This window comes from Sarcophilus harrisii, chromosome 4 (genome assembly GCF_902635505.1).
Source record: "Sarcophilus harrisii chromosome 4, mSarHar1.11, whole genome shotgun sequence".
NCBI lineage: Eukaryota > Metazoa > Chordata > Mammalia > Dasyuromorphia > Dasyuridae > Sarcophilus > Sarcophilus harrisii.
Genome location: NC_045429.1, coordinates 100,147,235 through 100,198,304, shown reverse-complemented (window position 1 = coordinate 100,198,304; position 51,070 = coordinate 100,147,235). Strand labels below are relative to the sequence as shown.

At 37.2% G+C, this 51,070-nt stretch overlaps 1 protein-coding gene across 1 annotated transcript; it reads left to right on the top strand.

Annotated features, from left to right (window-relative positions):
- The first annotated feature begins 940 nt into the window (after positions 1-940).
- On the top strand, positions 941-35,089 carry RAB7B (RAB7B, member RAS oncogene family). The gene is made up of 6 exons (XM_003767624.4): positions 941-1,353; positions 22,725-22,793; positions 25,111-25,237; positions 26,227-26,442; positions 31,659-31,784; positions 33,947-35,089. The coding sequence occupies exons 2-6, from the start codon at positions 22,741-22,743 to the stop codon at positions 34,025-34,027; spliced, it is 603 nt and encodes a 200-aa protein (XP_003767672.1). The 5' UTR covers positions 941-1,353; positions 22,725-22,740; the 3' UTR covers positions 34,028-35,089.
- Positions 35,090-51,070: the final 15,981 nt, after the last annotated feature.

The window sequence follows — 51,070 nt, the reverse complement described above, 5'->3', positions numbered from 1 at the left end:
ACACAGCAGTTCTATGACATCATTACCATTCATCTCTATTTCATAAATTAGAAAGCTTAGATTCAGAGAGCTATTTAATTGGTCACCTCAGTCTGTGACAAGTGGTCAAATAGTCTCCATTTCAAGCTCTCCACTGGCAGGAAGGCCACTACTTTTTAAGGCAGTCATAGTATCAAAGAATTTCATGCTTCAAGGGACCCCAGAGGTTATCCAATACAACTTCTCCCAGCCTCATTTTATAGGTGAGATTGGACAAAATGCCCTCTACAAGTCCATTCCAGCCTGAAGAATCTATGCGAGTGAAGCCAATTGTTGGTCACCGCATTGTTTTCTGATTTGCTCCACAGACAGTAATTAGGCACAGCTTCTTCCAGGAAGCTCAAAATTACTCCAACTCTTGGTCTAATCTTAGCACTTTAAACAACTTCATTCTTCCCAGGAGCCCAAACCAACTCACCCATCTAGTCTCTTTAAACCTTCCACCCTTGCGGTAGCAATTTGTAAGAACTTGCCCAACGTCTTACAAGTCCTGCATGTGTCTGTTAGGGGTAGGACTTGGGGTGGGGGGAGGTGGAAGAAAGAGGGGAGAACTTCACGGAGGGAAAAAACCAGGAATCCGAGGTTAGAATTGGGTTTCCTAAATCCCTACCCAATATTCCCATTTACTCCACCCATCTTTTGGGATACCCGATGTTCTTTCACTAGGTCCACCTGACTAACAGCATCCATGCCCCCACCCACCCCTCAAAAAGGACAAATTTCCAAATTTGGGGATGGGTTCTAACTACAGAGGCAAAGGTTCCCAAAATATGTAAATTTTGGGTCTTTTCTGCGGCAGTTCTAGGAGAAGTGATTCTCCCTACCTCCAGCCCCACCCTACCCCCACCCTACCCCCACCCTCAGTTACAGGCACAGGATAACTCTCATTTCCTAATCCTTTCTCTTAGCAGACATATACGGACACACGGCCGGTCCCCCACCTGCCCCGTGTTGCAGGTTCATTTCCTTAAATCTCCAGACTCCCCAGTGAATGAAATTCTTTTCCAGGGACAGAATAGCAGCAGCTAACAACTTTGACTCTCCCCCTCCGCCCACAACGTTGATGTCATAGGACTCAGCCTCTTTTGCAACTTTCCCCTAGTCTGTGCACGAGAGGAATTGGGGCAAAAACCCCACTGGAGGAGGTGGCCTGCCTTATTTTCTCTTCCTGCTTCTTTCCTTCAAAGTCTCTTTCCCTGCTCTGGTGTCCCTAAGGGATTAGGCATGGCCCCTTGACTCCCAGAAGCCTCCCGGCTCCCTGCCTGGGCCGTGCGGTTGCCTTGATCCGAGTTGCTGGACAGCCACAGCCTGCCTGTGAGTAACTAGTTGGTTTTCTGTCCACGTGTTTGTCCGTCGGTCGGTCGGTCCGTCTGTCTGTTTGTCCGTCTCGGTCTGTCTCAGCTGCCCCAAAGGGAACTTGAGGGAACCTGGGTGCTCAGGGGCTTGGATCCAACCACAAAGGCGTTGGCGAAATTCTCCGCCCTACAGAAACAATGCCCGGTCCCTGCGAGAGTTGCCAGGGCAGATGTTTCAGAAAGAGCTTTGGCAGAGCTTCGCTTTCCCCTCCCCACCCCCAACTCCCTCCTTTTCAGGGAAAGCACGGGGCTCAACATGAGCTGGGCTGGGCTGGGCTGTGGTTCCTAAGCAGGAAGCTAAAGCCTGATCCCTCCTGAAGTTCTTAGGCTTGTGCTTTGGAAGGAACTGCTGAGTCAAAAATCTGGCCAGCTAACAGAGCAAGGCCTGCTGGGACACTGACCAGGAGCACTCAGCCCCACAGCACCTTCTATTTGCTCTCCCCCAGGCCACGCAGAGCAATAGAAAGGCTTGTGAAGTTGTGGGGAGCTGCATACCTACTACCCACACGCTGTGCTGTCACTTGCCCTGCTGGTCACTAAAAAAGCCCCCTTTCCCAGGCACTGTCACAGTTCCTAAAATTCCACCATTAGAGTTTTATTCCTTTGGCTTAATCCTTCAGTTATTTTTTTTTTAATTTTTTAAATAATAGCTTTTAATTTTTCAAAATACATGCAAAGATAGTTTTCAAAATTTACCCCTGCAAAAACTTGTTTCATATTTTTCTCCCTCCTTCCTCCCCTTCCCCTCCCCTATACAGCAAGTAAACTGACATAAATTAAACATGTGCAATTCTTCTAAATATATTTCTACATTTATCATGCTGCACAAGAAAAAACAATCAATCAACTATTGTTGAACTTAGTAGCCTTCAAGTTCCCTCCCAGATCGAATATTCTATGACTGGTTATGCAAAATGTGTTAGACTGAAAATCAAAAGATCTGGCCTCAGATTTAGCACCACCACTTTTTTTTGTTTTTGTTTTTGTTTTAGCCATGAGATCCCTAAGGTACCACCTTCCCCAACCCCCAGTCATCTCATTTTAGAAAAAAATAATTAACTAGAAATCATTTTTTTTCATGGGATCATAGGGACCCCAGGGACCATCTAGTTCAGTTTCCTAATTTTACAGATGTGGAAACTGAGGGCAAGGGAAGTTCAATGACTTGACCAGGGTCAGACAAGAATTATCAAGTAGGATTTTCATCAAGGTCTTCCAACTTCTGAGCCAATGCTTTATTCTTTACAGCATGCTTCTTCCCTTTTAAGGTATTCAGTATGTTTTACATATGTTATTACAGTTGATCTTGGCAACAGGATTGTGAGTTGATCACCATAAGGGTTGGGTTTGGAGATTTTTTTTTTGGCTCAGATATATGTTTTCGTGGGTGTTTGGCATTCTTCACTTGTTGACTATGAATTATAATTGTGGAGAGTTAACTAGTCCAATGGAAGATTCAACAAATTTCCCAGAATACCCAGCCATTATTGTCAGTCCATTGTGGTTTGGGAGACGGAACTCAGGTGTCTTTTAAAGTCCCGTTCCAGTTCTAACTAATTCTTATGCTCTTAAGTATCATTATCGTTACTTCATAAATGAGGAAATAGACTAAGAGAAAATTAGGAGACAAATCTGATCCTCTAAATGAAATCTATGAATATTTATAAAAAATATTAATTGCCCCTATTAATGTAAGGAGAAACATATTGCTTAAATAACCCCATCTTAGAAAAAAAAAGATAAAATGTTATTACTTAATATATATAATACAAATTGGTAAGAATGAAAGGCAGGATTCAAATTCAAGTCTCTCTTAACCCCAAGTCCAGTCCAGTTTGCACTGTACCACATTGCCTCTGAGGGTAGACCAGATGACTGTGAAGTCCTTTCCGAGACTGGGACTTGAGACCTAAAATTATAAATCATGGTCTCTGTCAACAAGGAACATAGACTGTAAGAAAGGAGGCAAAATTGAAACATAGGAAACAGAGAAAATTAAGTATTAGTACTTAATTAGTACCCACTTGGTACCATCTGACCATAATGGCAAAAGGAAGCAAAAAGAGGGAGAAATTAAGCATTTTGACTAATTTCTAATCTTCAAAGTAATCATTATTATCCATGAATTTCACTGAATTCTTAAAAATAATGGTGGGTACTATCTCTTTTAGTTTCTTTTCAGACCTGAGAGCTCCAAAATGTCATAGTGTCCAATTTCTCTCTCATAATAGTGTCAAATTGTCTCTCAGGACTGAGAGTGAATGAGTCCCTCTCCTAAGTGATGCTTAATCCAGGGAAATGATTCCCATTGAAGAAGAAGGGCAGGGCAAAAGAGGGACCAATGATTGTTGAGTCTGTGTTCTGTCTTTCCCATGACCCCTCATGCTTTCAACAGAATGGGAACTCTCTGGCTCTTGATTGATAGAGTTTCTCCATCTCTGATGGCTTGGGCTAAAAGGGAAGGTACCTGTGAAGGGGCTATTGGAAAATGGCCCTCAGAGGATTACAGCTCTGGAAGGACCTTCTTCAGGTGAGTCACCCAATGGCACTCAGTAGAGCAGGACTCTTGATGTCTTAGTCAACCTGCTCATGCCCAGGAACGTGCAAGTGGAAAAGATTTTTTTGTTTGTTTTTGTTTTAAGTTATTTTTATTTCTTTAAATATTTCCCAGTTATGTTTTAAAAGTTTAATAATCTTTTTTTAAATTTTGAGTTCCAAATTATTTCCCTCCCTCCTGCCCCTCCTTGAAAAGACAAAGCAATTTGATATTGATTATACATATGAAGTCATGCAAAATATATTTAGTGAAAAAGGTTTTATAAAGTCACCACAGATTCCCAACAAGGAACTGAGCAAAGAGACAACAGCTGTCTCCTTGGGAAGAAAGGGGAGATCTGAGTGAAAATTCCAGCTCTAATACTTAGCAGGCTAGTCTCTCTGTGTCTTTTTTCTCATAGAGAGGAGCCTTAGATATCACCCGATCCAGGTCCTGAGGAAACCAAGACCCTGAGGAATTAAGGGATGTGCCCGGTGTCACATATGTTATAATAGAATTTAATTCTTTTTACAAAGTAGTTTAATTCTTTGGTGGTAGAATTTAAAGGAGCAGCTAAGTGGTACTTTGGATGAAGTACTGGGCCCAGAGTCAGGAAGACTCATCTTCCTAAGTTCAAATATCGTCCCAAACACTTACTAATTGTAAGATCCTAGGCAAGTCACTTAACTCCGTTTACCTCTGTTTTCTCACCTGTAAAAAGAGAGGGAAAAGGCAAATCACTCCAGTATTTTTGCCAACAAAACTCCAAATGAGGTTGAGAAGAATCAGACTTTGCATAACAAGAAAGCAGAATTCAAACCCAAATCATTTAATGAAAGATCCAATGTTTATTCATTCAAAAAATATTTATTAAATTTCTGTGATATGTAGACTGCTGCACTTGTCTCTTTAGATAAATGCCAACACGTAATTATTATACATAACTTTGTATTACATAAAGCATTTCCTGATCAACTTCTCCCATTATCTCCCAGCTGTTAGTGCCTGTTGGTCAATAAGCACTATTATTAATAAGTACCAGGCACTATGCTAAGTGAGGATACAAAGAAAGGCAAAAAGACAATTTCTATTCTTGAGGAGTTCACAGTCTAATGAGATAGACAACTATGTACAAACAAATGATATGCAGAATAAATTGAGATAACCTATGCTCTAGAATTAAGAAGCATTGGTTAAGGCTTCCTGTAGCAGGAGAGGCTTTAGCATAGGCTTAAAGGAAGCCAGGAAAGTTGGAAGGCAGAGATGAGGAAGGAAGGAAGGAAGGAGAGCATTCTGGGCATAGGGATGAAAATGGCCAGACTCAGAGATGGAATGAAATATTTGAGGAACAACAAAAAGAACAGTACCACTGACTTGAGAGTGTATGAGGAGTAAAAAGATTGAAAGGAAAGGGAGCAAGTTGCAAAGGGCTTTGAATGTCAAACAGGATTTTATATTTGATCTTGGAGAAGACAAAGAGCCACTGGTGGTTATTGATTAGGTAGCTGACATAGTCAGACCTATAATAAAAGAAGATCCCTTTAACATTGAGTTGGCCTGCAGTAGAAAGAGACTTAGGGCAGGCAGACCTTATCTACCCCTATTGCGGTAATCCAGACTTGAGGTAATAACCTCCAGAGTGGTAGCAGTTTCAGAGGAGAGAAGGGGATCTATATGAGAAATGGTGTGAATGTAAATTCAACAAACCTTGGTGACAGATTGGAAATGGGAGATAAATGAGAACGAGGAGTTGAGGATGCCTCCCTGACCAATATTATTTGTATTTATTTTATGTGAATGGAAGAATAGAATATCTTCCTTCTCTTTCTCTTTCTTCTTCCTCCCCCTTTCTCTTTCTTTTTCTTCTGTTCACATAGGGAATCCTATTGGAAATATCAATTATTTCAGGCCAGAAATCCTGAAGGTCTTCTCCCCCTAGATTACATGTATGTGTGTGTATATGTATGTGTGTATATATACATGTACATATATATGTGTGTATTATATATATATATACATATATATAAAATCTATCTATCTTCTCCTAGATAAAAATATGTGTGTGTATATATGTATATATACACACATATATGTAGGTGTAGGGGTGTGTGTGTGTGTGTGTGTGTGTGCATCAATTAAATAAAAGAGGCCATTCTTTGCCTCATTTCTTGCCTGGTTTTAACCACTAATTGGTCATACTGACTCAGTCATATTGAGATTTGTTAGAAATCTTCACTTAAAAAGGTTTCCAGCAGTCATTTCCAGTTATTCTGATTTATATGGGGCCACTGGATCCAGGTGGCTCTGGAAGAGAAAGTAAGGTTGACCTTGCACATCCCCTCCTTCTCCCCTTCACTTAAATCCAATTCACTTGTATGCTATGGCATCACTTTCCTGATGCCATGGTCCTCTTGGAGAGCAAAGGACAAACAACAAGATAGAATGTAAACCCCTTCACTTATTTTCAATTATTTTCATTTTTGTCTTTCTTATTGCCTGGTACATAATAGGTGCTTAATAAATGTTTTTTAATTGAAAAACTTAAGTTCATTTTAAACTTTATTAACTTTAAAAGTATAAATGCTACAAATGTGCAAAAAAACAACATTTGAAAGTTTAATTTAAAATTTAAAATATTAATATGGTTCTTAGTGAAATTTGGTATAATTATTTTCTTATGCTATATATAACTCTATTCCACTTTTTAACTCATAATCCTTTCAGCAGTGACTAAAAGGATTGAATTTGTACTCTTAGCTTTAGAATCATCCAAAGAATGAAGTTTTTAATGTATACACAAAAGTTTTGATGTAACCCCACAAGAAAAAGTCCAGTGGAGATAGATGAGGTAACCATAGTAACCAAGCAAGAAGACCTTTCCCTACTGATCCATGAGGCCAAGAAAGTGTTATCCAGAAACTGTCACAAACTTGGTGAATAATGACAGGATGCCTCCTCTTATCAAAATTAAAAATTTTAATTTAGCATTCAAAAGTCACATAATGAAATAAGTAAATGAAATTTAAATCATAAAACATTCAAATGCTTTTCCTTCTAGGTTTGCAGTATTTATATTTCTGAAGTTATTAAAGCTCAAAATTACCTTAGGACTTTTGGTATACACTGTACTTGAGCTTTGAACTACTTGACTCACAGGATTACTTCATAGAAAGCACTTTGTAAAACCTTGAAGTGATGTGTCAGCCAACCAAACTAAGCAGTAGAAAGCAAAGACATAAATGAAACATTCTCTATCCTCAAGTAGCTTATATTTTAATGGGAAAGACGACATCCATCTCCCCTCCCCTTCTTTCCTCTCTCATTTTCTCTTTCTTCTCTCTCTCTCTTTCCCTTTCTCTCTCTCTCTCTCTCTCTCTCTCTCTCTCTCTCTCTCTCTCTCTCTCTTCTCTCTCCTTTCTCTCCTCTCTCCATCTTTCTCTGTCTCTTTCTCTTTCTGCCCTCCCTTCCCTCCCTCATTTCTTCCTTTCTTTTCTCTCCCCCTCCTCCTTTCCTTCCCTGCCTCTCTTTCTTCTCTCTCTCCCCAAATATGTATGTATATAGATGAATGTGTATATATGTGTTCAAACCCACAGAGAGACAAAATAATTGCAAAGTAACTTTGGGTAGGAAAGGGAAAATATATCTTTATTATGGTATCATAATAACATCATTGTATTGGTTGCCTGATTTAGGGCAATAGTTTAGAATCATCTATTAGACAATGTCAACACTTATTTAGTGCTTACCATGGGCCAGGCACTGTGCTAAGCACTAAAGATATAAAAAGAGGCAAAAGACAGTCCCTGCCCTCCAGAGGTTTACAATCTAATGGGGGAAACACATGCAAAGAAATATGTACAAATTGAGCTGTATACAGGTGATAAATAAGAAATATATAAATAAAAGAGAGGAATTAAAAGGGGTTAGGAAAGCCTCTTATAGAAAATGGGATTTTAATTGGTACTTAAAGGAAGCCTGAGAGGTCAGTAGTGGTACTTGAGAAGGGAGACAATTCCAGAGAAAATGGGAGACACCCAGAGAGAATGAGTGCTTGGAGCTGAGAGATGGAGTGTTTTGGTTGTTAGGTGGCACCATAATGCACAGAGCACTGGGGTTGGAATCAGGAAGACTCATCTTCCTGAGTTCAAATCCAGCCTCAGACACTTACTAGCTGGGTGACTCTAAACAAATCACTTAACCCTGTTTGTTTCAGTTCCTCATCTATAAAATGATCTGGAAAAGGAAATGGAAAACCACTCCAGTATCTGCCAAGAAACTCAAAATATCACGAAGAGTTGGACATGGTTTAAAATGACTAAACAACAAAAAGATAGCAAGTAGATGGAACACTGGATGGACTTGAGTCAGAAAGAACTGAATTCGAATCTGCCTTGTACAGGGTCTTAGTATAACAAGTTTTAGTTTCTCTGAGACTAAATTTCCCCATCTACAAAAACAAAGTTAATATTTGCTCTTCCCATCTCATAATTTACTTAACTTTGTAACTACTTACTTACAAAATAAGTTACTTACTTACTTGTATTTTGTATACTTTGTAAACTATAAAGATGGTGTGTTATTTTCATTTTTTTTAAAATTATACTTTCACTAGGCAAACTCTTGGGGTGGGGAGAGGATGAATTTCCAGAGCTGTGATTTTATCAATGTAGAAAGCTCTCCTTTTCAAGAATGCACAAGTACTTTGTAAACCCTAAAGAACTATAAAAAGATAGCTTATTATTTTCATTATTTTTTAAATTCACTTGGCAGGCTCTTGGGGTGGAAAGAGGATGAGTTTCCAGAGCTGTGATTTTATCAGTACAAAAAGCTCTTCTCTTCAGGGATGCAGATCTGCAATTCATCCTAACTTATCTTCTTAAGAGAATGGCCTGAGGCACTGAAAGATTCCTTGATTTACCCATAATTATATAGTTAAAATGGAGGCAGTGAATTTACAAAGGAAAGAATGATGACTAGAACTGGAAGACTTGGATACAGATCCCACCTCCGATCCATCTCCTGCTTCCCCATATTTGTACTGGTTGACCCCCATCCGTGGAATGTACTAGGTGTTCACTCCAACCTTCTAACCCTGCTGCCTTCACCTTCTATGTAAACTGTATACATCTTCTATGGACGTAGTTATTTATATGTTGACTCCCTAATTAAAATGGGAGCTCCTTGAGGTTAAAGTCTGTTTTTGCCTTTCTTTGTGCTAAGTATGGTGTCTAAAAGACAATAAGCACTTAATAAGTGGCTGTTGCTGATTGCTTGATGTGTGAGACTCTATGATGAGAGGAAATACAAAGATGAAGAAGGTAATACTTTCCCTTCCCTTAATATATCAAAGATTCCCCTACTCTCTATTCCTATCCCCTGAATCATCTTGAATGCCCCTTTCTGGATATCCTCCATCTCTGCGGATCCTTTGGGAGTTGAAGTAGCCAAAACTTCACAGTGTTCGAGGTCCAGATGCCCATAAGGCAGGGGAACATTTTATTTTGTTTCCGACACCTTCACCATGATGCTGATTCTTTGTTGGCCAGGGCAGCCTTCTGGGCAAGAATCTTCCTTTTGGAAAACAGTCTATGAAGATTCCTAAGACTCTTTTCCAAGTCATAATTGATATTCAAGACCCAACACTCCACAAGCATTGTGTTCTTTTCTCCCACTTTGTCAGTCCTCCTCATGGCCCAGGATCCAGACCTGGGAGAAACTTAATCTGGGTGGGATGGTGCAGCCTGTGACTGTGGGACAGAGCTCTCTCTGGGATTTGGCCTGCATAGAGACCAAACCAATACCTTTGACTCATTCGCTCTAATTGGACAATCTCACAATTAATAAACAAATGTGAAAAGCAACAAAAGAAATATTGCTTCATCCATAAAACTAAGGAGCTGGATTAGATGACCTTCAAAGTACTGTTCAACTCTAAATTCTATGACTATTTCAGTGGGGGCAGGTGGGGAGAAAAAGGAATCCAAACCTATTCCATGGCCTTAGTACTTAGAAACCTGTAGTTTTCAAATTATTAGATTTCAGGACTCCTTATACTTGTTTAAAAATTATAATGGTACTTTTTTCTTTTTTAAATATATATTTTATTTCATTAAGTATTTCCTAATTACATGTAAAATTTTAATTCATTTTTTAAAATTTTGAGTTCCAAATTCTCTCCCTCTCTCTTGTCCCTCCTTTACCCATTGAGAAGGCAAGCAATATAATATCAATTATATATGTGAAGTCATGCAAAACATTTTTCCACGTTAGTCATGTTGCAAAAGAAAACATACCCATCCAAAAAAAAACCCCAAGAAAAATAAAAGACAGTTTCAAAAGTATGTTTCAATCTGTTCTCAGAGTTCATCAATTCTCTCTCTGGAGATAGACAGCATTTTCAATCATGGAGGACTCCTTATGCTCTTAAAAATTATTGAGGACCCCAAAGATCTTTTGCTCACATATATTATATCTTTTGATATTTACCTATCAGAAATTAAAACTCATAAAATTTTAAATCATTTGTTAATTCATTAAAAAAATAACAGTAATAAGCCGGGCACAAATTAACATGTTATTGTTCAGCCATTTTCAGTCATGCCTGACTCTTCATGGCTCCATTTTGGAGTTTACTTGACAGAGACACTGAAGTGATTTGCTAGTTTCTTTTCCAGATCATTTTACAGATGTGGAAATTGAAATAAAAAGGGTTAAATAACTTTTCTAGGATCACACAGCTAGTATCTGAGGCCAGATTTGAACTCAGGAAAATGAATCTTTCTGATTTCAAGACTAGTATTCTATTTACTACACTACTTCACTGTCCTGCACATTAACATAAATAATACCTTTTCACGAAAACTAGCTATATTTTCCAAAACAAAAATACTAGTAAGAAAAATGGCACTGCTTAAACATATTTTTATAAATCTCTTTAATGTCTTGCTTAACATAAAACAGCTGCATTCTCCTATCTGCTTTTGTATTCAATCTGTCTCAATACATTATTCTGGTTGAAGTCTACAAAGGAAATCTGGCTTCACAAAGATACAAAGCTGGAAAAAAGAGACATATTTTTATATACTATTATTATTTTTTTTATTATAGTAACTTTTTATTGACAGAATCCATGCCAGGGTAATTTTTTTACAACATTATCCCTTGCACTCACTTCTGTTCCGATTTTCCCTCCCATCCTCCACCCCTCCCTAGATGGCAAGCAGTCCTATATATGTTGAATATGTCCTAGTATATCCTAGATACAATGTATGTGCATATCCAAACAGTTTCTTGTTGCACAGGAGAATTGGATTCAGAAGGTAGAAATAACCCGGGAAGAAAAACAAAATGCAAACAGTTTACATTCATTTCCAGTGTTTTTCTTTGGTGTAGCTGCTTCTGTCCATCATTGATCAGATTGAAACTGAATTAGGTCTCTTTGTCAAAGAAATCCACTTCCATCAGATTACATCTTCATACAGTATCGTTTGACTTATATAATGATCTCTTGGTTCTGCTCATTTCACTTAGCATCAGTTCATGTAATTCTCTCCAAGCTTCTCTGTATTCAATTTGCTGGTCGTTTCTTACAGAACAATAGTATTCCATAACATTCATATACCACAATTTACCCAGCCATTCTCCAATTGATGGGCAGCCACTCAGTTTCCAGCTTCTAGCCACTACAAACAGGGCTGCCACAAACATTTTGGCACATACTGGTCCCTTTCCCTTCTTTAGTATCTCCTTGGGGTATAAGCCCAGTAGAAACACTGCTGGATCAAAGGGTATGCACAGTTTGATAACTTTTTGGGCATAATTCCAGATTGCTCTCCAGAATGGTTGGATTCGTTCACAGCTCCACCAACAATGTATCAGTGTCCCAGTTTTCCCACATCCCCTCCAACACTCATCATTATTTTTCCTGTCATCTTGCCAATCTGACAGATGTGTAGTGGTATCTCAGAGTTGTCTTAATTTGCATTTCTCTGATTAATAATGATTTGGAACACTCTTTCATATGAGTGGTAATGATTTCAATTTCATCATCTGAAAATTGTCTGTTCATATCCTTTGACCATTTATCAATTGGAGAATGGCTTGGTTTCTTATAAAATAGAGTCAGCTCTCATATATTTTGAAATGAGGCCTTTATCAGAACCTTTAACTGTGAAGATGTTTTCCCAGTTTGTTGCTTCCCTTCTAATCTTGTTTACATTAGTTTGTTTGTACAGGCTTTTAATTTGATGTAATCAAAATTTTCTATTTTGATCAATAATGTCTAGTTCGTCTTTAGTCACAAATTCTTCCTCTTCCACAAGTCTGAGAGATAAACTATCCTATGTTCCTCCAATTTGTTTATAATCTCGTTCTTTATGTCTAAATCATGGACCCATTTGATCTTATCTTGGTATCACGATTGTTAAGTGTGGGTCCATGCCTAATTTCTGCATACTAATTTCAGTTATCCCAGCAGTTTTTGTCAAATAATGAATTCTTATCCCAAAAGTGAGGATCTTTGGGTTTGTCAAACACTAAATTGCTATAGTTGACTATTCTGTCTTGTGAACCTAACTGTTCCACTGATCAACTAATCTATTTCTTGAATACCAAATGGTTTGGTGACTGCTGCTTATAATATAATTTTAGATCAGGTACAGCTAGGCCACCTTCATTTGATTTTTTTCATTAATTCTTTTGAGATTCTTGACCTTTATTATTCCATATGAATTTTGTTGTTATTTTTCTAGATCATTAAAATATTTTCTTGGAAGTCTGATTGGTATAGCACTAAATAAATAGATTAGTTTAGGGTATTGTCATCTTTATTATATTGCATACAGCCTATCAGGAGCACTTGATATTTTCCAATTGTTTAAGTATGACTTTATTTGTGTGGAAAGTTTTTGTAATTTAGCTCACTATAATTCCTGACTTTCCTTTGGTAGATAGATTCCAAATATTTTATGCTGTCAACAGTTATTCTGAATGGAATTTCTCTTTGTATCTCTTGCTGTTGGATTTTGTTGGTGATGTATAAAAATGCTGAGGATTTATGGGGATTTATTTTATAACCTGCAACTTTGCTAAAGTTATGGATTATTTCTAAAACTTTTTCATAGAATCTCTAGGGTTCTCTAAGTATACCATCATATCATCTGCAAAGAGTGATAGTTTGGTTTCCTCACTGCCTATTCTGATTCCTTTAATCTCTTTCTCGACTCTTATTGCCGAGGTTAGTGTTTCTAATACAATACTGAATAATAATGGTGACAGTGGGCAGCCTTGCTTCCTCAGATCTTGGGAAAGATTCCAGTTTTTCCCCATTGCATATGATGCTTACTGATGGTTTTAAATATATCTCCTGACTATTTTAAGAAAAAGTCCATTTATTCCTATATTCTCAAGTGTTTTTATTAGGAATGGATGTTGGATTTTATCAAATGCTTTTTCTGCATCTATTGAGATGATCATATGGTTTTTGTTATTTTGCTTATTGATATAGTCAATTATGCTAATAGTTTTCCTAATATTGAACCAGCCCTGCATTCCTGGTATAAATCCTACTTGATCATAGTGTATTATCCTGTGGATGATTATCTGTAATCTTTTTGCTAATATTTTATTTAAGATTTGTATGTATATTCATTAGAGGATTGGTCTATAATTTTCTTTCTCTGTTTTTCAGCCTACCTGGTTTAGGTATCAGTACCATGTCTGTGTAATGTAAAAGGGTTTGGTAGGACTCCTTCAGTCCCTATTTTTCAAATAGTTTATATAGCATTGGGGTTAATTGTTCTTTAAATGTTTGGTAGAATTCACATGTAAATCCATCTGGTCCTGGGATTTTTTTTTAGGGGTTGGTTAATAGCTTGTTCTATTTCTTTTTCTAATATGGGACTGTTTAGGATATTTACTTCTTCCTCTGTTAATCTGGGCAAGCTATATTTTTGAAGGTATTCTTCCATTTCATTTAAGTTGTCGAATTTATTGCCATAAAGTTGGGCAAAGTAATTCCTAATTATTACTCTAATTTCCTCTTCGTTGGTGGCGAGTTCTCCCTTTTCATTTTTAAGACTAACAATTTGATTTTCCTCTTTCCTTTTTTTTTTAAATCAGATTTACTAAGGGTTTGTCTATTTTGTTGGTTTTTTCATAGAACCAACTCTTAGTTTTATTAATTAATTCAATAGTTTTTTTACTTTCAATTTTATTGATCTCTCCTTTTATTTTTAGAATTTCAAGTTTAGTGTTTGACTGGGGGTTTTTAATTTGTTCCTTTTCTAGCATTTTTAGTTGTAAGCCCAATTCGTTGACCTTCTCTTTCTCTACTTTATGCAAGTAAGCCTCTAGAGATATGAAATTTCCCCTTATTACCGCTTTGGCTGCATCCCACACATTTTGATATGATGTCTCATTATTGTCATTTCTTGGGTGAAGTTATTAATTATGTCTATGATTTGCTGTTTCACCCAATCATTCTTTAGTATGAGATTATTTAGTTTCCAATTATTTTTTGGTCTACTTTCCCCTGGCTTTTTGTTGAGTGTAATTTTTATTGCATCGTGGTCTGAAAAGGATGCATTCACTATTTCTGCCTTACTGCATTTGAGTTTGAGGTTTTTATGTCCTAATATATGGTCTATTTTTGTATAGGTTCCATGAACTGCTGAAAGAAAGTGTACTCCTTTCTGTCTCCATTTCGTTTTCTCCGGGTCTATCATATCTAACTTTTCTAGTATTCTATTTACCTCTTTGACTTCTTTCTTATTTATTTTTGTGATTTGATTTATCTAATTCTGAGAGTGCAAGGTTGAGATCTCCCACTATTATAGTTTTGCTATCTATTTCTTCTTGCAGCTCTCTTAATTTCTCTTTTAAGAATTTAGATGCTTACTATTATTAATAATAAGATAATAATTTTAATCTCATGGAACCTTTGAAAGAATCTCAGGGTCTTCCAGAGGTCCATGGTTCACACTTCTCTTAAGTTTTGTTAGAGAAGCTTACCTGGGTCACTGAAAGATTAGGTGACTTGCTGACATAAACAGTCTATGTCTCAAAAATGCCTTTTTAAACTCTAATCTTGGATTCCTGTCCATTATACATGTTGCCTCTTAAATCTTATGATACATAGTAATAGCAATAATAATAATAGCTTACAGTTATATAGTTAGAAAAAGACTTACTTCCACAGTCTAATTTGGTCCCCATGACAAATCTGTGAAATTATCAGAACTGTTCTTATTAACCCTATTTTGCAGATGAGGAAACTAGGCTCAATGAAGCTGCTTATTATTTAAGTGGCTGTGAAACTCAAATCCAAGCCTATACTTTTGTGAAGCAGAATAGAAATGAGGATATTATCTACTGTTCTGGATCATCTTTCCTCTAATACAGGCAAGTAAAATTGTTTCCTCATCTGGCAAAATAGTCAATAATACCGTTTCTTTTATTGTAGGGATTAAGTTAGATTGTGGAAATCAATCTTTTTAAACCATATAAATGTAAATTTTGTTGGGGTTTTTTGGTCGTTATTAGCATATATCATAGCATTTAAAAGACAACATGGAGACAGGTCCAATTATAAACAAGCAAGAACGGATTGTTACGTTTTTTCCTTCCAATTTTTAAATATTTTTATTTAAAGTTTTGAATTCCAAATTCTATTCCTCCCTTGCTCTTCTCCCACTTCCCTGAGACAGTAAGCAATCAGATATAGGTTATACTTGTGCAATTATATAAAATATTTCCATATTAGTAATTTTGTATAAGAGAACTCAAGTAAAAGAAAAAAATTAAAGAAATAAAGTGAAAAATATCATGTTTCAGTCTGTACTCAATAAATACTTCAGTATTAATCCTTTGGCATTGTCTTAGAACATTGTATTGCAGAGAATAGCTAAGTCATTTATAATTCTTCATCAAACAATATTGCTGTTACTGTGTACAATGCTCTCTTGCATCTGTTTACTTCACTATCCATCAGTTCATGTAAATCTTTCCGGGTTTTTCTGACATCATACTGCTTGTCATTTCTTACATCATTACATAATAATATTCCATCACCATCATATACCACAATTTGTTAGCTATTCCCCAGTTGATAGGTATTCCTTTCCAATTATTAGCTAGCACAAAAAAGCTACCCAAAGGCATAGGAATAAATAGAACTTACCTCAAAATGATAAGTAATATTTATCTAAAACTATCAGCAAGCATTATCTATAATGTAGATAAGATAAGCCTGAAGCCTTCCCAATACAGTCAGGTGTGAAGCAAGATTATCTATTAACTGCTCTATTATTTAATATTGTACTAGAAATATTAACTATAGTAATGAGAAGGAAAAGAATTAAAGGAATTAGGATACAATGAGGATGCAAAATTCTCATACTTTGCTGATAATATGATGTTATACTTAGAAAAATTCTAGAGAATAGACTAAAAAAATTCCTTGAAATTATTAACAACTTTAGCAAAATTGAAGGATATAAATAATAGACTCCCATGAATCAATCATTGGCATTTCTATATATTACTAACAAAGTCCAACAGCAGTACCTAGAAAGAGAAATTCTACTTAAAATAATGATAAATAAATTATCAGCATAATAATAATAAATAATCTGATAGTTTTAGATAAATATTACTTATCATTTTGAGGTAAGTTCTATTTGCCTTTGGGTGTTTTTAATAGGAAGGGAATGAGTGCTATATTTTGTAAAAAGGTTTTTCAGCATCTATTGAGATAAATCACATAATTTCTGTTGGTTTTGTCATTGATATGGTCAATTATGCTAATAGCTTTTAAAATATTGGATCAGACCTACATTCCTGCTATAAATCCCATCTGGTCATGATGTATGATCCTTATGATATGTTACTGTAATCTCTTTGCTATTACTTTATTTAAAAATTTTATATCAATAGTCACTAGGGAAATTGGTCTATAATTTTCTTTCTTGGTTTTAGTTCTTCCTGGTTCCAGTATCAGCACCATATTTATGTCATAAACAATATTTAGTAGGACTCTTTCTTTGCCTATTTTCCCAAATAGTTTATATCTGTTGAGATTAAATGTTTAATAAAATTCACTTATGAATCCACCTGGTCCTTTTTTTCTTAGAAAGTTCATTGATAGATTTTCTAAAATTGGGTTAAGCATTTTATTTCTTCTTTTGATAATCTGATTAATTTAATTTTGTAGATATATATATATATATATATATATTTCATTCAGATTGGTGAATTTATTGGCCTATAATTGGACAAAATAATTCCTAATAATTGTCTTAATTTTCTTTTCAATGGTGGTGAATTTACCCCTTTCATTTTTGATACTAGTAAACTTTCCTTTTTTTAATCAAATGAACAAATGGTCCATCAGTTTTGTTTGTTTTTGCATAAAACCAACTTCTAGTTTTGTTTATAGTTTAACTATTTTCTTACTTTTAGTTTTATCAATCTCTCCTTTGAACTTAAGAATTTATAATTTGGCATTTAATTGAAGATTTTTAATTTGTTCTTTTTCTAGTGTTTTAGTTGCATGCCCAATTCATTGATCTGCTTTTTCTCTAAAGAGGGTAAGCATTTAGAGATATAAAATTTCCCCTAAGTACTACTTTGACTGCATCCCATAAATTATAGTATGGTATAGCATGTATGTATGGTATGAAATTATCAATTGTTTCTGGGATTTTTTTCTTTGATTCATTTGTTATTAGGATAAAATTATTTAATTTCAAGTTAATTTTTAATTTCTCTTTTGTCCATTATTTAATGGAATTTTTATTGCATTTTGGTCTGAAAAGGATGTATTTACTCTTTCTTCTTTTCTGCATTTGGTTATAAGATTTTTATGTCCTAATACATAGTCAGTTTTTGTGTATATGCCTTACACTTCTGAGAAAAGGGTATATTCCTTTCTATTTCCATCCCCAATTTTCTCTAGAGATCTATTATATCTAACTTTTCCAGAATTTTATTCACCTCATTACCTTATTGTTTATTTTTTTGGTTAGATTTATCTAGTTTTGAGAGGGGAAAGTTGAGTTCAGTTTTATTATCTATTTAAGGATAGTTTTATTATCTATTTCCTCCTATAACTCATTCTACTTGTTCTTCAAAAATTTAGATGATATACCATTTGGTGCATATATATTTTGTATTGATATGACTTCATTGTCTATGGTGCCTTTCAGCAAGATATAGTTTCCTTCTTTATCTCTTTTAATTAGATCTATTTTTGCTTTTGCTTTGTTTGAGAGCATGATTGTTGCCCCTGCTTTCTTTGCTTCGACTGAAGTGTAATAGATTCTTCTCCAGCCTCTTAACCTTTACCTTGTATGTATCTCTCTCCTACAAATGTGTTTCTTGTAAATAATATGTTATAAGATTCTGGTTTTTAATTCATTTTGCTATCCACTTCCATTTTATGGGTTTATTTATCCCATTCAGTTTGATAGTTATGATAACTGTGTATTTCCCCTGATTCTATTTTTTCACTTATTCTCTTAACTCTTCTTCCTCTCCTTACAAATATTTGTACAATATATCCTCCTTTCTGTCATCCCCCTCCTTTTTCTGTTATCCCTGTCCTTTTTTTACTTTCTTATAGGGTAAGGTAGATTCCTATAATAACCAAGTTTGTGTGTCCTTTAAGACAATTTTGATGAGAGTAAGTTTAAATCTTTTCCTGCCACCTCTGCCCTTCCCTTACCTCAATTTTCCCCTCCATTATAATAACTCTTTTATACCTATTTTTGTGTGGGAAAATTTACCCCATTCAATCTCCTCTCTCTTTCCAGTATAATTTTTCACCCCCTTAATTTCCCTTTTTAGAATACCATATCAAAGTCACTTTATATCCACACCCTCTGTATGTGTATGTGTGTATATATATATTTTTTTTTTCTAATTGCTCTTATAGTAATAAAGTTATTAAAAGTTACAAATATTATATTGCCATATAAGAATATAAGTTTAACCTTATTAAATTTCTTATGTTTTTCCTTTTTTTTTAAAATTTTTTTCATGTTTCTCTTGAGTTGTATTTGGACATCATTTTTAAAAAATTTAACTTTGGTACTTTAGTTAGAAATGCTTGAAAGTTCTCTATTTTGTTAAATATCTATTTTTTCCTCTGAAAGATTATATTTAATTTTTCTGGGTAGATGATTCTTGGTTGTAATCCTAACTCTTTTGCCATACAGTATATCATATTCTAAGCCCTCTGGTTCATTAATTTTGTTTTATTATATCTTGATGTCTCATAGAATCATTAGTTTTCACCTGTTCAATTTTAATTTTTAAGGATTTATTTTTTTCATTGAACTTTTGTACTTCCTTTTCCATTTAGCCAATTTTATTTTATAGGGAGTTGTTTACCTCAGTAAATTTTTGCATATCTTTCCCCATGCTATTGACTCTTTTTTCAATTCTCCTGCATTTCTTTCGCCAAATTCTCTTCTGCTTCTCTAATTTGCTTTTTAAAATCCATTGTAAACTTGTCTAGGATTTCTTTGGGAGCCCAAAAGCAATTTATATTTTTCTTTGAAGCTTTAACTATTTTGATATTATTGTCTTTTTTGAAGTTTATGCCTTGATCCTCCCTATCCCCACAGTTACTTTTCATAGTCAAGCTCTTTTTTATTTTTTGTTCATTTTTTCCTGCCTTTTTGGTAATTTGGTGTTTTCATGTGAGAATTGGGCTGTGGTCCTGCACTGTCCCAAGCTTTTTATGAAGGGGCTTTGGATCTTACTACTAGCAAAAAATTACTGGGCTTCAGGGCTTAGCTACTTGCTTTCTGTAGAGGACAGGTTTCCCTTCTGGCTTGTATTGGGATATGAGGCCTCCCTATTGTCCTTTTCTTGGTGTGGGGTTTAGTTGTTAGCCTGTTGCAGAGATAGGGATTTTCTCCTGGGTTATAATAGAATCTTTCTGGTATCTAGCCCTTTAGAAAGGATCTTTCTACTGGATTGCTATGGAAACAAGGCATTTCTGCTAGTAGTTCCTAAAGGAGTATTCTTGCTGTTGATCTGCCTGAGTGATAGGACCTTGCTGCTAGGTTGTTATAGAAACAGAGTCTCTCTGCTGGTAGATTCCAGGAATGGGATCTCATTGCTGGCCATAAGGGGTTGCTGGATTGCTGGAGGGCAGAACCTCCAGGCTTGCCCCCTTGTTGAAAGTCCCTTGCTGTGAGACTAGAAGCTTCTGCTGCTCTTGAACTTTATTCCCCTCCCACATGAGTGAGATAGACCTTTCCTACCTTGGCTCCTAGATCAATTCTGATTTCTAGTTGTTTTTTTGTTTTTTTTTTTTCTGGGGGGAATTTAAGGAAGCCTTCAGAGTATTCCTTCCTCACTCCACCATCTTGGCACCAGAAGTTGATTATTGAATTTTCATTTCAAGTGAGGGATGAGATCATAACTTTGATTTCCACTCATACCTTCTGATTCATGATAAACAAGTGAATGAATAACAAAGCATTTACTATGTTCAAAGCACCTTGTTAAGTACTGGGGGATAAAAAGAGAAAAGACAATCCTTGTTTTCAAGGAGTTCACATCTTATTAAGGAGAGACAACACATAAAGGAGTTCACATTCTAATAAGGAGAGGCAACACATAAAAGATCCAATACATATAAGTAAATGGAAAACCCTCATGGTCCTTGGATTATAATGGCAAAGAATATAGTTAACAGATAAATGTAAACACAAGTTATTGCTCATATTTAATGTGATTTTCATGAATAAAACTGCATTTCTGATGTTGCATTATCAAGGGCTTTGGTAATGAAAACTTTCTTTTTAAAGTTATTAGACTACTGCCCTTTGCTTCTTTTAGTGTTCCCAGAGCTTAGAACAGTCGGAATCTATCTTAGGTGCTTAATGAAAGTTTCTTTATTGATTAAATCTTCAGAATCTGGAGTTAGAGGCTATAGTATCTAGAGAAGTATCTCTAGATACTCCTCTAGATACAGCCAGGCTGCATCTTCACAGGGCTGGAATCCTAGATGAGGGCTGGAAGGAGGATCTGTGGTCTGGGGCATAGATCCATCCAGATCTAAAGGGAGGTGGGGTCTGTTTGACTTGCCTGTCACATATCACCCTCTGTCTCCTCCTTTAGGGTACCTGGCCACCGCAATTAGACTGGTTTTCTTCTCCCACTGGGCGAACCACATTTGGTGACTCTACCTAGACCCTCTCCATATTTCGATTATTATGGAATAATAGTAACTAAAAGAGAACTCCAGTGGTCATTGTAAATATCCCTCTCCACCAGGAATATGTTAAAACCTTCCAGGCAGCTGAATTATCTAATAATACACAGAACCCTGAGGAGCAAGCTCTCCACTGTCACATCACTATCCTGAATGATCAATAACTTCAGTGACTAGGCTGGAAGCAGAGCCAGTAGCCTGGAGATTATGGGATGGTTATTAGGTTGACTTGCTCATCATGGAATGTGGTCAGATTTTGGTGTTGGTGGGAACTAGGTTAGGTTTGTAGACCAGTTGCCACAGAGGTTTGTCCCTTCAAGAATAGTGATGTGACAGTGGAGAGCTCTTCTACTCAGGGTTCTGTGTATGATCTTCAAAAAATTAGATAATTTGGCTGCTTGGAAGGTTTTTAATATACTCCCAGTGCAAAAGGATAGATACAGCAAACTCTGGAGTTCTTTTAACTACTATTATTCTATAATAATTATATAATTGACATTTATATAGTACTGCCTTAAAATTTCCATTTCATTTTGTTTATAAAATGTGCTTTGCCCATATTTAAATGCTATATAAATTTTAATTACTGTCTTATTATCTCATTCAGTCCTGACAATAACCTTGTGAGTATTAGTTGACCCCATCTGTAAAATGGGAATAATATACATAATATATGTCCTAGATGTATATTATCCCCATTTTACAGATGGGGTCAATTAACACTCACAAAATGATTTCCTTCAAAAGCACACAGTAAGTTTCAGAAATGAGGTTTAAACTCATTATTCCATGCTGATTATCCATATATATATATATATATATATATATATATATATATATATATATATATATATATATATATATATATATAACTTTGGTCTCTGGGCCTTAGTGTCCCCATATGTAAAATGACAAAAAGATAAAATGCCCTTCAGCTAAAAGGTCTCTAGAGCTTCTGGCTATATGTTCCACCCTTGAGCAATAGCAATGGGGAAAAGTTATAAGTCATTGTAACCTTTATTTTCAAGTTCCATTGAGCTGCCGGGAATGAAAGAAGGGAGGGCCCTGGGGAAATGCTATGTGAGTGGGTTTGGGGTTGAAAACAAATAATAAGCCTTGAAATAACCTTTATATTTTGCAAAGAACAGCAATAATGCAGGCAAAGGAGAAAGGGAGGTATTCTACATTTTTCATACAAACACCACCCACATCTCCAATCATTAGTATCTTGTTTCAGACCATTAACCCATTCGTGGTTTGCCCCAGTCCCAGATGTTAGGTTTTTTCCAGCATTTGGTCCTACATGAATGCTACAGAGTCACCTTACTGAGCCCAGAGTTTGTTGGACCAAAAGACCAAGAGGTAGTAATACTCTCGAGGCCCATTTCGGGTCAGGGGCTTTCTTTTCTCTGAAAGAAAAATAAGCCAATCTGATTCTGGGTCAAGAGCAGGTTGCTTCAGTCCACTTCAAATTGATAAAACACTAATTGGAAAGCAATGGGTCTGGGTGAGGATGACTACAATGAATATTGGGACTAGGATGTGGCTTATTTTTCTCTTCCCACAGATTGCCTGCTTCTTCTATGGATGCAATGAAGAAGATAGACCTGAAGCTCATCATTATTGGAGCCCTAGGGTAAAAGGAAGTCTGCCCTATGTACAGTTCCAGAATGATTGGAATTGTATCTGACTGGGAGCCTTGCCCCAAGGATAATGAGATGTCTTCTACATGGTTCTATCTTCTAGGAGTTCCTGAGCTTGGGGGTTACACTAGGGAGGGAGTCTCACTAAACTAAATGTCTTTCCCATGGCCATCCTGCTAATATGTGTAATAGAAAGCAGTCTTACCCAAGGGGTTAAGGCAAGGAGTTAAGTGACCTGGCCTCTAGTCCTGGTTCTTCCAAGGTGACCTAAGTCATTTAACTGCTTTGTGCCTTCTTTTTTTCATCTCTCAAATGGAAATGATAATAATACCTGGCTCACTTACCTTAGAGGATAGTTTTACATATTGACAATAGCTGTGAAATACTTCTAAAACATTAAAAGTGCTATGATAATATGAAATTATTACTACTGATAACTTGTGAGCAAGTCATGCACACTAAATTATAATCTCCTTAAGGACAAAGGCCCTATTGTTTTTATATTGTAATCCTCAATACTTAGCTTAGTCTATCAATATTATTACATTTATATATCAATAATCTATAATTTCTTCTTGGTGTGGAAACTCCATTCCTTCATTAAATAAACATTTATTAAAGCCTATTATATGCAAAGCACTGACAACATAAAGACAAAATTAAATCATTGCTGACCACAAGAAGCTTATGGTCTACTGGAAGGATAGACAAGTCAAAATGCACACCAAGATACAAAGTAATTTCCAAGAGAGGACCCTTGCAACTATGAAGATCAGGAAATATTTCCTTGAATTGAGCTTTGAAGGAAGCTGTGGATTCTATGAGGCAGAGGTGAAGAAAGACTTCCTGGGCATAAGGGAGAGCCTGGACAAAAGCAAATAGATGGTGATGAAATGTTGTATATAAGGAAAAGAAAGCAGGTCAACTAATCTGGAACATAGAATATGTGATGGACAACACCTAGCTACAAACCTGTTGAGGTAGACTGGTGCCATATTGCAAAGAGATTTTTGCTTTTTTTTTTTTCCCTCTAGAGAGGGTGTTTATTTCCAGGAGAAACATACAGATCAGTAAGAAACCCATTTCAGTTTTAAAACCTTTGGGAAAAGTTTCCCTTTGTCAAATTCAACGTGTTTATCGCAAAGAGGTTTTCAAATCATACAGAGATGTTTAATTTTTTTCCCTAACGGTAGCAAGAAATAGCAGAGCTTTCTCAGGAGGGGAATGACACAATCTTACCTGTGCTTAGGAATATTAATTGTCAACTGAGTGAAGGCTGAGCTAGAGAAGAATGAAATGAGAGCCAAGGAGACCAATTAGGAGGTTATTCAAACAGTCCAAGTGATGAGAGTTTGATTTAGGGTGTTGGCCCCTTTTGTGGAGAGAAACAGATGGATATCTCCAGGGAGAGTAGGCTGAGGCTAAATGATTTACTAATGGTCACATATCTAGTAAATGTGAGAGTCATGATTTGAACTCAGGTCTTTCAAGCTGAAAGTACTAAATAATATTCACTACCCCACATTCTCTTTGAGCCTACCCCACTCTTTGATGCTATCCCAGCCATTAGTGACTACTGTTAATTTTGTAAATAACAATCATGATTGGTATTGTTAGTAATGATGATTCTGATAATACTATCACTTTAACTTTTTCAAAGCATGAGCTTTTGAAATCAAAAATCTTCAGTTCAGATCCCAATTCAGCTATCAAGTCCCAAACTTGGATGGGCAAGTCATCTCCCTCTTTCCTTCAGTTTCCTTGCCTGGATTAGGTGATTTCTTAAATCCCTTCCAGTCCTAAATCCTGTGGCCATGACCACATCTATTAAATTGATTCTTATACTAACTGTTTAGTAGGTGGGGCAGGTATTATTTCCCCACTTGACAGATGAGAAAATTCCGAGTTGAAGTAACTTACATAAGACCATGGTACTTTAATGTGTGATGAAGGTGATGATGGTGATGAGCTAAGGCAGCTGCCTCCCTCGTTCTTCCACACACCCAGACTTTTAACTGGATCTGAAACATTTCTCCTTACCAAATACCTGGAAGAACTCTCCTCCACCTACCATCCTGACTGGTCCCTGCCTCTTCTGGGAGCTGTTCTCAAGAGATTTCCAATACTGAGAAAGAACATATCCAAGTCATGAATCATTTCTCACAGATGATGTGCAGGACCAAGAACTCTGGGGACTGGCCTCCATGGAATAAAATAGAACACTGAAAATGTTAAAAAATTTTGAGGGGTGTGTGTGTGTGTGTGTGTGTGTGTGTGTGTGTGTTTATATGTATTTATATATCCCTACAGAGTGGGAAAGACCTCCCTTCTGCATCAATATGTCCATAAGACTTTCTATGAGGATTATCAGACCACCTTGGGAGCCAGCATCCTCTCCAAAGTCATCATGATAGACAACACAACCTTAAAGTTACAGGTGAGCAGAGTTGCCCTTTCCCACTGAGTCTGGATAGATACAAATCTTCCCAGTCTGTCAGGCTAACTCAGATCAAGCTCTGTCAATCACCATATATGGGTCTAGAGGGGGAAAAGCATTGATTACAAATCAATAAGTTTGAGTTCTAGGACTGGCTTGATTATTAATTCTGCCATTAGTTCTGGTGGTCCTTGAGGGTAGAGACTATTTTGTTTATATCTTTGTATCCCCAATACCTAACCTTAAACACAGCTCAAGGCATCCTTGTTCCTCACACAAGGGTTGAACTAGATGCCTGCTGAAGTCCCTTTTGTTGTTATTCAAATTCTCCATGGCCCCATTTGGGTTTGTGGGTTGTTTGTTTGTTTGTTTTTTGGCAAAGATACTAGAGTGATTTGCCATTTCCTTCTCCATCTCATTTTACAGATAAAGAAACTGAGGCAAAAGACTTGCCCAGTGTCCCATAAGTAGGAAGTGTCTGAAGCTGAATTTGAACTCAGGAAGAGTCTTCATGACTCCAGGCCACCTAGCTGCCCTTGCAGCCCTAGATTTATCATCCCATGATCCTTTGTTCCTAGATACTTTATGATCATCTCTGGAATTTGAATTTGAAGTTAATTGCAAGTGCCAGGCAGATTACTTGACCTCAGTGAACCTCAATTTCTTCATCTGTCAACTGAGATTATAATCCCTGCCCTATCTATCTCATAAGCATTCTGTGAAGAGAAAATGACATAATTAATATGAAAGTGTTTTCAAAAAGTTAAATGTACAAAGCAAAGATATTATAACATTCAAAATGTTGGTCTTTTGACCAATTAGTCAATCAATCAATATTTATTTATTTAGCATCCACTATGTGCCAGGCACAATGCTAAGCAGTTGGATACGAAGTGAGGTGAAAGACAGACCTGTCCTGTCCTACAATGACATGATCATTGAGAAAAAGGAAAGTTTTTCTTTCTTCAAGTTGTGGCTTTCTCCTTCAGATATGGGACACGGGAGGTCAGGAGCGGTTCCGTTCCATAATATCCACTTTCTACAAGGGCTCAGATGGTTGCATCCTGGCCTTTGATGTCACTAACCGAGACTCCTTTCATGCCCTGGACATCTGGAGGGGGGACATTCTCCAGAAAGTAGTGCCTATGGAGCAGGTTTTCCCCATGGTAGTACTGGGGAACAAGATCGACCTGGATGACCGTGAGGTAAGAGATAAGCTGGGTGGGGTGGGTAAGGGGCAAATACTGTGCCTCCTACCCCAAACCTTTTCTTTATATACTTTACCAAGTAGGGGTGAGGGCCTAGGGGAGTCAGCCTACTCCATCGTGAGAGAATGAGCAAAAACCATTGATCATTTAATTTAACAGTTTAATTTATTTATTGAACCCAGATACTTTATTGAACACTGAAGAAATGCAATGTTTAGGCAATATAAGGTCTCTACCTTAAAGAAATTTACAGCTGAGTTGGGGGACAAAATAATATAGAATTACATTAAGTAGTGGTACAAAAGAATATATAAATGCATTAAGCAAAATGTTTTTTGAGCTCTGAGAGGAGAGTGATTATTACCAAATTGGAACTAGGGAAGGCTCCCTGAAGGAAGTGATATTTAAATCGAGTTTGAAGAATGGGCAGTAGCTCAATAGAAAACCGGGTGTACCAATGTGGAAAAGCACAGGATGTGTAAGAGGGACAGTGAGTAGTTCAAGCAATCCAGAAAGAACTGTAGAGGATGACCCCCACCCAAACCCCCAGAGCTGGTGACCCAACCCATAGGGACAGGAGGAGTACCAGGAGAGAAAAATGAGCTGCCTGAGTCACAGTGCAAGAGGAAGTACCCGCTCCTAGACAGACAGAAAGAGAGAGACAGGAATGGAGAGACAGAGCTAAGTTAACAAGAAGCAAAGAAAGATAAAGATAAAAATAGCGAGCTTTATAGAAATCAGGGAGACAGACAGACAGAGATTGACAGAAGACAGAGAGAGACAGAGAGAAGAGACAGAAGTTGATAGGATACACACAGAGAGATAGAGACACACAGAGAGACAGAGAGACAGAAAGACAGATTGACTGGAGACAGAGACAGATAGAGGCAGAAATAGAAAGAGACAGGGAAGTTGCCAGAGACAGAGAGAAAACTGAAATGAAGATGAGCCCTGAGAGATGAGCCCTTCCTGTGGGAAGTAGGGGTAGGGGAGGAAGGGAACCCAGAAAGAGGGGAAGCTATGTATTTCAACTCCCTGTGGGTCTTAAAGTATGGGGCAGAGACCTGACTATCTGTCCACCAGTCCCCACCCACTGGGCTTGTGTCAGCAAGTTGTCCATCTTGAGCTCAGATGGACAATGGAGACATTGTGAGGGAGGGCAGAGAGCCCAAGAGGAGGGGATTTGGACCATGCAACTCCTCCAGAGCCCTGGAATCAGGAAATAAAGGGAACTGTCATGGCACTTTTGATCACTGACCCACTTGCCAGAAACCCGTGGAAAATAAAGCAGCGAATATCATTATGGAGAGAAAGCTACTCAGTCCTCCCAATTTTCACAGGGCCCAGCTCGGTGCCTTCCAGGTTATCTTCAGCACACATGAATCTGAAGGAGAGAACGAACCATTGTAAGGGACAGAAAGGCTGCCTCACAACAGGCCAAGCAACTTTCTAGGTATTCAAGTGCCAGCTACTTCCTCTTTCCATAGGAAAGGGATCAGAAGTCCCAGACAAAGTGGGGAGGGTTGGGTTGTTGGGATTCTGGCCAGGAGCAAGGAGAGCTCAGATTTTGTCAGGATTTAGTCTTAGAAACAGCTTTCCCCATAACAGTCCCATGAGGGGGCCAGTGCAAATACCCTCCTCCCCATGGAGCTAAGGCTCAGAAAGGCACTGGTTTTGCCTTTGGTCACACAGTGATCACCAGAACTACATTTAACTCCAGTTGTTCACCTGATCTTCCCTCATCCCTTTCACTGACAGAACACTCAAATTTCTATCATCTCTACTATGGGAAAATAGCCTTTCCTGGGAATTTGGGGGGAGAAAAATAGGAAAAAAACAGAGCTAGATAATCAACTCAGGAGCACATCCACATGCACATGCACACCACACATATATCCATCCAAGGAGTGTGAGGTGAGTGGAGAGGGTTAAAAGAACAGAGATTCTCCAAAACACTCTTTCTCTTTCTCTTTCTCTCTCTCTCTCTCTCTCTCTCTCTCTCTCTCTCTCTCTCTCTCTCTCTCTCTCTCTCTCTCTCTCTCTCTCTCTCTCTCTCTCTCTGTCTCACACACACACACACACACATTATCCCTACTGCCACTCCCACCATCAAGACAGAATTTCACCCAAGGCAGTCAGATTTGTGCCTTCAGGGAATCCACATAATTTACTCAATTTCTGCTGGGTTATAGTAGAATTGCAAAGTAGCAGATTCAAAACTCCTATCCCAAGGAGGTCTTTAATAAACAGAAAAGCTCTTTATACAATATAATAGTGATAATTTGCTTAGAGTCAAAGAACTGGAAACAAAATAGAGGTTCTTTAATTGGAGAATGGCTGGACAAATTCTGGTGTGAGAATGTCATAGAATATTTATTGTGTTGTAAGATATGACAAACATGATGAATATAGAGAAATGTGGAAAGACTTATCTGAACAGGCAAAAACACAATATACAAAATGACTTCAATGGTGTAAATAGAAAGAACTACAACCATAAGACAACAAAAAATGAGGTTGCAAAATTAAAGATACTAAACTTGGCTGTAAAGAAAATCTAGAAAATTCGTCCATTCCTATTCTTCTGCAGACATGAGGATGTAAGGCTGTAGAATACTGCAAATATTGTGTAGATTAGTTTTGCTGAATTTTTTCCCCCTCTTTTTATTTAAAAAAAATTTTTTTTGTCATGAGAGATGGTTCTCTGGGTGTGGGGGAGGAGATGTAAACAGGAGGAAACTTAGGTAATGTAAAAACAAAAAATACCATTAAAATCCATTTTTTAAAAAATTATTTTAAAAAAGATAAAGCTATTGCTGGAGCACTGACTAGATGCCCCAGTAGCATGGCTTCTTGGATATTGTATTCACAAGGCTCTGTAGAGATTATTCAACTCTGTTCTTTACCTCTCTTCACCTTCCTAAGAAGAAGTTAGAAAACTTCAATTAAGTTAGAAAAGATGAAGTCAGTGAAAAGAGCATAAGATTTGGAATTGGGAAATTTTTGTTCAATTTTTTAAAAAGTTTTATTGATATGTTTTGATTGAACATTGCAAACACTTCCAAATTAGTCCCACTCTACCATAATAAATGAGAGTTCTTATACAAAGAAAAACAACTAAGCAAAACTGCCTCTCATCTGAAAATGCATTCAGCATTCAGTATCTCCCACTTCTGTTTTTAAAGATTTTTTAATTAACAGAAATCCCCAACCCCTCCCCAACCCCATTTTAAAAAAAAGTAAAAAAAAATTGTTTGCAACAAATTGACATATGATATATGTATGTATGTGTATATTTCCCATCCCATACCCTAAATCCTCTATCTCTCATCAGGAAGGTAGGTAGCATATTCCATTATCTTGTGAATCAAGGATGGTTTTTTTATTGATCAAAATTATTTTATAACTTTCAAAGTTGTTTGTCTTAACAGTATTATTGTATTCCCCCCCCCCAGTTCTGCTCATTTCATTGTTCATCAGTTTATAAAAATCCTCAAGGTATTTTGTTTTTATAATTTTGATATTATATTATAAATTGTGATTACTTCACTCTTTATCAGTTCACAGAAGTCTTTTCATGTCCCTTTTTCATTTATTTATTCATTTCTTACAATGCAATAGTATTCCGTCACATTCATATACTGCAATTTATTCAGTCATACTCATTTGATGGGCATCCTATTAGTTACCAGGATTACTAAAAAGAGCTGTTATCAATATTGTTGTACATACAGAATATTTCCTTTTTCTTTCATCTTTTTTGGGTATAGATTTAGTCACACACTGTTTAGTAACTTTTTGTGTATGTTTCCAAATTGCTTTCCAGAATAGTTCACATTTACAGCTCCACCAATAGTGCAATAATATGTGTTTTTCCCACATCTCCTTTACCATTTATCATCTTCCTTTTTCACCATCTTTGCTAATCTGATAAGATGAAATCTCAGAAATGATTTAATTTGCATTTCTCAGAGAGTGATTTGGAACAGTTTTTTCATATGGCTATATAGAGAACCTGGATTTTTTTTTCCCTTGTGAACTATTTCTTCATATCCTTAGATCACATATGGATTAGGGAAATGCCCTTATTTTTATAATTTATATTTTATAATATGTCATAAATATCTTTTAAATTATTCTTATAAATTTTAATCAGTTCCTTAAATATCTGGAAATGAGACCTTCATCAAAGAAACTTGTTACAAAATTTTCCTCCCAGTTAATTGTTTCTCTTTTAAATCTGTAGATTTATTTATGCAAAAACTTTTAAATTTTATGTAATTAAAATGATCTTTTTCATCTTCTCTCATCTTCTCTATCCCTTATTTGGTCATGAACTTTTCTTCTTTCCATAGATATGTTAGATATTTTTTCTGTTTCTCTAATTTGTTTATGATATGAACTTTACACATATCACATACCCATTTGGTACTTATTTTTGTATAAAGTGGGAAGTGTTAGTCTGAATGTAATTTCTTCTGTTATATAACTTTCCCAGAAATTTTTATCCAATAATTTTATCACAGCATCTGGGGGTTTTCTGTTTATTGAATACTAGGGTATCATAAATATTTATTTATGTGTGTTGTGTACTTAACCTGTCTTACTAATTAATCTCTTTTTTAAAGTAATATCAAATAAAATTAAAATCAAATTTTAAGAAGTACTCCTTTGAAATCTGGTACTGCTAGGCTCTCTTCATTTCCACTTTTCTTTTCATCATTTCCCTTGAAATTTTTGGTCTTTTTCTGTCTCCAAATGAAGTTTGTTATTTTTTTTTCTAGTTTTATGAAGGAATTATTTGATAGATTGAGTATTATGACATCAGATGAATAAAATATTTCAAGTAATATTGTCATTTTTGTCATATTGACTCATCCTACCCCTGAGGCAATTAATAATTTTTTTTCCAGTTTGTTTGGATCTGTCCCAATTTCTATAAACAGTTTAAATCTCAACTCTGATAATTTTTTGGGCAAACTCATTTAACCTTTCAAAGTCCCGCTCTCCTTTCCAATCAAATGAGGATAATAATTCCTACATTTCCTGATATAAGGAAAACTCTTGTTAAATTCTTGGTAAGCCTCAAAGTTCTACAGACATGTGAGCTATGAGGATCACTGTTCAGGAGAATAGGACCTCTAGGAAGAATCTGTGCAAGGAGAAACCTCAGTATCTTGGAGAATAGTGTCCATCCCTTTTCCATTATGCAGGTGTCCCAGGAAAAAGCCCTAGACTGGTGCAAAGAGAAGGACATACCCTACTTTGAGGTCAGTGCTAAGAATGATATCAACGTGGAGCAAGCATTTGAACTGCTGGCCAGACAAGCACTGGCCCAGGTAAGTGGCTGGGGTGGTCAGTGTCCAACATGGGTCAGCTTCCTGTGGGTCTCTTGGGAAAGTTGGCCAGAACAATGGAAGGAGCACTGAGTTTATATATCCCTTCAGACACTTCTTATTACCTGGGTCAGCTTGATCAAGAACAGTCTCCAGGGTCTCAGTTTCCTGAGGTGATACAGTAAAGAGAAGAGCATTGGACCTGGTGTCAGGAAGACCTCAGTTTAATCTGGCTCAATACATTAACTGTGTGATCCTGAAAAAGTCCCTTAAAATTCTATCTGTCTCAATTTCTTCATCTAGAAAATGAATATAATAATTAATGCTGACTTCCCAAGGATTTGAGACAATATTTGTAAATGCAATTTTGTGCTTTATAACCCTCCTCCTCTTTTGGTATCTACTGACACTAATTTCCTTATTGTTACCTGAAGAACCATTCCATATCCAAGCTCTGATCATTTTCACTGGTTATCTCTCATACCTGAAACATTCTTCTTTCTCATATTTCTCCTGACTTCCTTTAAGTCCCAACTAAAATCCCACCAGGGCAGCCATATGGTGCAGGACTGGTCCTAGAATCAGGAATGCTCTTCCTGAATTCAAGACCAATCTCAGACACTCACTAGCTGGGCAAGTCACTTCACTGTATTTGCCTCAGTTTCCTTATTTGTAAAATGAGCTGAAGAAGAAAATGACAAGCAACTCCAGTATCTTTGCCAAGAAAATTCCAGATGAAGTCACTACTGAATAACAATTCCTAGGAACCTATTCGTATGAAAATGATTCTTAATCAATCAATGAGGATCTATTAAGAGCTATATATGCCAGGTATTGTGCTAAGAAAGCCCTGTATATTCCCAATACCCTACTTATTTCTTCTTTAAAGTTATCTTGAAAAGATTCAACACTGCCTATTTTTTCACCAAAAAAAAAAAAAAAAAAAAAAGAAGAGAGGGGGGAGGCTACGAGGGAAGGGAGGAAAGAGAGAGAGACAGAGAGAGACAAAGAGACAGAGAAAGAGACAGAGAGAAAGAGACAGAGAGAGAGACAGACAGAGAGAAAAAGACAAAGAGAGAGAAAAAGAAAGGAAGAAAGGAAGAAACAAACAAACAAACAAACAAACAAAGAATTCTGTGGAGAGATTACACTGTGATTTTTTATGAATTCTCAAACCCAAACTTTGGCTGAAGTTTATACTACTCTCCCCAGCTTGTTGCCAGCCTATTAGGAAGTCTTAAAATTGTTGGTGAGTTTCCAGTATCTTACCTAATCAAATCATTAACAAACTAGCTATCTCTCCTTTCTCTGCTCAAAATGAGGAGATGTCCCATACAACTCTAGGTAGTTAGGTGATATAGTGGCTAGAGCTGAGCAAATAATAGTAATAACAATTACTAAAGTTCATGTAATACTTACTATGATTCATGTGCTAAATGCTTTATAATTATTATTTCATTTGATCTTTACAACAATCCTACAATATAGTATCAATTCATTTTATAGATGAGGAAACTGAGGCAAGTTAGATGAACTTGCTCTTTTTTATTAATGAGAAAGGCACCAGTGGATGCAATAGTTTTCTGAACTATAAGTACAGGTGGGAATATTGGGTGGGGCAGCAGATCAGATATGATGCTGCATATATTAAAATGTTTGTGTTAATAATTTTTAGATTCAAAAACTTTTAAAAACTACTTTAAAAGAGAACATTTCATCTAACATCCAATAACAGCTCAAAAAATCCAATTATTTACAAATTATGTGAAATGAGGATTTGGAAAATAGAGAGGATTTGAAGGAAGGGAAAAAGGAAAGATAGAAATATGAGAGTTTTTTTTGTCTCACCCCAATCCAGGAAGACTGGAGCTCTTTGTTCCTTTAACTTGTAGCGTCTAGCAAAAATGTAAGACCCACCACTCTGCCTACACTTATACTATCTCCCAGATCACCATAGTTACGATGGTAAATCTAGATTAGTTGAATCCACTCAAGCACCCCAGGTTTCTAGTTCAGCCTCTTAGAGAACCAGGACAAGTTGCTCTGGGTCTCAGCTTCCTCATTATTACAATGAGAGGAAAAATCCCAGCCTCTCTTGGACATTAGAAATAAGAGAATCTATACCTCTCTGGATATGATTTCTGTTTTCTCCTTTCCTCCTGCAGCATCGAGAGATTTTTGATAACTACTTGACTGATTCTATCAAGCTTTCACCAGCAGGCAAGCCAAAGACAAAATGCTGCTAATGATGGAGAGTCCCCTCTCAAAAGACTGAGGTTACCCTAGGAAGAGGGTTGCTGGTTGTTCGGGCTGGGACTGGGGAAAAGACTGGGATTCCTTTGCCCCCATAATCCCTGATCTCTGTCCCATGCTGCAGTCCCTGGTGACAAAAGAATTTCCATGAGCCAGAAGGACAACAGTGCACTACTACTGGCTGAGAGCAAGAGAACAGAGGATGCTAGTGGACCCATAATAAACATTTCCTCCTCCTGGAAGACAGCAGAGGGATGGAAGATTTCTGGAATCATGAAGCTCTCGAACTGGAAGAAGTCTTCAGTGCTACAGGTCTAGAGCTCAAACAGAATTCAGCAGCCTTGTAATCAGGCCCCCTCCTTTGTAAAATGAGGAAACTAAAGATTTATTTAAAGGGGTTAAGTAACTTAGCTAATGACACACAGGTAGTAAACATCAAAGACAGGATTTGAATCCAGGACCTCTGACTCTTCACTGTTCCACACCATTTCAAATCCTCCATTTTACAGAAAAGGAAAGTGAGATAAGGAAGGAAAGTGCTTGCCTATAATCACATGTGGCTAAAACTAGAAACTAAATCTATAAAATTTCCAGTCTAGTGCTTTTCTCCATCCCAGATCTTTCCTTTTGTCAAATCCTTGTTGAGAACTTGGTGGTAGTATGCAATAGTGGGGTTAGAACATTGGAAATAGAGTCAGGAAGATATGGGTTTAAATCCTGCATGACTCTGGGCAAATCATTTTTAATTCTCCTAGCCTCGGTTTCCTTAAAATGGGCGAGATGGACTTAATGACCTTTAAAAGTCCTTTCCATCTCTAAATCTATGATCCTATATTTTTACACACACACACACACACATACACACATACACACACACACACACTTTGTAATTATCTCCCAGCCTTCCCATTCCCCATGTCATACTAAGTTACCTGGCCCTGGATATGGACAACCCAATTCAATGGACATTTCTTTGTTGGATAGAGACAGACAGAGAGATAGACAAATGGAGAGGCAGGAAAGGAGGGAGGGAAGAAGAGAAGGAGGAAGGGAGAGAAGGAAGGAGAAAGAGACTAAGAGGGAGACAGGGAGAGAGAGATTGAGGGAGAGGAGGGGAGAAAGGAGGAGGGAGAGACAGGACAGACAGAGAGAGAGAGAGAGGAAGAGGGAGGGAGGGAGTAAGCAGGGAGGGAAGGGAGAGACAGGGATAGACAGACAGAATGCATCAGCCTCTCTATGCATGAGCCATACCTCAGTGCCAAGTAAAGCCTTTGGGACTGAGCCAGCTACCTTCTGAGAAATACAGTCTTGTTATGGAAAGTACCAAAGAGCCATAGACTAGAATATTGGGAAACACCAGTTATAGTCCCAGCTGTGCCAATTATCAAGCCAGCCACTACGAACCTCACTTTTCTTGTTCACAAAATGAGGGTGATTCTATTTGTCTTCAAAAGGTTATAGTAGGCTCAAATGAGACAACATGCCTTGAAAACTCTACTCTCTACAAATGAGCATTACTATTTGTTGTCTGCCTTGATAAGGTTCTAAAGATACCACTCCAGGAGCAGAACAAAGGGATAAAAACAGCTATGTATCCTACGGAGGAGGTGGTGTTCCTATGCTAGTTCAAGTCTCCTGTTCCTCTCCCCAGATCCAGAATAATGAATGCAGAAAGAATGCCAGATTTTGAGTCAAAGAACCTAGTTCAGATCCATTCTGCCACTTACCTATGTGCCCTTGGGCAGTTATTTAGCCCATTTGGGCTTTACTTTCCACATCTGTAAGAAGCTGGTTTAGATGACCTTCAAGGTCCCTTTTAGTTTTCAATCTGTAATTTTAAATGTCTGCCCAGGGCTGAGGGCCACAATCAGTGAAGGGCTAAAAGTGGAAGGGGGTAGAAAGGATCACAAAGAGCCCTCACTATCCCCTTCTGCTCATCTCTTTGCAGCAACTGAAAGACAATAACTGAGGAAAACAAATGCTCGCACTTCTGAGCATATTGATTTATTAAGTAATGCATGCCAGTTGGCTAACAAAACAGAATTAGACCTCCTTGGCTTCAGCCTGGATCCCAGATACAGGGGAAGACAAACTTTTATATATTAAAAGCAATTAAATAAGATTAATTAAAAGGAAAAAAATAGAATATTGTTCAGTTGTTCAATCATATCTATTTCTTCATGACCCTATGAACCATAGTACTCTAGATATTTTTATCTACTATCTCTTGAAGTCTGTTCAAGCTCATGTTCATTGTTTCCAAGACATTGACTCTGCTGTCCCTTTTCTTCTTGTCTTCAATCTTTTCCAACATCAGAGTTTTTTCAATGAGTCTCATCTTCTTATTCTGTGGCTGCAGTAGTTAAGTTTCAGCTTCAGTATTCAGTAATAGTATATTTCAGTGAATAGCCTGAATTAGTTTCTTTAATCACTGACTGATTTGATCTGCATTCTGTCCAAAAGGATCTCAAAAGTCTTCTCCAGCACTGCAGTTCAAAAGCGTCAGTTCTTTACTCTCAGGTGTCCTTATAACTCTCACACCTATACATTGCTATTGGGAAAACCATAACTTTGACTTATATGGACCTTTGTTGGCAAGGTGAGGTCTCTGAGTTCTAATTGAATGAAAGTTTAAGGACATCCACATTGGGAGAGGGGGAATAAATAGGTGCAATCCCCTGAAATCAGACAAGGAGGTATCCCATTTCCCAAAGTGTCTGTAAACAATCAAAAGAACATGAAAACAACAACTGATTGATCAGAATGGGACTATTTTTTAGACAAAACATAGGGGTTGCTTGAGCTGTACAATTGTGAGAAAACACCTTACATCAATCTTTGAATCTGACCAGGTATATAGTCAGCATAACCTAGGACCTTGGTTAAGGGTTTCTAAGCAGCAGGTAAAGATGTTCAGTTTCTTATCTATACAGGGGTAGGTTCAAACAATAAAATAAGTTTTCTCCCAAGTCCCACAATTGAATAAAGTTTTCTCAAAAAGATAGAAATTACACAAGATCTGTAATTGAATAGAAAGGGAATTGGGACAGCTTTAGAATTGAATCATAAGACAGAATTAATGTGGTTTATTCATTTCCCATATTAACCACTTGGTGTCCTAATCCCCTCAATTTCCTGATCTTGGAGAATGACATCTAGACGCTATAATTCAAGGATGACATTAAAAGTCCTCTAGGAGATGACTTGTGGGGAGAGCACAATACTATACCACAGGTTGCCACGTTGGGCAGATAGAAAAGAGACAAAGACAGTCTGGAGAGGGGTTGAAAGGCCTTTATAGGGAAGAAGACAATATATGGACAATTGGCCACAAGAGGTCAGTAGCACTACTTCCAGTTTTCCCAGCATCAGAAGTTTGGGTTGGGCGTCCAGATGTTGCCAAGAATAGTACAGAGAGAATCCTCCACCAACTACTTATGGAACTCATTGATGAGGGAGTAACTGATTGTTAGAGCATCTCTTCCAAAAGCACCTATAGGGATGCCAAATAGTAGGAAGGATGCTGGTATACAAGCAATTTGTGGACACAGACAGCAATTAATCATCACTTAATGGCACCGAGAAGGTACTTTGGATGTAGAGGAAGAGAGGACCGGGTAAGATTGGATATTTTGGTGTGCATTAATGGAACATATCTGAGAAGGAGACTAGCAGGGGTTTGGTTGGAGGAAGGGGTCTCCTTCTGTCAAGCTGGGATAAGGAAGTGGGAGAAAAGAGTCAGTGCAGATTTATGGCTCATACTGTCCTGTGCCCACACACACTTTATACATCAGGAATGATGAAGTTGACTTTGAAGCCTGTGGTCAGATCCAGTCCAATACTGCTTTCTCTGAAATGTACCAGTTCAGCATTTCCTGATTCCTGCCACTACAGACAGCCAATATGGTTTCATCAGAGCAACCAGCCTTGATAGTGGTGGCCCATCTTTGACACCCCAGTGCTCTTAAATTAAGGACAGATTTTCATCCGTGTAAAGACCATTTTAAGTGGGATTCAACCTGAAGAGAAAGGGATAAAATCAGCTTTCAAGGCCCCAGCCAATCCAAGCAATTCATTGTCTCCTACTCAAATCAGAATTTTAGTCTAAACAACCTTCAGTTTCTCAGGATCTAATATTCTGGCATGTGGATATCAAGTGCCTTCAATGTCAACCCTGTCTCTAAAACTAGAGAAGAAAAAGTTGGGATGAAAACAAGGATAAGAAGCAGTGAGAGAAATAATTTTAATGTATTTTTTAAAATTACATAAATGAAAGTTTATTATTTTAAAAATATAGTCCAACTCAGCAATGTTCCTCATGCCTTAATTTCTCCATCTATAAAATGGAGAAGTTGGACTCTCTGAGCTCTGAAGTCCCTTTCATCTCAAACATTCTGTGATTTTATAACTCTTCAGTCCAGAAATCACCCAGATTTCTGGAAGCTATTTAGTAACTCAAACATTCTATGGAATCATGTGAGGAACTAGATCTTCTCCCCTTTCTCCTTCCATCCAAAATAAAATTTTAAATCATCTCATACAATTAATGTTTTCTCTTTCACTTCAGTAATAGAATATAGAACTCCAAAAAGATGAGGCAGGGGAGAGACACAAAGGATTTGTTTCATGATATGTACCCAATTGTCAGTTCATTTAAGGATGAACTGCATTCACTGGGCACCTCTTCCCCCAGAGGAACATTTTCTCATATAGAAATTGTATGAGTTCACTCAGAGCCCCATTGGAGCTGGAAAGAGTCCCAGTTTCAATGAGGAGGATATGGCACTATATATTTCTATATAAGGTTACAAAGGGAGAAGAGAGAATGAGTATTTCTTTTATAGGGAGCAAGGATAGAGAGTCTGGCTTCTTCCTGTGGAGTTCAGTTTGGCTATTCCTTAGTGATCCCCCAAGAGAATGGAATGATTATAATACCTCCTTTCTTAATATTTTCCCTAAGGGTTCTTAAGCCAGACTTAAAACAGCCCCCGACTATAAAATCAATATCTTCAGGAAATCAACATTAAATGATTTAAGCTTAAAGCTTCTCTAAGACTTTTGGGACATCCTGTATTTAGTGCCTCTTACATCCAATACATATTGATGTATTCAATGGGCATTGGTTTGGGAGTTAGACCTGAATTCAAATCTTAAACCTGATATTTCCTAACTAGGAGACTTTAATCCAGTAGGTCCAGCTCTCTAAAACACACTTGTCTTGTGAAACAAGATCATTGCATCACCTACATTGCAAGGCTGTTGTAAAAAAAAAAAAAAAAAAGTACTTTGTAAGTAGTAAAGTACCAGGTAGATGTGAATTGCTATTATTTTGAGTATTTTATAATAGCTTCCCTTGAGGAGCTTTAAATCTAGATAGGAAGGATCATTCAACATTTATTAAACATCTCCTATGTGGAGAACATTGTGTTAAGTACTAGAGGAGTTACCAAAATGAAAAAAATCTGAGTTTACGGGATAAAAGGAGGAATGGGGAAGAGAGTATATGTGAACAATTTATTTCCATGAACAATGAAAGGAATCCATTGGTTCTGAAAAGTCCTAAGATCTGCAGATACAATTTAGTGATTTTTTTTTTCATAGAGAAACCTCAGAACAAAGCATATAGAGAAAATTCTGAGTCCTTACATAAAGTGATCAGAAGAGGAATTGAGTCAAACATGTATCTCTGGAGGAACTAGATTTTATAGGAGGAAAGGGAAATATATTGAAGAAAAGTAGTGGAGAAGGAATCCCAAAAAAGGGAAATGATTTATAAAGAGAGCTAAGGGGAAACAGCATAAACTCACATGACTATGGTGAAGTCTCTTTTTTAAGATGTAAAAAAAAATTAGTTTGAAAAGATTGGCAGGATTGCAGAGAGAAGAAATGATGGAAGAGTCTTAAATTCTGGGCTAAAGAGTTTGGACTTGAAGCAAAAGGAAATGTGGAGATGTATCATACTGAGAGGACAAGAACATATATCTTATTTGTGATCTGGGGCCCCCCCACTTATAGATCCCTTCCCCCAAGGAGTGACAGTGTGATTGTGAAGAGGGGGAAAAGTCAGGATGTGATTTTCTTTTTGCTTCGCTTTGGGATTGTTATGGTTCTTTTTCCTCTGTGTCCTTAGATTTTCAAGAGATCATTACATTCAAGAGGTTTGGCAATTATTAATGCTGTAAAGTTACCCGTGCATATAACCTGTAAATAAAAGGCTATTAAATAAATTTAAAAAAAGATCATTACATTCACATAATATTTTTAGGCTTTGAGCTTTGAATCAAAAGAGAGATAGCAGAATCCACCCCTAACTCTTTAGAAGAGTGATCACCTCAGCTTAGATCTACCACTGAGATATAGTAGGTGATAGTAGCAAGAAGATAAAGAGGAATAGAAACAAAAGCATGCAGGACACCCATTATGGAACAAGCTCAGGAAAGAGCAACTTTCAACAGAGAGCAAATCCAGTAAGAGCTTTGGGAAGACAATACCAGAAGATATAGTGATCTTGTAATTTTTTTAAATATTTTTTTGGAAAACAGACCAGTCAGTAACTAATTAGAACCTACAGGCATTTAAACTGTCTTTGAATTCTTTCCTCCTGTGGCAGAACTCACAACTCTGTCACAAACCACTAAGTGACTTAAGAGTTAGAAAAACCACTTTAATCAGTTTGATTGACAATCTGCATTCCCCTTAAAACATTTTAGGAACATCCTTCCAGAAACTCACAAAGGGGTGTCTGAATTTCAGACATTGTGGTTTTCCTCATTTCTAAGATATTTTAGGTCCCCCACATAAATTAATCTGAGCAAACACAGACACACACACACAAAAACCAAGCTAAAAAACAGACTGCATTGTCTTTCTGCTTTAATCATGCACATATAGCTGACATTAAGCCTCCTGGATCTGAGTAGTCCTACTTTAGGAAGCTCCCAAAATTGTGCCCTAAAAAGATGAACATTTAAGTGCCTAATATGTGCCAAGAACTGTGCTAAGTTCTTTAAAAATATAACTTCCTAGGAACCAACTCTGAGAGATGATCTAAGATCTTCCCAGCTCCTAGAAACAATTGTTTTGTTTTTGTTTTTCCCCAGGAAGGCTGACTCAGTGATAATTACACTACAGAGAGTCTATCAGGCCTGTGCTGGTACCAGTTAAATTTTCAGTGGAAACATTTACACCATAAATAAATACCACAAATGCCACAGATCAGAGCTTGGTTTATTGTTTTGTTGTTTAAGACTTAAGAAAGTGACAGAGAAAGTGTTACTAATGCAAATTAAACTTAAAATTATTTAGCCCTTTCAGAGAGCTGCTTTTAAACATTTACCAGCAAACCCCTGGTTCTATTCCACACATCCCTTACAGAATAATATTGAAGAAACTCCCTCCATCCTCACTAAACTTCTGTGCCTCCCCCAGTTTCCCTAATATCACATATAAATTCCTCTGTTTAGCATTTAAAGCCATTACTGAGACAGCCTTAAAGCAACTTTATATCTTTATTAGATCTTAATGCTCTTCATTCACAGGAAAGTTCAGCCAGACTGGCTTCTTTGCTGTTCCTCATGCACAACATTCCACCTCCCACCACTGTGGTTTTAGCCTGGCTGCATGCAATGCCTGGAATACACTTCCTCTTCACCTCCATGTTTCAAAATTCCGAGTTTTCTTCAAAGCTCAGCTCAGCTCCCCTCTCACACATGACTTTTCCTGGTGCCTCCAGCTGCTAATGATTCCCCTCTAGCTTGTATTGAATTCAGGGACACGAAGATTATTATAGAACCTTATAGAAGAGAATACGGAGTATAAAGGAAAGCACACTGGACCCAGAGTCAGAAAACTGAGGTTTCAACCTTTTATGTGTAGGTTCTTCCATTTTGCTGCCTAGATGTCCCAAACAAATCCTTCTAGGCATAGAAAGGGTTAAAGGTGTCAACCTGTACAACACTCTTGACATCAGCCCTAACTAGATTAAAGTATAATTGAGAAATGTTTAATAAAATATATAAAAAATACACTATAATATAGGTTCTGTTAATACTTGATTTTCTAAGTCCATACGTGCCTGCAGAGATCCTCATATGGCTTAGTGAACCCCAATTCGGTGAGATTATCACTATTGGAAGAGATGATCACTTAGATCCCTTCTAGTTTTTCCTTCTGTGATTTATAAAGGAAATTTCATGAATTTGGGTTTTTGAAAGTCTTTCCAACAGGTGCGTGAAAAAGGATGGCAGGGATTTGCTCCCATTTATCTCAGCCTTCCTTCCCTTTGTTCTCTCCTCACCCACCCCCAATATCTTCCTCTTCAGCAATGGAAAGAGTATCACTTTAAGTGAAATCAAAGTAACACAACATCACTCCCCTTATGCCAAACTCTTCTGAATTGGAATTGTTCAGAGTTGGCCAATCTAGCCCAGCATGGTCCCCCGCTCCTGGTGAAGGGGTTGGATTAGGACTCTGGTCCAGGCTTTCTCCTTTGACAAATAATCTCATTTATCTGCTCTTCATTTTCCTGATATGGAAAAGGAAATGGTTAGTATTAGATGGCCTTTATGGGTCCTTTCTAACTGTAACAATCTGTAAGATCGTTCTATCACACCAAACTACAGACGACTGTATTTTGATCTCAGTCTTCTGAACCGAGACCTTGACCAACTGTGTGCCATCTATTGCTCTATACCCTCAATTGCAGTGGGCATTCAGTAAATGACTGTCCATTTTTGGATAACTTGGGAGGAGAAGTTTATCTAAGAGAGTTTAATTTTTTGTCATTTTAATCCCCTGGGTCCATCATAGTGCTGAGCACATAGCAGATATTGATAAATACTTGTTAAATGATTGATTGAAAAAGTATCACATGGGGAAACAGAGGCTCTGAGAGGCAAAATACCTACTAAGCAGGTAGTTGACCTAAGGTGTTAACACAATTACCTTATTGTTTGTATCCCTTTCTGAATTTCTTCTTTCTTTTTTTCCTATATGTTTTGTTGAATAATTTTTCCCATCAACATTATGAAAGAGGCAGGGGGATACAGTACAGTAGATAGAGCACTGGATATGGAGACAGGAAATCCCGAGTTCAAATTTGGCCTTAGATACTAGTCACTTCTCTGTTTACCTCAATTTCTTCATCTATCACTGGTGCCTTTCAAAAATCAAAGACCAACATCAACCACAAAATGGGGATTAAAAATAGCATTTACCTCCAGGAGTTATTGTGAGGATCAAGTGAGATAACCATTGTAAAGCACTTAGTACAATGCCTGGCATGAGGTAAGTGCTATACAAATATTAAATATTATTGTTATTGTTATTATTGGAAGAGACAGAATTTCTTAAGCTAAATCTATTATTATTTCTTCCATGTCACAATGCTTATTGTTGTCAAAACACATACACACACATACACCACAGTAATCACTACGATTTAGACTCAATCACTCAAACTTCATTGAATTTTTTTCACAGACTCTCCTTGAACCTTAAATATTCTGTGAAATGTAGAAACATGAGTCAGCCAAGCAAGGCAGTGGAGAGTGTTAGATTGGAGGCAGAAAGACCCAAGTTAAAATCTTACCTCCACCACTTACTAATTATATGACACTAGGCAAATCCCTTAACTCTGTTTGCCTCAGTTTTCTCACTTGTAAAATAGTAATAGTAATAACATCTATCTTCTGTGGTTATGAAAATCACAAGAGATCTTTATAAAGCACTTTGAAGCAGTATATAAATGTCTATTATTATTATTTATTATTATTACTCTGATATAGTAGATAGAGAGCTAGCCTCAGAGCCAAAAAAACCTAAATTCAAATCTATATTATCTGTACGATCCTGGAAAGATCATTTTACCTTCTCAGTGCTTTAAGGTTAAGCAACATTCAGTTGCAGAGAGGATGCCAACCAGTATTAGCGAAGGGAATTTCCTCTTCACAGATTTTCTTGTATCAACAAAACCACACGTCTAATCCTTATCTCTTATTATACAATTCCTGAACCTGTCTAGAGGTAACAGAATGGATTTCCACACATGCACCTGTTCTTTTCCAATAGTTCCCATGAGTAACTAACTTACTCATGCTTCATATTGTTTGGATTTCTGAAGTTGGTGGAACCAAAGTCTAAATGTATATGTGGAGGTAGGGGCAGCATCTACATTTGGGGGAATTTCTGTAACTTCATGTTCTTCCCCACAAGATCGGGGAATTTAATCAAGGACACAGTGCTGGACTGGCAGTCAGTCCGTTAGTTCATAAACATTTATAAAGCACCTACTATGTTCCAAGCATCATGGTAAGCATTGGGGATACAAAGAAAGGCAAAGAATAATCTCTGCCCTCAAAGAACTCACAATCTAATGGGGGAAACAACAGGTAAACCATTCTGTACAAATAAGCTATAGATAAAATAAACTGGAAGTGATTACCGAGGGAGGGAACTAGAAAGAAAAGAAATTGGGAAGGATTTCTTGTAGAAGGTAGGGGAAATGGAGATAAGAAAGAAAAATGTTCCAAGCAGGGGGCCAGTTGATGGAAATATTTACAACCTCCTTTTTATTCAACCTTTCTTGGCCCATAAACCAAAGCTGCTAGCAGAGCCCTTTTCTATGATCTATGCCAGGTCTCCCAGATCCCTCAGATCCATTTCTCCCAGACAGATTGTGTGATCTTGGTCACATGACTTAGATTTCCTGAATCTCAGTCTCTCTTCTATGAAATGGAAAAAATAATTCCTAAACTTGATCATTTGTGATTAGAAAATGTTCCTGCAAAGCTATAAAAAGTGCTTCCGGAGTTCTTAAGAACCATAGACACTTCAAAGGGATGCTAAGAAAGAGACCTTAAAAGTCATCACATCCACTTCTATGGATAAGGAAACTGACACTACCGAAAGTCACATAGTGTACCTGAGATTCCACAGGTAAATGGTCCAGGCAACACTTGAACTCAGATTTTCTTACTCCAAATCCAAGCTCTTAATAGTTTGCTGGTTGGTCTCCTTGCTTCAAGTATCTCTCTACTCTAACAGCCACAAAGGCTGCTGAAGCAGGTGCTGTGGAGAGCTTAGAACTTGCTCAGATATCAAAGAAGTCAAAGTTACCCACTGCACCCTGGGCCATCCCCTCTCATCTCGATTTTTGTATTATTCCTGAGATTCTATGACTGTAGAAAACAGAGTAGGACTGATGATTTTGTGCATTTGCCTCACTGAAATACAATTCACACGTGAGTCAAGATATCACCATATAATATCATTGGTCTTCAAAATGAAGGACAAAAAACAACTCCAGTTCATCCCCCGTCAGCTATCAAACTGATCTTCCTAAAGTATATATTTGACCATGTCACTTCTTATGATTTCCTACTACCTCCAGGTTTAAATATATAACTCTCTGTTTAACTGTTAAAATCCTTTATAACTTGACTCTTTCCTAGCTTTCCAGACTTCTTGGACTTTTCTACCCTTATATATTCTGCAATCCAGTGACACTAGTATTTTTGCTGTTTTTCAAATAAGACATTCCATTCTCCATTTCCAGGTATTTTCACTGGCTTATTCCCCACTTTTTGGCCTGCTCTTCCTCCTCATCTCTGCCTCTGGCTTCCTTCAGATCTCAGCTAAAATTCCACCATGAAACCATTTTTCCATCCACTTTATCCTGAGCATCTTCCCTCTGAGGCTACCCTCAATTTAGAGATGGCTGTCTGGAAGCTGTGGAATATTATAGTTTCTGAAGAACTGAAGCTGAGGGTTAGAGAAAAAAAAAAAAGTACAGCAGGTATGAATAGCTACAACATATTACCAAGAAGGAATTACAAAGACGTAGCTTGTTAGTATATAATTATTTGTGTGATGTCAAAATGAAAATCCCTGAAAAGATCACTGTGATACAATGGGGTTTACTAACCCTTCTTTAACTTCCCATTTTTTTTCACTCTCTTCACTCAGTCTCCTCCTATGAAAAAACAGAGTTTCAGCAGAAAGAGACCAACCAAGCTCAGTCACATCTGGATTTTCTCTTTCTTCTCTATGTGATTCCAATCTCTTCTTTATTCAAGCGTTATTTTACTTTTATTCAGTCCATAAAGCAAAGCTATTGACGAAGAGAGCACTTCTCTCAGTCTCAAGTCAAATAGATCTTCCCATAGAAAAGAATACCATAGGGGAGAAAAAACTGGAGTGATTTGCCATTTGCTTCTCCAGTGGATTAAGGTAAACAGGGGTTAAGTGATTTACCCAATCACAGTTAGTGTTTGAGGCCAGATTTAAATTTAGGTCTTTCTGCCTCCAGGCCCTCTAGCCACTGAGCCACCTTTCCGGCCCTAACATACTGGATTCAGGCTCAAGCTATATATGCAAATATATCTATCTATGCAGGTATGCAGGTTTACAACCATCTCTACTACTTCATTTCCATAGATAAGCTTTTAAGAAAACCCCTCCAGACATCTCTGTGCGATTCATTTCTCCAGGGTCTCAGTTTCCACTCAGAGAATATGAGAGGATTAGAACAGATAATCTCTAGCATCCTTTTCAATTCTAAATATTGAGTTTAAAGCCGCAGAGTTTAGTTTACTAAAGTCTCTTAATTCCTAGAGTTCTAGACATCTCCATTTGGTCTCCTGACCTAGCCCAACTACAATGTGTTCCTATAAAACAGGCTGGAAAATGCTTAACTCTGTTATATGATTTTCTCCATGGTCACTATTGTCCCCGCTTTTCTCAATGACCTCTAGTGTTATACTAATCTGGACTACTCCCTCCCCAATCTTTATCCTGCCCCTTAGAAGAGAGTCTTTCTTTGTCTATATTGATTTTATATTTTTGGAGTTGGAGCTATTGGAATGAATTGTAGTTTTATGGAAATTAGTTACCTGCATGTTTATAGCTCAGGGTCTTCTTCATGTACAACTCCCTATCACCTCTACCACTGATGTAATTGTAACCATACGGCTACCTGACCCAGGAAATAATAACCTTAGAAATGAACTCCTTGAGGATGATAATGGGACAGGCTGGAAATCCCAAAACTTTTAGGTGTCAAAGCTTCTGCACCCCAGCACCATGACCATTAAAAGCTGCTCTAACTGGGTTCAAGGTGCATTTTTTGGTAAGCATCTACCCAAAATCATAGTTAACAACCCTCAAACAATGTTTATTTTTTTCTTTTAAAAAGTCAACCAGATTCCAAAGCAAAAAGGCAATTAAATAGCTTAGTCAAAATAGGTGAAAAAAGAAAATCTGTCCCATGCACATGGGGTATAGTCTCCCACAGGTATCTCCAGGGGAAAGGGAACATGAGTGAAGAAAGTATACACATTGTGAACATAAATTGAGAAGGCACACAAAGGTAGGGAACTCAAGGCAAATGTTTAAGGGACATCCATAGTGGGGGAGTTCATGATCCTAAATCAATATCCCTGCATGGGAACATGCCTCCAAGCACTGCTGCTTCTCTACAGAGCCTCCATATTATCAGTTGGCTTTGTGATGTCTTCAGGTAGATAGAAGGTTTCTCCATTCCTATATCTTGCTAAGTTCCCTTGGAGTCTATCATTCTTAGTTACACTCTAATCCTTGGATTTCTTTGCTAAACTTCTCTCTTCTGGTTCTCCATTGAATTATACCTGCTATGAAATCTTTTCCTTATAAGAGAATTTCTAGGCTCTTTTAGCTTCTAATACCTTGAGCTATTTCAATTCTTTTGTGATTCAGACCCATAGCCTCAGCTATACATACAGTCAGCAGAGAAGTCATTGAGACATTGTTTGTCTTTTAAACTGCTTTTCTTCTGCCTCAGCTGTCATTTTTTAAATTCACTATACTGTTTAAGTTAGAATATAAAAATTCCTTTCTAATCCCATGAACCTGGACACCACCTATGTCTATACAAATCTCTTCAGGAACTTCATTGTTCCTTTATTTTACCCTCCTTGGTTAGGGACAAAATGGAGCTAGCAAATTTTTGTTCTGCATTCCTGTCAGCAACAAAATCACTGCTCTCCTTTTGTGTTTTAACAACATATTAATCAGGAAAGTCCTCTCTGGTTAACCCTCCAAAACTGAATTAGATCTAGGCAGCAGAAGAGAAGGGAATAAAGAGGGGAAGTAAAGTAGGAAAGGATCTGGATAATCTATATCAGGCTATCTTAAACTTTTGTCTTTTTTTGCCCAAGAAATTTTTATGTGACCCAAAATATATATAAAGTTACAAATCAATCATTTACTGACAATACATCATAATTTTATAACCCCCACATTCAGTTATTAGACTCTCATCTGAGGTCACAAACTACAGTATAAGAAGCTGGAATCTACATATTAGTCTGGTAAACCTCTGGATGATAGAGAGATGTCTCCATTGTTCTAACCACCATAAAGGAACTGTGAATTTGGGCATGGGGCCGGGAGGGAATGACGCCTGTTTATTTGACCTCTCAGGACAGGTGCACTATGCCTCCTCCCTCCATCTGTGTTCTAACCCAAGAGCTATTATTCCCCCCACAATTGCTCATAATAAGCAGTAAGCCCCCCCCATTCCCAGCCCAGCCCAGCACTTGAGCCCCCCTGACTAGATGCTTGCTCGAGGATTAGCTCCTCTTTGGGGACCCCACAATGGCCCTCCACATCTTTTGTCCTTTTGTTTGTGGCAAATATTGAAACTCTCTCCTGAAACCCATTACAGCCTGTCCACCCACTGGCACAAAGGCTTTCCACTCATCACTAGGGCAGACCTGATGCTTGGACGCTCCTTGCTACTGTACCAAACAGCTTCACCTGCAGCTGCTTCTCCGGTTACCTGTGAGATAGCATTCAGCTCCAAATATCTCACTGCTGGGACTGACCAGGCAGCCAGGAAACAAGTCTAGATTCAACTTCTGAGACTCATTCTAAGGTCCTTTTTTTGTAGAAAAATGGTGGCCAGAGTGAGGTCCTCCTTAGTTTATTATAAGAAAATGGAAAGAACAACAGTTTCAGATTTCAGGTTTAGAACAGTTCCCTACAGAGAAATGGTAAATGTTGAATGTGCTAAAGATTTGGTTCCCTCAAGGGCTCGATTTCTGACTTAAAGTAGTGAAGTGTGGGGAGTAGAAATAATAATAATAGCAAAATCACACCTTCAAAGCAAAATGTCTACATTCACTCATTTGACCTTCATAATTTTCTGAGGTGGTGACACAAGTATTGATATTCCCATTTTATAGATGAGGAAATTGAGTCTTAGAGAAATAACCTCATACAGTTAAAAAGTAAGGGACCTAAGAATTTGAATCCAGTTCTTCTGTTTGATATCTCTTCCACTACACCACACTGCTCTTTGAATATACTAGTGATGGAGATTAATTGTTGGGAGAAAGGATACCTCAAAGAAAGAAAGGGAAGTTAAAAAACCTTCAGCAGACACTACTGTGTCTTTAAACCACCATTCTACATTTCCCTTCCCTTTCATAGCCACACTTCTAGAAAAAGTTTAAATTCCACTTCACTTCTCAATCAATTCTCATCATCTTCTGACATGGCTTTGAACCACATTATTCAACCGAAACTGCTGTCTCTAAAGTTATCAATGATATTTTAGTTGCCGAATCTGCTGGCATTTTCTTAATCCTCATTCTTTATTACCCCTTTGTAGCCTTCAATACTGCTAGTCATACTATCCTCCTGGATGTTCTTTCTTCTCTGGGTTCTCCTGTTATGTTTCTATTGCTGTATCATCACATGTCCTGCTTCCTGACTTTAAACTAATTTTTTTAATGAACAAAAATTCACCTTCTCTTTGTCTCATCTTTCCTGCCCCCCAATTGACAAAAAAAGAAAAAGAAACCCTTTATTATAAGGATGTTTATCCAAATAAAACAAATTGCTACTTGGCCAAGTTTGAAATTATATCTGCCGTCTGCATCCATTACCTCTCTATCAGGAGGTGAGTAGCCAGAATAAAATCTGATCATTGTGTTGATCAGAGTTTCCAAGTCTTTCAAGCTATTTGTCTTTACAGTATTGTTATCATCATATAAACTGTTCTGCTTCTACTTACTCTCTCTGCATCAGTTCATACAAAACTTCCTAAGTTTCTCTGAAGTGTCTCTTTTATCATTTTTTATAATAGAACAGTTTTCCATTATATTTGTGTGCTATTACTTATTTAATCATTCTTCAGATGTTGGGCAAGCCCCCTCAGTTTCCAGTACTTTCCCAACACAGACAAAAAAGCTGCTGTAGTTATTTTTTTATATCCTTAGAATCTATTTTGTTTAGGACTACCATTTCCTTTAATCTATTTTTCCTCTTATTAGTCCTGCCCCTTATGCTCTTTTCTTCCTGTTTCCCTGTTCAGAAAAATATATTTCTGTATCCAACTATGAATATATTTTTCCTTCCTTTGACCAATTCAGAGAGTGAGGTTCAAATATCAAACACTCCTTCCATCCCTTCTTTAATATGTGTAGATTTCTACTTGTGTATGTGAGATAATATCTCCTGACATTCCTCTCCTTTTCTCCCTCTAGTGTATTCCTCTCTTCTCCTTCACTTGTGTTTCAGCCAAAGAGATGGCTTTACTCCTTGCCAAGACAAATCCCTCTTTCTGCACGTGTTCCCATTTCCTTCAACAAATTACTCTTTCTGTCATCCCCACTGTGTTATCACTTATCTTTAATCTCTTTCAGTCTACTGACTCCTTCCCTAATAGTCAACAAACATGCCCATGTTTCCCCATCTTCAAAAACCTCTCATTTGATCCTTCCAATCCCACTAACTCTTTGTCTGTTGTGGTTAAACTCCTTTTTGTTTTTAAATAACTTTTTATTGACAGAACCCATGCCAGGGTAATTTTTTACAACATTATCCCTTGCACTCACTTCTGTTCCAATTTTTCCCCTCCCTCCCTCCGCCCTCTCCCCAAAGATGGCAAGCAGTCCTATACATGTTAAATAGATTGCAGTGGATCTTGGATATAATATATGTGTGCAGAACTGAACAGTTTTCTTGTTGTTCAAGGAGAATTGGATTTAGAAGGT

Excerpts from the sequence above, each read along its gene's own strand:
- RAB7B (XM_003767624.4), top strand. The coding sequence starts at position 22,741 with ATGGATGCAATGAAGAAGATAGACCTGAAGCTCATCATTATTGGAGCC. Across the intron at positions 22,794-25,110 it reads ATCATTATTGGAGCCCTAGG|AGTGGGAAAGACCTCCCTTC; the intron begins GTAAAAGGAAGT and ends ATATCCCTACAG. Across the intron at positions 26,443-31,658 it reads TCGACCTGGATGACCGTGAG|GTGTCCCAGGAAAAAGCCCT; the intron begins GTAAGAGATAAG and ends TCCATTATGCAG.